Genomic DNA, 72,089 nt, shown 5'->3' with positions numbered 1-72,089 from the left:
GACTGCAGAGAAAATTTTCTTTAGATTTGTGCCTTGAAGTATAAGGGGGTTGAACTTAGCAATTTGTGAATTACATTGGTGCATAAAAATCGAACTGGGAGTTAAGTGGGATGTGTTTGAGTTCGAGGTGAGGAAATGGGTCTGACCCTTTTTTGTATGGTTTGAGAAAACAGGCATAAGACAAGGGCCATGTGTTTTCACTCGAAGTGAACGCGACTTTGGACGGATACGGTTGACTGTTGGTTTTTTTTTTCCTGTGAATTGGAGAATTTAGAGTGAAAAAGAATTAAGAGAATAGTGAAGCTATTGTGGATGGTTTTGTGGGTTTTTCACGTCTTATTCAACCGTTACATTTTTGGGTGCCTTGAAATACAAATAAGGAAGAAAATAAAAATGTCAAGTTGAATTTATTTATTTTTTTTTAGTCAAAAATTTTAAATATTGCTGAAAGGTTATTCCTTTCGACGAAAATGGATTAAAAAAATGAGAGAAAAAAAAACAAAATAATGGAATGCTTATCAAACAAAACTAAAATTAAAAATTTAAAAAAATACTTGAATATTTCCGTACGGAACATGCTCCCTCCGTTGAGGGCATCGCGATCAAAATAAAATGGTTCAAATGGAATGTAAGGTAATTTAGATGATCATGTTTTTTTTTGTACATGTTTCATTTTTTACCGACATTGTTCAACGAGACCGGGAGTGTAGCAATTTTCGTTAAATTTCTTTGCAAGATTCCATTACCGGTTTTGATGGATGCAACTCTGACAATATTATCCTTCCCTGAATGAAGTTTTACTATGCGGCTCATCCTCCATTGCATCGAGGGTAGATTGTCCTCCTTCAAGATTACGATAGATCCCAATTGAATAACTTGATTCCCAGTAGTCCATTTTCGTCTGATGTTAAGTTCATTCAAATATTCTTCATACCACCGAACCCAAAAATCTCGACGAACTTTTAGAATGTGTTCCCAGTTGGATAGACGATTTATAGTAGTATTGGTGAAATATTTCTCAGGTAAATTCGTTAGAGCATCTCCGATTAAAAAGTGACCAGATGTTAGGAGCAGGATATCGGATGGATCAGAAGACATGGGTGTGAGGGGTCTAGAGTTGAGTATAGCTTCAATATCGATGATAAAAGTGTTCATTTCTTCAAAAGTAAACACTTCAGTTCCAACGACTCGGATGAGATGATGTTTAAAACATTTCACAGCTGCTTCCCAAATTCCCCCGAAATGGGGAGATAATGGAGAAGTGAATTTCCATTCAATTCCTTGATTGATTAGATTGTAAATCTTCGTATTGTTCTCAGCAGACTGGAGATGATGAATTATTTCCTTCAGTTCATTATTAGCTCCGACAAAATTTGTGCCATTATCAGAGTGAATACTGATTGGTTTTCCCTTTCGGCCAACAAAACGTCTCAATGCACCCAGGAATCCTGCTGTGGTCATATCACTGACAAGTTCTAGATATACTGCCTTGTTTGCCATACAAATGAAAACTGCTACATACGCTTTCACCTTGGCTCGATTACGGAATTTCTTCTCTTTTATATAGAAAGAGCCGCAATAATCGACTCCAACGTTGATGAATGGTCGAGTAAATCCTGTTACTCTACTCTCTGGTAAATCTCCCATAATGTATCTAGGAATCAATGGATTTGCACGGGAACACGTCACACATCTGCGAATTATTTTTCTCACTTGATTACGACCATCTAATAACCAATATTTCTGTCGTAAAGCATATAACGTCGTTTGGAACCCTGAATGCAGATTTTTTCGATGATAATTTTCAATGATAAGATCTGTTACTCGTTCGTTCTTGGGAAGAATAATCGGATGTTTTTGATCAAACGATATAGGTGCATTGTTCAATCTGCCCTTCATTCGAATTATTCCTTCTTTGTCGATAACTGGAGTGAGATGACGCAATTTCTTCGATTGAAACCTTGGAGATTGTGATGGTTCCCTGGCTGCATTCCTGGACTCATCAGCATCTCCCAGGGGAGGAAGATTATCTGGGAAGGCTCTTCCTTGGATTTCCTTGATAATCCATTGATGGGCAAACTCGAGTTCGGGTAGAGTCAACAATAGTTTGTTAACGCGTAAAGTCTTGTTGCTGGGTTTGAATCTGAAACAGAAAGCTACCAAACGAATCAATGTGGTAAAGGATGAAAAATTGTTATAATCGATTGGATTATCTATTGTGACTTTCAAGCACATGATTTTGGCTTCAGGGTCTTCGTCAGAAAAATCAACGTGATTTTTGGGCCATTCACTTTCTTGATTGGTTAACCAGATTGGGCCATGGTGCTATAGAGTATTCTGGATAAATTCAATTGGATATTGACCTCGTGACAATGGATCTGCAGGATTGTCGTAGGTTGAAACATACCGCCATTGACAATGTTCCGTGTTATCTTGGATATAATTTACTCGATTGACTACGAATGTTTTCAATTCGTGTGTCTCTGTTTTTATCCAATGTAATGTGATCGTTGAGTCACTCCAAAGGATGGTTTCGGATATAGGTATAGTGAGGGCTTGTTTGACGGTTTTGTATAATTTGGAAAGGAGATGGGCTGTACATAATTCGAGTCTGGCAGTGGAAAAATATTTAATGGGTGAAACTCTAGATTTGGAGCAGAGTAGAGTGACTTGAACTTGGTTGGCTAGATTGGTTGATCTGAGATAAATGCAGGCTCCGTAGCCAGTGTTGCTGGCATCCGCGAACCCGTGGATTTGGATGGTTGTAGAATTGGTTAATATTGCATGACGGTTGAAATGCAAATTGTCAATGGCCGGTAGTTGTTCGCAAAAATCATTCCAATCAGTGTGAAGGTGGTTTGGTATTGACTCATCCCAATCCACCTTTGCCTCCCATAATTTCTGCATTACACATTTTGCCTTTTGAATAATTGGGCCCAAAAGTCGAAGGGGATCAAAAATTGATGCAATTTCGGAAAAAATCTTTCGTTTTGCAATTGAATCTTCTGAAATGATGGATTTTGCCTTATAGGCGATACAGTAATTCTCTGAATTCCATGATACCCCAAGAGTTTTTAATGTCTTATCATCATTTAATTGCAATTTTTTATTGATGTGTTCAGCAGGGAGATCCTTCAATAATCTAAAGTCATTAGAGGCCCATTGACTCAAATTTAAACCCCCTCGTGTGAGTAATGCAGTAATTTCTTGTCGTGCATTTATAGCTTCTTCAATATCGTCAAATCCCGTCAATAAATCATCAACATATAAATCATTTTTGAGAATTCGCGCTGCCGTGGGATAGTCCTTAGTTTCTTCAGTAGCTAATTGTTGTAACGTTCTGATAGCTAAAAATGGTGCACACGATAAACCGAATGTGACAGTGTTCAAATCATAAGTCATTATCTCACCACAATCGTTGCGCCATAATATTCTTTGATATTTACGATCTTCTTCTCGCACCAAAAATTGCCTATACATTTTTTCAATATCTCCGGTTAAAACGTAATTGTAGTGCCTGAATCGTAATATCAATGTGAATAAGCTATCTTGAATCGTGGGTCCAGGCAATAATGATTCATTGAGAGAAATTCCTGATGAAGATTTGGCTGAACCATCGAAAACCACGCTGACCTTGGTTGTTAAACTGCTTTCTTTAATAACGGCGTAATGTGGGAAATAAAAACCTGGTTCATTTACATCAGATGTTTCAGACATGTGTTTTATATCCAAATATTCCTGTATAACTGACGAGTATTGAATTTTTAATTGAGGATCTGGATGTAATTTCTTTTCCAAAGAATAAAATCATTGTAATGCTCTATCTCGGGATTCTCCTAACATTTCTCGTTTAGAATTGAAAGGTAATGCAACAATTAATCGACCAGAGGAATCTCTCGTGCAATGATTGACAAAATGAGTTTCTGCTGCGTTTTCTTCTTGAGATAAAAATTTACGCTCGAAGAGCTCTTCAATTTTCCAAAATTGAGTGACTTTACGATCCAAAATCAGTGAATGACATGATTGTTGGGATGTACATTTGTTTTCGATTACATCTCGCCAAGTACCCATCCCAGACGTGTTTTTTGAAGATACAAATCTTGGTTATTCTTGGAAGATAAATTGTGTTGTCCTATACAAAATGATGATAATGTCGGACCTGAACCCAATATCATGTCGATTGGAGCTTGTTTGAAAAATTCTGGGTCTGCTAATGTTAGATTTTTTGGAATTTCAATACTTTGTCGAGGAATAACTCAAGTTTGTGTAAATTCTGATATTTGTGGAACTGTTAAAAAATTGATTGTTTTTTTGTACTTGCCGTCGATAGATTAAATTCGGGCAGAGATGCTGTGTTTCGTGTACGTGGCTGTGTCTTTGAGAGTCCCGACGGGAATAATGCATCGTCTCTTTGGAAGTCCCAATTGTGTTGCCATTTTTTCCGCGATAAAATTGGCTGAAGAACAGGTATCCAGCAATGTTTGACATGTTATTGGTTGATGGTGTTTATCCATCACATTTAATTTCGCACTAATCACTATTTGTTGATTTGGGATTTTTGCAGCTAAACTTGATGCTGAGATGGGTTCAACGAAATCCGTTGATTGTCATTCATGCTTCGAGTTGTTACCGTTTTCCATAGTTGATGGGTTGTTGTAAGAAGCTGCTGGATGTATTGCCTTATGCACGAGTGTATTGTGGCGTTCTCTACAGTCCCAGCAATTGGTTCGTGAATGGCAGTTATCAACTTGATGATTGTCTCTCAGATAATTGATACACATTTTTCCCTCAGTGATGATCTTCAAACGTTGAGATAGTGTTAGAACTCTAAATTTTTCACATCTGAAAAATGGATGCACCTCTTCTTCACACAGTGAACATTTCCTTCCAAAATTGATCGCAAAGGCTTGTTCGTAAGATCTTTTTTGAGATTGAAATCGAAATTCGATTCAGTAATCTCATGGCTTTGCCAGATAAAAATTCTAACATTTCATCTAGACTTGGGAAAGTTCCCTTTTTGATATGATCATTCCAATCATCACTTGTAACTTCAAGAATTTTCCTTTCTAGTGTAGTCACTATGGTTTCATCTGTTACACCTTTATCCAAGAATTTAAGAGCAGCTAGATATTGACGTGTATCATCTACAAGTTTGGTTAATCCTTGCGAGGTTTCTTTCTCTTGAACTGGTGAAGCGAATAATAAATTCAAATGTCTCGATACGATGACACGAGGATCAGAATATAATTGCTCCAATAACTTCCAATGTAGTACATAACTCTCGCCAGTGACTGGGAGCATTTGTATTTTGTCATATGCTGGTCCTGTGAGAACTCCACGGAGATATGATAATTTGTCATCTATACTGATATCATCATGTCTGCCAATCCTTGCGTGAAATTCGGGTTTGAAATTAATCCAATGTTCAACTTCTCCATTAAATTTGTGTAAAGGTTGTTCAGGTACTTTGGATTTCCTCTGTTTTATGGTATGACTGATGACAGGAGTAATTCTTGCACTGGAGCTCGCACCTGCGTTGACCATGTTGTGATTTCTTTGAGGTTGGCCAGGTGCAATTGCCAGAAGTCTTTCCGCTTCAGCAACATTTTTGTAATAATTGCTCTTGATGTCACATCTCGCTTCGATGTTGTAATGTTGTGATTCAGGGTCAAGTTCTGCTAGTCAATCCACTAATTTTTCAAAATCGTCAAAATACACTTGATATTTACTCATACAGTCTACAGTCTTGTTGATAAAAATCATTAAAAACTTTTTAATAGCTGTGTTTCGACCTTTCCAAAAAGGAAATTTACCAGTGACGGAATTAATTTTAGTCTGTATTTCATCGGGAGTTAGAGAATTTCCACTAGGGTCACCCATTGTCACTGAAATTCCTTCTCACACACTCAAATTTTAAAATTCTGTAATCACACTTTATTCCTCACTCTATTTCACTGTCTTTAGTTCATTATTGTTATTATTATCGTTTTCAATTTTCACTATAATTCACTGCAAATCCGGCTCGAAGGACCAAATGTACCACCAAGTGGCTTCCCAGGCTACATATTCACCTGAGTAATTCAAAGTCAATTGTTATTTATACAAACTATGGAATAATTGATTTTAAGGTACAACTCTTTATATAAAAAAATCACTCGTGGTTTGATGATTAAAAAAAAGACTATTCGGCTACCATTACGTACAGCCGATGATAATCGAAAACTTTACGTATAGCCGATCGTGGTCGATTGACATATCGTGCTCTCGTAACGTCCAGATGGCTAGCGGAAAACAGCGCCGCCGAATCATTATGCCAGTAAAGCGAATCACTCAATGGCTGATCAGCTGACGAACTGCCTGAGCTCACTGAGCGTTGTACAAGGTTGTGTTCGTGCCGTTGTTCGTGCGAGCCGTGAACATCTGAAATAAACAAGTGGATAATCGCATTTTCTGTACAGGGTGTCCCATGGGAATGTGTGAAAACTGTTTGATTATATTTTTTTACTGGAAACAGGAAAAGAGAGAAGGAATACAGTTCCTGACAGAGGAGAGTTGTCATTTTTATTTCACCGTATATTCATCATTGAAACATGTAATTCACCCAACAAAAATAGTAGCTTACAAAAATTGTACGTGACAAGTGCGATTAATAGTAAATGTTTTCAAAATGAGAGCCATCAACACTAGCGCAATAATCCCAACATTTCCTAAAACTGTGGAATACACGTTCTAATGTTTCCTGTGGACTACCGTGAACAGTCTTTTTAATGTTGTTTATCAAATTTTCGATTATTTTTGGCTTCCTTGCGTAATAAGAATCTTTCATCCAACCCCACAGGAAATAATCACACGGATTCAAATCTGGTGAATAGGGTGGCCAATCTATTCCCCCTCCACAAAATTTTGGATATCCCAAACCAAGCACTCAACCGCGATAAACTGTATTAAGAATTTCAAAAACTTCGTGAGTACGGTGGGGAGCTGCTCCATCCTGCATAAAATAAAACCCATTGACAAGCCCTCTTTTTCTCGCATGAGGGAAGAATTTTGTTTCTAACATTCTTTTGTACTCATTCCCGGTAACGGTAGATTCGAAAAAATGTAGATAGACACCCTTCATGGAGAGAGCAGCCCAAAAAGTGACTTTCTGTAGATGAGCAGATTTCGTAACCAAAAAGTTAGGTTTTTCAGATCCCCAAAATTTCAAAATTATTTTTGTTCACGTAGTTGTCTAGCCAAAAGTGTGCCACGTCAGAAAAAACAATTGCTGTTTCATGCAGCTCGCTATTTTCGAACATTTGTGTCATTTTTTCACAAAACTCCTTTCGTCTCAGAATCGCCTCCTCTATCAAACGCTGACACATCAATATTTTATATGGATGAAGTTTCAAAAAAACGTGGAGGATACGATGCAATGTCGATTTGGTCAATTTTAAATCTTGAGCGGCTCTCCAAATAGACGAGTTGGGATTTGCCGTGAAATACTGTTCAACTTCATCGACCTTCTCCTCTGTTGCAGCAGAGAATGAGGGACCTGGAAGAGTAGCTCTACGATCATCCAAAGTGCCGTATTCCTCGAAATTTTCAATTATTCTAGAAAAAGAATATTATCATGAATAGAAACCAACGGGATTTCTGCGAAAATCTGTAATATGTTTTGTTGTGTCACGCAATCAATATGAAAAAAAAATTATTCTAGCCTCCTCAAAGTGGTTTCGCTAGCAACTCGTTTGGATCCAAATTTAGTACGAAACCCCCTAAAAGCTTCACAGTATTTTTTCCCGCTCGAATAGAAACACTCGATGAGATATCTTTTTTCTTGAATTGTCAAATCACTCATTACTGCTAACAAACTAAGGCATCTGCCACAGTTGGAATAAAACTGACTTACCCCTAGTCAACATAACACACACGTAGCGAGTTAAGGTTATTTTGGATGAGTCGGCAGATGAGTTTAGTTTTCACACATTCCTATGGGACACCCTGTATATGGGTACAGTTTATGTTGCTAACAAATTAGAAATATGCTTCCGAATGGACTCTCTATTTTTGAAATTTATTACTCTTTTATTGTTTTGAACATTGACATCCATATAATGGTCTTATGATCCCTATATTACCCATTTATGAGCCCATATAACCCCCATATGACCTCATATAGCTCCTATATGACCCTCATATGAATCTATATCACTTCATACAATGCCATATGAGCCCATATGACCCCCATATTGCCACATATGACCTCCATATGACTCCCGTATAATCCCATGCGATCCTCATATGACCCCATATGAATCCTATATGACACTGTATCATCCTATATGAGCCCATTATGACACTAAATGACCTCAGATAACTTCCAAATGACTTCCTATAACTCCCATATGACCCCGTACAACTTTTATATGACCCCCTATAACCCATATATGACCCCCATGTGACCTCCATATGACCTGAAGCTTCATATTGCTACTATGCAACTGAATAAATAGTTATGCTGTTTTTATTTTCGATTTCATCCAGAAAGCATGAAAACATATGACTGTTAATTTTCCCAGTTTATCATGAAAAAAATGAAAAAAAAAGAATCTCACAAACTATATGCTGTAGCTCAACAGTGATGGATGCGACCCGCATCATATTCTGACAGAATCAAGAGGCCATCAATACAAATTTTTTAAGCCATGATTCATTTCATTCTGACAATTCTTGGACTGAGCGTCGAAAAATCGATTTTTGAAAAAATACCAATATTTCATAAACCCTATGAATAATTCAACTTTAATTTATGTCGATGAATAGACCCTATTAACGTCTACATCCACGGAAAAATTCATGACATTTCATCAAGCTCCTATAAAGAAAATTGCGAAAAAAAATTGAAAAACAGTACACATACACATACATACATACATACATACATACATACATACATACACCACGGATCCTTTCGGCGAGGAACGCCTTTACCCTCCGAGAGTTTTGGAGAAAGGTCCTGCAACGTGGCGCGTCCCCAGGTGGTGGATGGGGGAATGCTCGATATTCTGAACTGCCGTTCAGAATATAGGGTATCGTCTAAATAAAATACGTTGACGCAACCCAACTCTAGAAGAGGTGTGCAGGGTTGGCTCCCTATAATACCCCCGGGTCAGGCTCCCGATAACAGCTAGTGCAAAAATGATGAGTGATGACAAAATTGAAAGTTCCCATGCGGGTAGCCTTAACAAGGAAAATCCCGCCGTCAGGTCTGATGCCGGCTCCATGGATTATGGGAGGAGCCAATCATCACATTCATTAAAGGTGGACTGCTTGGCCTCGGATGCTGCAAGGAGAGACGAGTCGCAGACCAAACAGGAGACGGAATGCTGCAATGCATGGGCACGACTTAAAAAACTCATCGCAGAACTTCCTGAGTATGTCGAGCCCAGGATAAATGTCCACAAGGAGATCAAATGCAAGGTGGCAACTATCGGCAGCGCGTTCAAACGTCTCAAAAGTTTGGAGGAGGCACGCACCAAAGCACGACAATCCTTTACCAAACCCGTGCAAAGTTCACCACCCACGTTGCGTTTACGAATGGACTCCGAAGCGACGGCAAAGGACTCCGATTTGGAGGATCCGAATACCATGCAGTCGGCCCAAGATGTCCGCAAGGCAGTGCGGAGAAAGCGCTCGAATAGCTCACCTGCGGCAGAAGCTCAAACTTTGAAGAAGCTGAAGCAACAGAATCTGACCAGCAAGGCAGCCTCGCAGACGGTGGCAACTTCCGATCCACCTGCTAAGCCTGAATGGATGCAGGTGAAGAACAAGAAGGAGAAAAAGAAGCAGGCCGGACAGCTCCATCCATAGCTGCCTTCCAAAAAGATGAAGGAAAAAAAGAAACAGGAGAGGGCTACTTGGAAATCAGCGATGCGACCTGATGCGCTGATTATACGCCCCAAGGACAAGGAAAAGTACTCCGATATACTTCGTCGGGTGAAGAAGGATGTTCCTTCCGAGGACGCTATCGGTTGTGTCGATAAGATCCGCCGTACAGCAACCGGGAATATGCTGATCATCCTTAGCAGAAAGACGACTGACGGAGCACCTAAGCTGCGTACGGCCATCGTCAATCTCCTTGGAGATGAGGCCGAGGTGCTGAGTAAGGGGCCACAAGAAGATCTCGAGATCAAAGATCTTGACGAAACCACATCGAAGGAGGACGTCATCGAAGCTCTAAAAGTAGCAGCTGGGGAAGAATACGAGATCCAAGCAGATGCGATCAAGTCCCTTCGTAAAGCTTATGGAGGTACCCAGACTGCCTCAGTGGTACTCGCGGTATCTACTGCGAAGAAGATCCTGGGAGAGCAAGGCAAGATCAAGATAGGCTGGGTGAATTGCCGCATAAGATGAGTGGAGAGACCGTTGAAGTGCTTTAATTGCTGGCACTACGGGCATCTCGCCACCAAGTGTACGAGCACAGTCGATCAATCAGAACTCTGCGTGAAGTATGCAGAGAACGGTCACAAAGCGAAAGACTGCAAGAAGAAGCCACACTGTGCCTTGTGCACTGAGAATGGTAATCCAGAGAATTGTGCCCACATTGCTGGTAGCAGTAGATGCCCAGCATACAGGGAGGCACTCCAGAAGCTCACCAATGAAAGGCGATAATAAAAGGAAAAACTTAAAGGTGCTACAGCTCAACCTCAACCACTGTGGGGACGCACACGACGTGCTCATGCAAACGGTGCGGGAGCTGAAAGTTGATCTCGTGATAATCTCAAAGCTATACCGTCACCTGGACACTAAACCCTGGGTTACTGACGGCACCAAGAAGGCGGTAATCTGGTCTTGTGGGAACCGACCATTTCAGAGTACCACGAAGGACATCATACAAAACCGCTTCGTGAAGGCGAAAGTTGATGGAATCTACTTCTACAGTTGTTACGCCCCACCGAGCCTTTCCATTGATGAGTTTACAGACTTCCTGGATGCACTGACTGAGGATGTGAAGCAGCACTTTCCCGTGGCAATAGCCGGGGGCAATAGCCGGGGGCCTGGGCAGTCGACTGGGGAAGTAAGGAGACGAACACCAAGAGGCAAGCTATACTGGAAGCTATGGCGTCGCTGGACGTGGTCTCGTTTAACAGCGGCAATGAACCGACCTTCATTAGAGGAGAGGCGAGCTCAATTGTGGATTTCACCTTCGTGAGCAGCACTCTTGCCAAGAGGAACTGCTCATGGAGAGTGACTGATATTTACACTGCGAGTGACCACCGTACGATTCTCTAGGAGACATGTTGTGACCAGAGAGTAGACTTGGCGCCCAAGAAAACCAACAGCGCTGGCTGGAGAGTGAGTACTTTTGATCCTGCCTCTTATCCAGTAGCATTAGATGACTGCCCGATCAGTGGCAGCAGTGCAACTGAAAAGGCACGAAACATCATGAAAAGAGTAGCAGAAGCATGCGATGGCACCATGACCAGGAAGTGGACCACAAACCGGCATCCACCGGTGTATTGGTGGAATGAAATCATCGCAATCCTGCGGAAAGAGTGTAATGCAGCCAGGAGACTATCTCAGCGTGGCCAGAAGAAGCCGAACTTTGAGGAGCTGTACATTAGATACAAGAAGGCACGTCGGAAACTCAGCAAAGCTATCAAGTGCAGTAAAAAGCAATCTTGGAGCGAGCTTCTTGATGAGGTGGAACGCGATCCGTGGGGTAGACCTTATAAAGTGATGATGACACGAGTCAAGAGTCAACCAATGCCGTCGCCAACGTGCCCGGTGCTGATGAAGAGAATTGTAATGGTTTTGTTCCCGCAATAATCAGAACTCCATCGTACTAGCAAACAAGAGGAAGTGCTGATGGTTCCACAAATCACCAGAGAAGAATTGATGGAAGCGTGCAATAGAGTGGGAAACACCAAGGCCCCTGGCTTAGATGGAATCCCCAATGTTGCGCTGAAATTAGCTATCCACGCGATGCCGGAACTGTTCCTAGACGTCTCCAACGAGTGCCTCAGGGAAGGCATCTTCCCTGCGATGTGGAAGCAGTAGAGGTTAGTATTGCTCCCAAAAGGGAAGAAACCACCGGACGAACCCTCATCATATCATCCCCTCTGCATACTCGATACCACTGGCAAGATTCTCGAGCATATAGTCCATCAAAGAATAGAAGCAGCAGTCGAACCGCTACTAGCTGGAAATCAATATGGTTTCAGGAAAGGTCGATCCACGCTAGATGCCATCACCCTTGTCGTCAATACTGCCAGGGAAGCGATCTCAGGGAAAAGATGACTAAATGGGAAGAAGAAGTACTGTTTAGTAGCAATGCTGGACATTAAGAATGCCTTTAACTCAGCCAGATAGGATTGTATTATGGACGCGCTTGTGAAATTCAACGTGCCAGCGTACTTACGGAGGATGGTCGACAGCTATTTTTCCGAGAGGATCCTTAAGTATGACGCGGAGTGTGGTCCCGAGCAGTATAGAGTTACGGGAGGGGTGCCTCAGGGCTCAGTACTAGGTCCCCTACTGTGGAACATCATGTATGACGGGCTACTGAAGCTGGAACTGCCGCGAGAGAGTAAACTCGTGGCATTTGCGGATGACGTGGCTGTAGTCATCGTTGGAAAATATCTTGAGGAGATCAATTTTGCCTTCGACAGGACCTTCGAGACGATTCGACGCTGGATGGACTCAGCAGACCTGAACCTGGCGGAGCATAAGACGGAAGCCGTGCTGATCACTAGCAGGAAGATAATCGAGACTATCACGCTGCAGGTCGAGTCTTGTGAAATTATCTCCCAGCCATTCATCCGATACCTGGGGATGATGATCGATGCCCGACTGAAGTTCAAGCAGCAAGCGGAGCACGTGGGTACCAAGGCATCTGGAGTCAGATCCACCTTAGCATGCCTCATGCTCAACATCGGAGGTCCTAAACAACGGAGCGCTGCTGTCGTCAGTGGTTACGTCAGTGCTTACATATGGTATTTCCCTTTGGGGTGACGTACTCCAGCTGCAAGAAGCTCACCGTAAAATTGCACCTGTCTATCGGCTGAGTGCTCTCCGAGTTGCGAGTGCGTACCAGAGGGCATCTAAAGACGCAGTGTGTGTCATCTCAGGAATGTTACCGATGATAGAGGTATTAGCTGAGGAGCGAAGATTTCTATACCAGCGGAAGAGATCAGAAGCGCTGAGTCCCGAAGAACTGAAAATCCAAGAGAGACGAAAGACCTTGAGCCGATGGCAGCAGAAGTGGACAGATTGTACCAAGGGGAAATGGACCCATCGTCTGATCCCGCATGTGGCTGGCTGGGTAAGTCGAGATCATGGAGAGATAAACTATTATCTTTCTCAAATGCTTTCAGGACACGGGTGTTTCTGGGCATATCTTCATAAATTCAAACATGAAGATTCTTCGAAGTGTCCCACCTGCGTAGAAGTGGACGAGAACGCGGAGCACGTATTTTTCACATGCCCCCATTTTAGTGACATCCGGGATCCTTGGGAGACTGAACTTGGAAGGAAAGTCTCGCCCGAAAATGTAGTAGAAGCAATGCTGTCATCAGAGATAGCCTGGGACGCAACGAGCAACTTCGCGGCGGAAGTCATGAAGGAGCTCAGAAACGAGGAACGCAAGGGCAAGGTTGCAGTCTAGGTGAGAAATCTATTTGGAACCTCCTAACACATATAACATCTTAGCAGGTTAGGGGGACGTACATTGGATGGAAAGAGTGGAAGAGCAAACAGCTGAGAAGCCCCCTCGCAAATAATACTTCACGGTGGTGCCGCGAGGGAAATGGGAAAGGACGATTAGAGGTAAAAAGAGGAAAACAGGGTTTTTACTGGGTAAAAATCCCAGATCTGGTTTTTAACATCACTTTACCGAAATCTTTTGAAGATTTTCCCAAACCTCTATAGCAAAAAAAAAGAAAAAAAAAACATACATACTGTAACATGATAAAAATCATGTACTGTTCCTCGCCTGAACTGACCGCGGATCATGGGGGGGAAATTAGTATTTTTACCTCAGCGAGAAGTCGGATCACCCAGGGCCACAATTGTCATTTTATTTTTTTTATTTCTATTATTTACTTTCTTTTTATCATTCTCTCGAACTCTGTCGATCATGCTCACCGTGGGTTACGTGAGCTTCGTGACGAGGGGAGTGGAGCGGAGCATCGGGAATGACAAGTCGGCACTACAGCAGATGGCGAGTAGCACACCGACTAGCACGCACCCACCGAGTCTGGGAGACTCACACCACGAAGGACGCGAGAGACGATCGACGCACGCCAGCAGGCATCTCAGGCCTCTACCTGCGAACCCCCACCGCCTCACCGATGGATCGGGGGCGCAAGGCCACCCAGTAAAAAACCCATGCTGCAACATTGAGGGAGCATCGGATTATGTTGGCTTCTGCGCTGTTCAATGCGGATCACATCCACCGACCGCGCAGCTCAGGTCTCAGTTCTCTGGTACTCAGGAACTGAGAATTATGACAATTTTAAAATTCCCAGTTCAAAATCATATAATAACGCGGATTCTCCCCGCTTCATCGCGTGATCGGGGTGGGGGTAGAGAAGATTTTGAGGTTCCTCGGGGCGATGTACGGCCCCGACGGACACTCTTCGCTGGGATTAGTTCAGCTAAAGTCGCTCTGCGCATTTTTAAGTTTCTTTCGCTCTTCGAACTTATTTGACTTACAAAAGAAGTAAAGTACTTTGTGGTGTTGTGCCCGATTGTTCCGGGTTTATTTTCCGACGTCGCCGTACTGAGGGTCCAGACGAGTCTGCCTGGTGTTCTCGCGAAATCACGGTGAGCGTCTAATTTCATCGTGAGTGCACGCGTACTTCCAGTAGTGAATCCACTCCGGCGCCCATTTTGGGGCCGTTTGAGAATGTACTAGAGTCTGCTTGTGACGCGGCACTCTGTAGCCTTCAGCTACCTCATAATTTGATTTTATTATGAGTATTTCTACTTAATCATTATTACTAATTTTTTTTTGTGGGGAAAAACTAGTCCTAACTCATTTGTTATGTCGATCTTCCCGAATAACTTTTTGTGTTGTGGCTCTCGCGTCGTCGTCGCTTACGGGTGATCCTCGCGTGTTAGCGTCTCCCACGCATCTCTAAAGTTATTACTATTTCTTTTAGTTCGTTAGCATCACTAGGTTAATTATATTTTTTTTGTTTGTATAGCGTCTTTGCTCGCGGGAGTCCTCTCCCGCACGTGTAAAAGATCAAACTTAACTCATGGATTAAAAATATATATTTTTTGTTTTGTAAAAGTTTACATATTGTTGAGTAATGCTCATTGTAGCCTGTTCCTACACGCCTCCGCGGTTATCTGAGGTAGTCGTGGAATGCGGCTCAACGGTGTGACCTTATCCTTTGGCGGTTAAAAGGACTGGCGCCCTTTTTGGCATTTTGTCTCCTCTCGTTATTCCCGTCGTTCTATTTCCGGGTTGAGAGAGTCCAAAGGAGTCGCTGGAAGTTCGTGGAGAACCACGCGTCTGAATCCCGCAGACGCGCTTGGAAAAATACCTCACAATACATACATACCATACATACATACATACATACCANAGTTCAGCTAAAGTCGCTCTGCGCATTTTTAAGTTTCTTTCGCTCTTCGAACTTATTTGACTTACAAAAGAAGTAAAGTACTTTGTGGTGTTGTGCCCGATTGTTCCGGGTTTATTTTCCGACGTCGCCGTACTGAGGGTCCAGACGAGTCTGCCTGGTGTTCTCGCGAAATCACGGTGAGCGTCTAATTTCATCGTGAGTGCACGCGTACTTCCAGTAGTGAATCCACTCCGGCGCCCATTTTGGGGCCGTTTGAGAATGTACTAGAGTCTGCTTGTGACGCGGCACTCTGTAGCCTTCAGCTACCTCATAATTTGATTTTATTATGAGTATTTCTACTTAATCATTATTACTAATTTTTTTTTGTGGGGAAAAACTAGTCCTAACTCATTTGTTATGTCGATCTTCCCGAATAACTTTTTGTGTTGTGGCTCTCGCGTCGTCGTCGCTTACGGGTGATCCTCGCGTGTTAGCGTCTCCCACGCATCTCTAAAGTTATTACTATTTCTTTTAGTTCGTTAGCATCACTAGGTTAATTATATTTTTTTTGTTTGTATAGCGTCTTTGCTCGCGGGAGTCCTCTCCCGCACGTGTAAAAGATCAAACTTAACTCATGGATTAAAAATATATATTTTTTGTTTTGTAAAAGTTTACATATTGTTGAGTAATGCTCATTGTAGCCTGTTCCTACACGCCTCCGCGGTTATCTGAGGTAGTCGTGGAATGCGGCTCAACGGTGTGACCTTATCCTTTGGCGGTTAAAAGGACTGGCGCCCTTTTTGGCATTTTGTCTCCTCTCGTTATTCCCGTCGTTCTATTTCCGGGTTGAGAGAGTCCAAAGGAGTCGCTGGAAGTTCGTGGAGAACCACGCGTCTGAATCCCGCAGACGCGCTTGGAAAAATACCTCACAATACATACATACCATACATACATACATACATACCATACATATATACATACATACACCATCTAAAAATCGCATATTTAGACTTTTTAGACCATATTTAGTTACCCTGACAGCAAAATTTGAAAAATTAATTTTGAACGATTACAAAGCTTCCATTCGGAAGCAAAAATGATTTGTTTTTTCCTAAATTCGAGGAGAACGTCTGGATATGTAATCGACAGTGCCCCAAAAGCATAAAATAATTGGGAGTGAAGTTGAGAACGTTGTCAAAGATTTGTTTTCAAGTAATGACATGATAATCCATTTTAATCCCCAATTTTTGGGGTTCTGTTGTGTGCAATGCCTCCTACAATTGTGATAGGATTATTTATTTCTTTGGGGTTTCCAGTGCCATTTTTTAACATGTTTTGCATGCCTTATAGAGCCTGATGAAGCTAAAATATATTTTGCGAAACGTCGGATCCTTGACAATTAGATCATGGTGTTTCATTTCTCCAAAATCCTTGATTCCTGGATTAATTTACATCACTTAGAGGTGAATACGTTTATTGATATTAATGACGATTTTCTGTAACCTAGCCAAAAAACGATATTTGTCATGTGGACGTACACCAAAAAAAAATTACTGATTCAAGTAGACATCGGCTTGATTCAAGCCAAGCGACTCGGATTACGCCCATTCAGATTCCAGTTCTGATATAAGTCGAACAGTGATTTATTTCAAGTAGAAACGTGTCAAGCTAACATCGGTCTGAATCAAGCTGAAAAATCAGCTTGAATCAAACTGAAAGATCAGCTTAAATCAAACCGAAAAATCGGCTTGAATCAAATCGAAAAATCAGGCCCGGTTGCACGCTTCGCGCGCTCCCTCTTTAGGGTATGACCGGAAGGGGTTGGTGGAATTGGATGTGACCCATTACGGGTCGCACCAATAACTTCCCGACCATTTGTTTTTTCTTTCATTATTTTTTTTATGTATTTATTCAATCTTTTTCTCACATTTCTCCGAGGAAATACCCATAGAAGACAAAAAAATCCGTGCGCATGCTCGCACTCACACACACTCCCATGCACACACATCGCCGTATTCCGCATCGAGAAAAGATGTAATTTATCAGAAAAGTAAAATTGTTTCTTGAATGTATATCGATTTCGAAAAAAGCTAGTGAACTGCTGATTAAATGTCTTCCAGTATTCCATGATTTGTGCGTTATATCAAGATTCATCGTTTCTAACAAAAAAAACTTGAAATCGCATCGTTATGCACGGAGAAATGGTCTCGTTTACAAAAAAACGCTAATTTTCGACTTTTTTCCAAATGTTTTTTGGAAAAAACTGGAGAAACGCTGAGACGATCGTCTCCATAATCTAATCAGGTTCAAGTCACATGAAAATACAGCGATTAAAAAAAAAAGTCAAATCGCATCGTTTGTTCAGGAGGAATCGTGGCACAAAATTTTTGTCACAGACGTACGCACACACATACACACATCCACACATATAGACAGGTACCTGAAAAGGGTCAGAAGCGGTTCCAAAGGTCATGAAACGTGGAGAATGCTTAAATTTCCACATTCGATTTTCGGGGTCATTACAATAACTTCCTCCCTTCGGTCGGGAAGTTAAAAACGGAGTGATTCATGCCGAAATTCTGTGTTTCAGGTAGTAGATGGTGACTTGATTCACGTCGATTTTTCGGTTTGATTAAAGTCGATTTTTCGGTCTGACGCAAATCGATATTTCGGTCTGATTCAAGTCAATTTTTCGGTTTGATTCAAGCCGATTTTCCGGTTTGATTCAATCCGATTTGGAACGATAAGGTTTCGTCCATGGGACCGTACATAAGGGGATCTTTGCGTGATGCAGGAGCCATGGAGGGGGGGGGGGTGTGCTGAATTCTTGATGCACAGCCCTTCTGTAGACGACTTAGCCGATTGATGAGTTTTTCGAAGATACTAAAGAAACTAAAGGTGATAGCGCATTTTTACTGAAAAATTGGTGGGATGGCGGGAAAGAGGGGGGGAGGGTTGTGCATTGAGAATTTACAACCAAAAAAATTGAGAACCCCCCATCCCTCTCCTATTCTTCAGTAAAAATTCGCTGTCTTCCTTAGTTTCGGAGATATCCTTGAAAAACTTACCGACAAAGCTTAGTCGACTAGGCTCCCGAAAGGGACCTCTTCGTTTCAATTTACATCGAGAATTTAGAGACAAATCGGCTTGACTCAAACCGCAAAATCGACTTCAATCAAACCGACAAGTCGGCTTGAACGAACCCGAAAAATTCGTCTGAATCAAACCGAGAAATTGGCTTGAATCACGTCGAGAAATCGACTCAAGTCAGACTGATATTCTAGTTTGCATCTTTCCGAGTTCAAGTTAATCATGCCATCGATTTGACATGAAGCAACTCGATTCCCGGCATGATCAAGTCCGACTTGATTCAAACCAATTATTCTGTCTGATTCAGACCACCTTTTTTGGGTGTGATGCACCAGTTTACGTTCTTGAGAAAAATTACTATTTAAATATTTTTTATCTAGGGGCGCATCTACGAACTTGCGTGGTGCAGTTGTTCTACACATTGCTGTATGTCATTTTGGATTTACTGCACTATCAAGAAAATATTTTTGACTCATATTCACTCATAAATACATTATAACTCATCCTTCTTCGATTTTTCTAATTTCCAATGGGTTCTAGTCATACTCCAGTTGATTGAGTGAGGTTTTCCTCTCAGCCCCACAAGTGAGGTTAGTGTGCCATGCCTACTCCTCCCATAAACAAAAGAATCACATTTCTCATAAAAGGTAACGCTCCATAGAAGCAAAAAACCCTGTTGGGAGACCACCCGCGTAGAAAAAAATATAAGCCAAACCTTATAAGTGAGATATAGTGATTTTGCCGAAATTATATCTTGAATATATCCTCCTTGTATACCAGATATATGCTATACCTGGTGGCATATATGTACACACATATATCCAACATATATCTTAAATATTGCATTTTATGCGGGAAAGTATACAACATATAAGCGGATATAAGTGGCATATATTTCTGTATATATATTTTTTCCATGTGGGCATCTCGGGCAACATTGGAAAACGTGCCAATTCAATTAGTTCTATCTCGGAACTCTTAAAGACAGGCCGCAAACACTCAATCGACGAATCAGCAGAGTCAATTGAGATTAATCCAAGTATCCCTATCAAACGGAAACCAAACGCAAGCCCAGTAAAATCTCCTCGTTCTCACCGCTAATATTATCTAGTACGCCGAACATCCTTGGAATAATTGCCCCCGAAATGGAACCATACCCTGTGATTATTCCCAATTTTGAGCATCAACTACCAAGAGCATCATTCCGTTGGCTAACGGAGTAGCTGATTGATATTGACAAATCTGAATCGCAACTAGATAAGAGCTTAAACAACTTTCTCTTCGATCAGCAGAACACTCTAAAAAGGGTTCAAACCCTTGAGGCTAACATACCTATAATCACCAATAGCGATTATTCTGCCTTTCTCAGAGAAACCCTGGACCGAATAAAAATCCTAGAAAAAGCGACTCATGCTGAATCACATTCTGAGACTGATTCCCGGCCCCAGAAGGAGGTCATCAGATCCTCGCGTGCCCTAGACGCCCAGATCATAATAATATTGTAATAAAGGGATTGGACGCTAGCTCGATCAATGTTGAATGGGTACAAACATTGTTAACTACAAAATTTGCGATCCCAAAAAATTATTTCACCAACAGAATATTCGGTAAAGCTCAAGACATGTTTATCCTTCAATTAAACTGCTGAGACATGAGTCTCACGTCATGTACACTTTTAGCTGAATCCAAAACCTCAATAGTGAACGACCTCTCTGTCAGAAACAAACATGTAGCCGTTTCTCCGAGAGAACAACTCAAGGAGGAATGTCGCAAGGGAACAGCCAAAATTTACTGTGATAGAGTTGTCATGGGGAATGGAGTTCTTCCGTACGATCTCATTAGCGACAGTCTCGTTTTCAAGTCCACACAGGATGCTCACGGATAGGGGTCATTCGGTCCAAAAACAATTCGTCCAATGACATTTCGTCCAAAATCACTTCGTCCAAAAATTCATGTCTTCCAAAAATCACTAGGTCTAAAAATCATTTCGTCCAATGAGTAATACGTCCAATTCGGCCCAGATTAGACGGCATAAACACACCACAAACACAGGTAAATACAAACACAAACTCGAGAAACTCAAAACCAATTACCCATTGATAACGACACCAAACCAGATTCACGTACACGCGAGCAACGTACAAACCCAGTACAATAGTGCCTTTAGAACTGCCATCGAAGACAGATCGAAATTCAAATTCGCGCAATAAATAAACGAAAAACCTAGTGTCTAGTGATCGAAGGAGAATGAAATAAAAGTATAAAAAACCCAGACAATTGAATTTTTATGGACAGTTCACGATGGATACGAATGAGGAAGAGTACGGAACAATTGTTCCATCAAACAAAGATCGAGATAAACTAACAGTGCGTGGATTTTTGCACACCCTCAGATACTCGAAAAAAAGAGAAAATGGAAAAAAAATCCCTACATAATTTGGGAACCCTTACTGGGCGCGTGACTGGGAGACCCGGGTTCGAATACCGGCTGGGCGAATCGGAATTTTTTCTCTCTAAATTTCAATTCTATTTGAATTTTTTTTTTTTTAGTCATTTTCTCCTGCCGTGCAATATACAAAAAGAATTCGATACTTTAGGAGGTGACTTCAACTGCAGGATAGAATCGCTCGACAATTGGCTTCAATCTGAACTGCTGAGTGGCTCCTTTTTAAATTCTGCTAGGGAATCCGTAGATTCTGGTACTCGGCATAAATGGGAAATCCCATTTCCCAAAATAATCCGCATTTTTTTCTACCAAAATTACATTGGACAAAGAAAATATTGGACTAAAGAATGATTGGAGGAAAAAAAAATTGCACCAAAAACTTCATTGGACGAACTGACGTTGGACGAAAAGAGTTTGGACCAAAAGATTTTGGACCAAACGTACCGGAGCCGATGCTCACAACCAGATGAACCCCAGCGATCAAAATCTTAGTGCCAAAACTACCTCGAAGTCAGCAATTCCAAAAAACGAATTGCGCAGCAGCTAGATTGTCTTACAGCGATTTTCTGGAACTGCAACGGAATAGCGAATTTAGGTAACTTAACAACCAAGACAAACTTTTTTATTGTTTTCTTATCCGAGACGTGGCTCCATTTTATCCCATTAGGAACTACCACCTTACCACCAGGGCTACCTGAAAAGCCCTTGTAGGTAAAGGCAGTGGCGGTCTTGCTATGTTCGGGAGTAAGACACTAGTCTTTACCTTACTTTACGCTTCCGAGTGATGGATCTTTGCAGGAATCAAGTTCGATAACTCATTTGTCAACATTGGATTTATCTACTTTACCCCAGATACGGACATTCTATTCACTCTTGAGCTTCTCCAGCTAGTCATTTTCTCCTGCCGTGCAATATACAAAAAGAATTCGGTACTTTAGGAGGTGACTTCAACTGCAGGATAGAATTGCTCGACAATTGGCTTCAATCTGAACTACTGAGTGGCTCCTTTTTAAATTCTGCTAGGGAATCCATAGATTCTGGTACTCTAGGCCATAAGGTTAGAAATGAGTTACTATTGAGGTTCATGACTGACAACGAATTTGTCCAACTCAACGGCTGTATACCGAGAAACTTGGAAGGTGACTACCTGTTCTGTGGGCCACACGTCTGTCATTACCAAAGTTAGGTGGCTAAATTTCGGCGATGTTTCTTTCCACTCCGATTACTTCCCTATCCCCCTAGACCGATTTCCCAACACCCAAGACTCCATGAATCATCGCGCCATTCCTCTAACCTCTAATCAATTTTCCGATACTCCAAATCAGTCTTTTGTCATCAAATGGAATATCGAATCAACAGAGTCTTTCTTTCATACGATATGAGCTTCTCCCATGCTCCAATAGGCTGAAACATCTACTAATTCCGCTGCTCTTTACGATACTCTATGTGCACCGATAAAGGAGGCAGCTTCAGATTCTGGTATACTGATAAGAAAATCTCACTAGATCTCGCCAATATAGAGCCAATATAGAGCCAAGAAAAATAAAGTAAACCGATTACAGAGAGCCCTGCGTCAAGCGAATTTCTATCGTGTTTCAGTAGCACTATATCACCAGCATATCAGTGATTTTAGAGCCTGCAGGGAGAAAAAAATTAAAGGGCGTTTCCAACGTCTCAAGAGACGCATGACCAATGTAAAGAATTCTATTGAATTTTGGAGTACCGAAAAACTAGCCGGCCCCTTCTCGTTCGTGCCGAATGGCGTCTCCAAGGTTAAGTGGGAACACTTCTACAGGGAAGTTCATCCACCAAGAACATCAGTAGAGCCTCTCATCCCAGAGAACACGGACTTATTTCTGGACAGAGACATCAGCATGGGGGAGATGCAACAATGCACGTGTGGCAAAGTTGCTGGCCCAGGCGGTATTATCAACAAATTCGTCAAATCCCTCCTGCCGCAGTGGCTCGCAATTGTCACCCAGATGTTGAACTTCATCTCGAAGGAAGAGCGGGTTCCAGCCCCCTGGCTTAAGGGAACATTTTCCATGATCTTCAGGAAAGGTGACCCGCTCAGCTATCACAAGAACCTTGGTGAAAAGTTGAATTGCTTTATGACAGTCCTCTGCCAGATAGTGAGAGTGTCGACCGAGCGCATGAATCATTTCCCAGGTAGCGCGGTACAGAGCTGTCGCTCCCCATTCATTTGACTAAATATTCACTCTACACGCCCCCTCAAAATAATTTCCAAAGTTATAATTTGTAATTTATAACAATTATGATCTTAATTAGAATATTTTGAAAATCAATTGGAAAAATATTGATTTATCTGTCGACTCTGAAAACAAATTACGTCTTTTCTATATTTAATTATATAATTAAAATGAAATAACATTCTGGAAAAGAATTGACCTTGGACCGGAAATGATCATATGCATTGACATGGGATGCAGCGGAACATGTCATATCGATAATATTCTAGGCATTCTTATTTGATTTAATTTAAAACTACGCATACTATTTCGTTAGAGAATTTTACGATACTTCTCTCGGAATGGGACGGTAATGAATCGGTATTCGAAGTCATTCAGTCGCGTGTGGAGCCGAATATTTTCCGAAAAACCTGAACAATTGATTTTAGAGCGATTTATGGTGCGAAAATCAGTTTTCCTTGCTTCTTGTTCTTCGTCACTTTTAGGGTCGAAATTTCCACGTACTTTGTCGCTCACGTGACAGGATGCCTGTTGGCAATTTACGTAAAGTTTGGATTAACTGTCAGTCAAAGGGAGACTTCCAGACAACCAACACCAGCGACAGTCGCCACGTTAACGATGTAACAGTAAAAACAGTGACAAAAAAGTGTGCCAAAACGCCGCAAACACGACAGTCAACCGACATCCCATTAATCGGTAACGCAATCGAGGAAATTGGTGGAAACCAATTGCCGTCGAACAAACAAGTTTTACAGTGCTATTTTTATCATACAACATTTTAGACCGAAACTCACGGCTCGCGAAGCTGCAAGGTGTATTTTGCGAAAGTGTGCTGTATTCTGGGACTATGCGGGGATCTCAATGGTGCAGGAATCATATGTGATTGAGAAACTGGAGACCTTAGTGAAACAGTACAAAACTATCCTCAAGCGGATCGCGGAAAGAGACAGATGTGATGGTTCAAGTTAAGATATCGGAATTTGAAGATATGCTCGAAAATTTATTTGACATTCATTATCAAAAATAAGTGGCTACTTTGAAAGATGAAAATATTACAATTTTACTGGGGTTGCATCGACAAAACGGACGCAAAGGTTATTTGAATAGAATCATCGACACCGGAACATGGATTTCTGATACATCGGACGATGAAGAAAAAAAAATCGAGTTATCCAATTAAGGTACGTTGCCTTGCTGTTTCAATCATGAAATAACTCATTTCTTGAGTATCTCAATCGATGTTACGTTAAAAAATTGCGACACGGAACCGTCTACGTTCTCACTTTTATTTTTATCATTGAAGAATAAAAAAGACCCTCATTCTCTTTTCATTAAAGCGAGCACAATAAGAAGTTAATGTCCTTAAATCGATCGACGGCAGAGATTTATCTATTACGTTTAACTTATTACCGAAACCAATTTTTGTTCAATTTTATTTACCCCGTGCTATAACACGCTGAAACGATCGCTGGAATCTATGCTAGGAAGTTCTTCCCTTATCCACACAATTGGAAGCTCGGTAAAAATTACATGAAACATCGCGTAATCCCAGGTTGAAATGTGATTTCAGGGATTTTTATTCACAGTCACGGGGAAAAAAGAGGAATGGGTGGAGAAATTCATTCTTCAGTGGGGGAAATTCCTATTTTTGCTGTGTAATTTGGTCTGGGAATGTGGAATTTATTTTCTCAAAAAAGTGGAATTTATCTTCTCTCTTTCTCTCCAATCTTTAATTAATTTCTTTCCTTTTACTAATTTCTTTCCTTTTCAGTTGAACCAAGCCCATTTGACATAAACTATGGTAACTATATTATTGATGAAGATGAAGACATTGAGCAATTAATAAAGGAGATCGATGATGATAAAACAGTCGACACAGATTATGAAGTGAAATCGCAGCTTACGAAACGCAAGAAAATAATTATAATCACTCCAGATACCACGGCTGTTTTGGATAGAGTGAAAATAAGCGATCGAATGGCCGCACGGGTGTTGGCAGCCACGTTGATGCAAGCCAACATATCGTTGGATGATGTCAATTTAAGCGGCGAAACGATCCGCAGAAATCGGCGTGTTCATCGCGAGTCGCTCAATGGTCTCATCCACGATAATGTTAAAAGAAGAGCATCCGATCATTATTGTGTCCACTGGGACGGAAAGCAACAACCAGATCCGGAGAATAAATATGAAAAAATTTATTGTCTTTCGGTTCTGGTATCAGGCCACGAGTGGCAGCAATTGTTTGGTGTGCCTAGACTCAAAAAAGGATCGGGTGAAAGACAAGCAACTGTTTTATATCAACTCTTGAAGGAATGGGAGGTGCTAGACGATGCTCCGCCATGGTTTTCGACGCAACTGCAAGTAATACCGGCAGTGTTAATGGTGCATACGTTTTGCTCGAGCAGCTCCTGGGGTGAAATCTTCTGTAATTGGCACGCCGTCAGCATCTTCTTGAACCCCTCCTGAGAGCCGCTTTTGAATCATCAATGGGATGTACCTCTGGACCCGACGTCCCAATTTTCAAGAGATTCCAAGGACAGTGGAAGAACATTGATAAAGAAGAATTTTCCTCCGGGATGAACGATTTTATCGTGAAGGAAGCACTCCATCTCGACATGGCCAAGGTGCTCGATTTTGCAGAAGGTCGATTAAAGGTGAGCCATAATAATTTTTTAATATGGAAGTGATTCACTCGTATTTTTTACTTCCAATACATCTTGGAAAGTATCAAGTTCATAATTAATTACATAAAATTGTAATTTTCTGTTCATTCCATAGGATAAAATCGTTCGTCAGGACTACAGAGGGGAATTGATCGTGATGTTTCTGAGTGGGAATTTGACGGGAGGAAATCGCTTCCGAGGTTTGGTTCCCATTCATCACGCTAAATGGATGTCCAAAGCGATCTACTCGCTCAAGATATTCTTATTCAGGGATCAATTCCATTTAACTGCCCAAGAAAAATCAAGTTCGATAAACACGTGCGTTTTCATCCTCCTGTACCAGAAAGCGTGGTTCATAGCCTCGCAAACAGTGACAGCTCCAAGTGCTGATTTGAGCCTGTTAAAAGAGCTAGCAACGAAGGTCATCAGTCCTACTTCTGTTGCTTCAAAGCTCTGGAAAGCTGTTTTCGACAAATTCTCGGGCCACCTTTGGTACTTGTCGGAAGAGTTGATCGCGCTCGCTTTTTTTGACGGAAATGTGAGTGCCGAGTGCAAGAGAAAGATGTGTTAGGAGATTAGAACTCGCTCGGCATTCAATAATGAACGGAAGAAAGGGAAAATCGGGACAACAGATCCAGCATTAATTCAAGAGCTGGACTTGGATTCATTCGTCATTGAAAGGACGTTGAGATTTTTCGAAATTATGAGAATAGATTCTAGTTTTCTGGACAGTCACCCAACCACCTGGGAGAAGAGAGATGATTTTGCTACTGCTGTGAAATTTTTCAAATCTTTCCAGGTTACAAATTACATTGCTGAACGGAGTGTAGCTCTCGTGACAGAATATAGCGATTTGCTCACTCGAAATGAAAAAAGCAAACAAAATTTGATGAAAATTGTAGAAAAATTGAGGGCACCATCGCCAGGATGCACGAAAGAGGACTTAACGGTATCGTTAGAAAATTATTCAAATAATGGATATCATTGAATTTTCTGAGCACGGTCCGAAATGTTTGTAATCCGTTATCAAACGTTAGTTACGTTGCAGTTCTGGACAAAAATTGGAGCTCGATCGGTAACGTGGCTTACGGAATATATATCATTTTTCTCTATCCGCTTTTTTGCCATCGGGATTTCATTGCTACATTATTGTTTATTTGAGCGATTTCGTGTGCTCCAGTTTTATGCTAGTTTTAATCTATTAATATGTATGATTAATATATATGTTTTAATATATTATTTAATATATTATTAGTCTATAGAACATGGTCGGATATTTTTTTTTCTCAAAGCAATTCACTTGAAATCATATTGTCAAGTAAATTAGTCAAAAGAAAAAAAAATGAACAAAATAGTTACGCATATAGCGAACGTTTAGCGAAGTCTACAGAGCAACAGTCGTCTCCTTGTTTGATGTTATGATATACTTTTATATTACTTCATTCTTCTGTACGACAACCAGTTGTTTAGTGAGAACTATGTGTGAAGAGTGGAAAAATAAACGTCTTTTCGTAATTAAGGAATTTTTGTTGAATGATTAAGCAGTAAATATTCCCGCAAATTGGTCCAGCAATTTCCAAGAAAAAAATTGTAGTATTATTTTGTATTTAAGATAGAATATCACTAGATCATTATTCCAATTTCGCAGCGTTGAAATTTTATTTTCCATTTCGAATTTAGTTTGTTCCAATTACTATAAGGGAACTGCACTCCAAATCAAGATATTTCAATAAATCAAATTCCGCTAGAATCGTGGTCGTGCGAGAAATTACACCAGGGTTTTTCCTTATTTGAGTAATTAAAAAACGGATTTTTCATCTACGAGAATCAAAAAGGGATACTGAGATTTATTGGGTTTCATAAAAGGCTTAGCCTCGTCTGAGGAAAGGGTCGCCCAGCTGACTGACCTTCTGAGTTTCAGTTTATGGCTACCATGACGAGTACTAGGTGATTCAAGCACCTGCCACTACCCAGGAACTTCCAATTTTCTATTGCATTTTTCGGTGCTTCACGATAAAGGCAATTATTTGGCTCTCCCCGAGATGATAGTCGAATACTTCTATTATTTAAATAGTGTGAACCGGAAGAAATTGAACGCTAGGAATGGCTGTGAATCGTTCACAAAAACCTCTATTTTCAGTGAATAACACCCTTTTTTACAAGATAAATAATCAGTTGAAAAATAAAAAAAACTATCAGCCCTGTTCTTTGAGAGTAGAGAGTTTTGTGGATGATACTGGTCGAATTCCAATATCTTCTTTTTATTATGATGAATGCAAATATTTCCCCCCCCCCCTCTACATGTTTAAGGCCATAAGAATATTCAAAAGTCCGGGCGGTCGCAGAAAACAAGCAAAATATTTTGAAAAAATTGACGTATTCGTTTCATTTAATGGACTTCCGAAGCTGCATACTTAAGAAGCAGTATCCGGAAAACGGATTATATGAGGCTGCCTAATATATACCAATGCCACAGGCTGAGTTCGTCTAGGCCCTGAGTGCATAGAGAACTTCGAAATCACTGAAAGAGTCTTGCAAAGAGACAAATTGAGTGCACTGCTGTTCATTGCCTACATCGCAGACTTTATACAATTTCTTGAGAGGAAAAACTGGCGAATTGGAAGTAATGGTGCGCCACCCCTCTAGAAGGGTGAGAAGTGCCGAGAAGTCGGCCTTTCTGCACAAAGGACACCCTGCCAGGTCAGACAATCAATATACCTACTTAGGTATGCTCCTAGATAGCGCCATATCAGGCAGAAAACTAGTCAATGCTGCCCTACAAAACGCAAGGATGGCAGTGGGCACAGCAAACTCAATCCTCCGTCGAACAAAAGCAGAGGACTAGTACTCTAGAATCAAGCTGTTCGACAGTCTAGTATTATCCCCGCTGTTATATAGAATACAGACCTGGGGCCCGGTTCACCTAGATGAAATTGAAAAAATTCAGGCAGACTACTTCAAATGTATCTTTCTCCTCTCCAAGAATACATCCGGCTACCAGATTAGACTCGAGCTGGGGATCCACACTCTGGCCATCCAAGCCTTACTTCACATTTGGGACCGGATCGACCGTATTCTGAAGATGAAATATGATAGATGGCCCTACATTTATCTGCTGGAGATGATACATGGCTTACGTAGCCGAGCCTGCAAACCCGAATTCAACTGGATCTTCAGAATGAAAAATATTTTCGCTGATGCTAATCTCTCTTCAATGTTTAAGCACCTAGATCTAGAGTTCTGGCGTGACAAAAGGCAGGTTTTCATTGATACTATGTAGTGGAAGCTGAGACCCATTGACTACGCTAACTATCTATGTTTAAGCTCATCACAAGTCTAAGTAAACAGAAGCCTCTCTGACATCACTACTAGTTAGTTGTTCAAGGTAGGGGTACCTTCCACAAGAATTGCCATCCAACTCAGATTAGCCAACATCGTTATTTGGGGAATATCATGCAATGGTATAACTCATCAGCCAAGTCCAGGATCCGTATGTCGTTTTTGTGACATGACCACTCTGGAAACGGTAGAGCACCTCCTTCTACACTGCACCGTCTATTATGCCTTAAGGAAAAAATACCTTGGAGAAGTATTGGCCGTCATCCCCCCGCAAATTCAAGTTCTCAGAATCCTGTCCATTCCCACCCGTAATCACTTCCTAGCCCTGTATAACTTCGTGGCAGAAGCCCTTTCTTACAGAATCTCCTTCCAGCACACCTGACGACCTAACCAATTGCATAACGCTAGTTCTGTTAGAGCTTATTGCTTTCTGTTTCAGTTCTAGCTGTTTTTGGCTGTCTCTAAGATGATATTTTTCTTATAAAGCGCTGTGAACACTTGATCTCGACGTTCTTTCCATTTCCTAGGGATTCATGATTCTCTCTGCTGCTGCTTTCGTTTTGCAATTTATTCTGTATTATTTTTCCTTCTATGTTTCCACATTTTCTTGATGGTCTGATGTGCAGCTATTATTACGACTATTATTATATTTCTCATTATTATTTGTATTACTTTCCGATTGTAACAATGCATCATGCACCCTCTTGCTGCAAGAAACTCCCTGTAAGTTCTCATACAGCAATACATATACATACATACATACAAACATTTTTTAGCTGTACTCCTTGTTCCGAAATTCAATAAATTAAAAAAACCATGAATGTGTAATAAACTGCATGAAACTTCCATGAAATCCCGCGTGAAATATAAAATTCCATCACTCCGTTGTCCAACCGAGAATCCATTTTTTCATCCCCCAACCTCAAATGTCTGTATCACTCCCAAACCTATGGACGATTTATAGGAAGTAAAGGGGCGAAAAAGGGAGGGCACAGAAACGTGACGGTGCGGGGTTGCCTTACGTATTTGGGGTTTTAGGCCTTATTAATGATTGATCGGGAGATATCGACGTCTCTCCCCCATACAGTGAGGCGACTGATATATGGGATCTGGCGGCGTGCCTTCTTTGCACGTGACACAATAAAACAGTCGCGTATAGTTTTTCTTTCTACTTGTTCCTCCACTATGATCATATCCGGTAAAAGTATTGTGTATTAGTTTATTACATTGCGGAAGCTGCTCTTGATTCAGATACGTCGATACATTTGCCTGTAGCATGAGGGAGGTTCTAAGAATAAATCTACAGAAATGCAAAAATCGCATCAAACTTTATAACTTTTGATTTTAACGAGTGTTTGGGAATTCTCATTTTATATCTCATATTATTCACATTCTAGGGGAGACCGGGGCAAAATGAGACCCTTCTGCTTTTTTGTTTTTCAATGAGCCAAAACAGTCCAGAATTATTTCGATGCAACGTCGTTCAACAGATCACATAAGTCGGAAAAAAATTAGCTTCAAAATGACTCCTCATTTGTACATTTTTGTAAATTTTTCATCAGCTTATTCGAATATGAGGCGAAAATTGAATTTTCATGTTCTACTTAAAAAATTAATTTTGGTTGCATGTTTTCGATTAAATGGACGAGGCAGGGATATTTATATATTATTTTTAAGAACATTTACTATTCTTCGAAATTGTGTACGGTAATTCTGATTCAATGAAATTTCCATCCAGTTATAGCAGATTGTTTCATCTTTTCAACTTCCCGACCCGAAGGGAGGAATTTTTTGTAATGACCCCGAAAATCGATTGTGGAAATTTCATGATTTCTCCACGGTTCATGACCTCTGGAAACTCTCCGACACTTTTTAAAGACCGGTCTGTATGCGTGTGTTTTTCACGCAATCGATGTGGTTTCATGTAATTTAGAACTGATTAGCGATTCTTTAGATTTTGTAATAAAACTTGTGAAACAAGCAGAGGTTGAAGCCTAACCGACAGAAGCCATTTCATTGTTACTTTGTGTGTTATTCCTCTTTTTCTTTTTTAATTTCTATCAATTTCATTAGTAGTATGCTTCCGAATGGAGCCGTAGCAATTCCATTAAAAAAAATATGAAGTTTGGTGACCATGTCTGTATGTGAACATTTACAGCGCCACCTTTCTGATGGTTAATTTTTATAAAATTGAGTAATTGATCGGCTAAAATATTTTTTTTTTCAATTTAAATTTGGTCAGATTATATCTCCATGAGCTCATTTGATCAGATTATAGGTCTCCATTTTTTTGCCGCTCTCGGCGCATGTAGCGTATTCTAATTGATCTTATAATATTCGTAATTAGTTCCTGAAGGCTCATGCCAAAGGAGAACGCGAGTAAAATTGTCAAACGTAAGAATTTTTTCTATTGAACGCAAACTTGATTTTCAGCGCTAAAGCGCTAATTGTTCATGAAGGCGCGCAGCCGTGCGGATCTAGTAATTATTATTTGGAAAATAACGTTCGTCATATATTTTGTGTGAATAAATAACAAACTTCAGGATAAAATCGAGTAGTATCGATCACTACTCAAAATTTGAGATCGTTAAATAAAGTTCTAATCACATTATAGCCACACGAGTAAGCTGATCACTTAAAAATAGAAAAATAGCAATATCTCGAAAACTTTCAGTGTAACGGTACTCATATTTTAATTCGGTCAGATAGCCACCATTATAACGAATATTTTGAAAAAAAAATTGAATTCGGCTGAGTGGTTTTTGAGATATTAAACAAGAAGTTTCACATACAAAGTTGAATATCTTCCTAACTACTTGTTCGATTTCGCCTATTCAAAATACCAAACTTTGTTACCATGAGCCCTACAATCAAACAAAGTTTGAAGGTTCTATCTCAATTATTTTTCAAGTTATCGTGGTAACAAGCGACTTCGTAAAAAAATGAAAAAATGAAAATAAAACTCAATTCTCCATAGCGGGGTGATTGAACTTCTATACAGTAAGATAGGTCTCATCTTGCCAAATATTTTGAAAGAAGAAAATGGAATTGGTCAAGCCATTCCTGAGATATTTGCGAAAAACGATTTTTGAGAAATCGCTATATCTCAGGAACTACTCAACCGATCTGGCTGAGATTTAGCACAGATTAGTATCTCGTTGGTACCAACTACGAGCCAAAACTTAAAGTTTTTTGTAATTACGGTTTTGGAGTTATTGATACATTTCTGGACAAACATACACACACACATACGCACAAACATACATGCACACATCGTCTAAAAACATTATATCTCGACGCTTCCGACCACGGAAACGTCGACGTTTCAGACCTATTCGGAAGAAAAAACATCGAAATATGACATTTTTTTTACAAATTTGATGATTCCTCTGAGAAAAACGATGAGATTCATTTTTTGTCATTATAATTGATGCAACTTTGCATGATTAAGACTGGATTTGAGCCGAGGATTTTCAATGAAAAATATGTCAATAGAATAGGTTGTATAGAAAAATCTAATTCTAATAAATGAAGGAAAGGCAATTGGTCAGGAAGTTATTAGTTTGACCCATAATGAGTCACACCCAGTCCAATCCACCCGCAATGGGAGTAAGCGAAGCGAGCGACCAACAACCCAGTCAAATTGTCACCTTATATCACGCGCCAAAAATTACAGTTTTTGCCATTTATGGAGGCTTTAGCTATGACCTGCGGGGATAAATCGTATGTCAATGTGAAGGTCCCATCGAGATCTTCAAATTGATGCTCTATATAATGTATTCCATCCATCTGATCAATTGTTCTAGGCGATAATGCAGCGATTTTAGAATGTCGCGTTTTGAAAATTTTCATATTTTTCCCGTTAATGACGAAATTTGCTCGATTTCTGTTTAAATCTGTGAAGATCATTTATGCTCAGGTGGAAATACAGTAAATTACTTTAAAATTTCCCCCTGAATTATTAGATTGAGGCTATATTTCATTAACATATATGGGTTTTGTTTGTTTCTGTTTATCATAAATTCAGTCTGCACTGAGAAAAATCCGACGCTCGTTGAAGGGCGCGGCGCTCATTTCAAGGCATTACGCCCATAAATGCGTTCAAAGTCGCGCGCCTTTGATTTCAAGGAATTTCCGATAAAACGGGTTCGTGAATCAAAGGCGAGAAAATCTTCATTTGAAAGGTCTACAAGACTTTGAATTAAGAGCAGAAATTGAGAATGGAAGGGGATAGAACTCTAACCTAATATTATAAACTAATTGGAGCATAGGGTAAAAATATAGAGTGAAGAAGTGGTGAAACGGACTCTTTTCAATTGGCCATATCTCCCGACTGAGTACCGTTATTTGAATAAATCAGACTTTATTTTGGAGTTTGAAAAAACCTTTGAAAATTATGTGAAAAATTTGACTATGCTATTTTCGTTTGATAGATACGTAGATTTGGTCCATTTTACCTCACTATCTTTAAATTTTCATCATTCAGGAAGAAACAAGATGCTAATTGGAAATTAATAAAAAAATATATGAATAAATAAACAAATCAGCCTCCGAATCAATCAAACAGAATATATTTTCAGCAAACAGATAATCAAATAAGTCAATAAATTAGAAATATGGAATTTGAATATTTTCTTTAATCAGGAACAGTACATTATATTAACAATACAGTAACAAAGAACTTAGTTTTATGGTTTTTTAATGGGAATTTAATAGTCAGTGGGAACAAAACGAGTTCTGTCATATCCTGTATGCGTTATATAGGGCTTGTAATTCTTCAAATTTTCCTGGAGAATTATGCACCTCGTTGGAGTTGATTGGACTTCAAAAGATTGAAAATTTTCAGAAAATTGCTTAGTTAATAATTAAGTTATGAAGAAGTGAACAATTGTATCTCTTGTCACGCGGATATATTCAAATTCTCCATATAGGGGCCTCATTAAATGGTCATTTAATAATATCATCACACCTGGTTTATGTGAGCCTGAAACTGGCGAACGATTCGGACGAACGATATCCACAACTTTTAGAGCGGACTGTACTGCCGACGCTCCAAAGGGACCGCGGACGGGGGTCAACCTTTTTACCCCTAATTTTTATAAATAATTAAGGAACATGAAAAAATGTGCTTAACACACCCTGACCCCTCCATATGCATACATTATTTGAATGAAAAATAAATTTGTTGAATTTAAATAAAAAATTTTAACATTGGGACTTCGAGACGGGGTGGAGGGGGGATGCATAATAGGAGAGGGTTGAAAATTTTACTCAACAGGAGGAGGGGGTTCCAAAATCTATCTGAGCTACCCCCATCCGTCCGTTCGCATGCGTCAATTGAATAAAAAATAAAAGTGTTAAATAAAAACAAGAAATTTCGAAAATTGTGATTTCACAAGGGGGTGGCAGGGGGATGCATAATAGGGGAGGGTTGAAAATTTTAGCCGACAAGGGGAGGGGGTTCCAGAATCTATTTGAGCCATCCCCACCCCGCCGTTCGCATGCGTTAATTAAATAAAAAAATTTAATTGTTAAGGTAAAAAACAAGAAATCATCGAAAATTGGGACTTAGAGAGGGGGTAGAGGAGGGATGCATAATAGGGGAGGGTTGGAAATTTTACCCAACAGGGAGAGGGAGTTCCAAAATCTATCTAAGCTACACCCATCCCTCCGTTCGCATGCGTTAATTAAATGAAAAAATAAAATTATTGAATTTAAATAAAAATTTTGAGTATTTGGACTTTGCGAGGGGTTGGAAGGGGGACGCACAATAGGGGAGGGTTGAAAATTTTACTCAATAAGGGAAGGGGGTTTCAGAGTCTATCTGAGCCACCTCCATCCCTCCGGTCCCATGCATCGATTAAATAAGAAAATAAAATTGTTAAATTTGAATAAAAATTTTGAGAATTTTGACTTTGCGAGTGGGTGGAGGTGGGACGCACAATAAGGGAGGGTTGAAAATTTTACCCAACAGGGGGAGGGGGTTCCAGAATATATCTGAGCTACACCCATCGCTCCATTCACATGCATTAATTAAATTAAAAAATAGAATTTTTAAATTCAAATAAAAATTTTGAGTATTTGAAATTTGTGAGGAGGTGGAGGGGGGACGCACAATAGGGGAAGAATGAAAATTTTACCCAACAAGGGGAGGAGGTTTCAGAATCTATCTGAGATCCCCCCATCCCTCCGATCGCATGCGTTAATTGAATAAAAGAATAAAATTGTAAAATAAAAAAGAAAATCTTGAAAATTCGGACTTCGAGAGGGGGTGGAGGGGGGATGCATAATAGGAGATGGTTGAAAATTTTACTCAATAAGGGGAGGGGGTTCTATTATGCATTCCCATGCCTCCCCCCTGTGAAATGATAATTTTCGAGATTTCTTGTTTTTATTTAACAATTTAATTTTTTTATTTAATTGACGCATGCGAACGGAGGAATGGGGGTGGCTCAGATAGGCTCTGCAACCCCCTCCCCTTGGCGGGTAAATTTTTCAACCCTCCTCTATTATGCATCTCCCCTATACCCCCTCTTGAAGTCCCAATGTTAAAAATTTTTATTTAAATTTAGCAATATTATTTTTCATTCAAATAATGTATGCATATGGAGGGTTAACGGTGTGTTAAACATATTTTGTCATGTTCCTTAATTATTTATGAAAATTATGAGTAAAAAGTTGACCCCCGTCCGCGGTCCCTTTGGAGCGTCGGCAGTACATTCCGCTCCAAAAGTTATGGATATCGTTTGCCATAATCGTTCGCCAGTTTCAGGCTCATCGTCCTCATCACGTCACGTCTTCCCGACGAATGAAAAAAAAATGCGTCTCAACTGCGTCTGTTATCTTTGGTTTTCGTCGTGTTGATTTTCAATTTTTTTCAGCGTGTCCGTGCATGAGTCCGGCGACACACGGCTGTGGGCTTTGGGGTGAACGGGGCGGGCCTCCCTGAATTCACAGAATCGTTCAATGTATTTTTTTCATCGCTGGCGCGATTTTTTTTTGTCGGAGAAAGACCTGTTTTTTAGACCTCTGGGCGTTAAAACAAATGTACATATTTGTGAAATGCATACATTCTTCTCACATCGACTCGTACGTCATGCTCACAATTCATCGACGTGAGACATTGAATCAATTGCCTTAGACTTCAATTGTCATTCGTATAAATCAAGAACGTGAGGAACTTTTCATCAAAGGTTCCTACCCTTGAATAATTCGCGTCAACATTGAACTGAATCCCGGCGACATTGAATTAAGAGCGCGGCTTTTTGATGGTGGGAAATAGGACCCCAAGCGCCGAAAATCATGAATCAACGGTGCCGCCCTCGATTCAAGAGCGCGACTTTGAAACAAAGTCGGCGTTTTTGAATTTTTTTCTACGTATGTAACAAAGTTTAGCGCGTAAGTCGAGCGCGGCTTTTTGACGGCGGAAACTAGAACCCCAAGCGCCGAAAATTATGAATCAACGCTGCCGCCGTCGATTCAAGAGCGCGACTTTGAAACAAAGTCGCCCCTTTTGAATTTTTTTCTACGTATGTAATAAAGTTTTTCATCAATTGTTCGCTAATGAATAGATGGAATTGAATCTTTTTCATTTTAAATGTAGGGAGTGTTGAGCCCTATCGACCGCCATTAATTAAAATTTAATTAATAGATTATTTATTTTAATTTTTCATTTTTTTCGAAAATCGGTTGACCCACCATAACTAAACAAAATGATCTGAATTGATTGAATAATGGCTTAAAGCATTTGTTTAGATGTCCTTCTGACCGAATTCGCCGATGAAGGCGATAGCAATAATCGTTATTTTGATGTATTTAAAAATTTGCAAAAATTCTGTATTTTTTGAAAATCAGAATTCCCGCTATATCTTTGGATATCATACTTCAAATGAATTCAATCATAGCTTAAAATATTTGTTTTGCTGCCATTAAGTCGAAGTTTAAAGGTTATTACGATATCTATATTGGTTGATTTGATTTTTATGATGATTGTTGGAAATTTTGAATTTTTCATGAATTTCCATGAAAGTGAATTTTCTGGTGGTTTCTTCAAATGTGATGTTTCAAATGCATTGCATTATTTATAAATAATGTTCTTCTATCAACATTTCATCGAAGGCCTTAGGGGAGACATGCAACTGTAAAAAAGGCAATTGGTTGTATAGAAGAAAGGGATAATAAGAATAATAATGATGAGAACAGCCAACTAAGTTGAAAATCTGATTAGTTAAAAAGAAATCTTATGTAATTCGATAAAATGAAATGAATAATGAATTATACATTAAAGAAGAAAATGATGTGGAAAATAACCATTCAGAAGCATATTCCGAATTTATTAACAAAAATAACTATACTATATTCAATATAAGAGTCATTTCTCACTTGTTTTTTCTTCTACGAGATCGGCCGCGCCTGTTACGCACCCGCCTTCTCATCTCCTCACGTAGTGGCGCATCGGTTTCAGTTTTACGCTTACGCTTATTCAAGATTTTCGAGATATGTCGAAATCGACTTCTTTTCGCCTTTTTACGATAGGATCGATATGTCTTCATGTAACTTAGAACTGATTAGTCTGTGAAGATGATCGCCTAAGTTGTTGTATAGCTATTTGTAAAACATGTTTAAAAAAATGCCAAAAGGCGACAATTTCATTGACATTCAACCATGTTACCTCCGATAACGATGGGGTATGAATTAATTTTGTATAATCGATGATCTTCACATAATTTGATTCTAATTGAATGTTGAGAGGAATCGTCTCAACGGTTGTTCAGTTATTTGAATAAAACTTCCAGAAATTTCGATTTTTTTCTCTTTAATATTACCCGGTCTTTTCTGCGTTTTTTCCAGATGGAGCTAGTTATTCGACTGTCTATAGTAAAAGATACTGTCTGACCCATGGCTCGACTATGACTCAAGGAGAGACCATTATGCGTTTTGGAAATCCCGGACTATTGGAGTGAGATTTTTCATACGTTAAAGATCAATGATAGGTTTTTCATCAACTGCGCGACCCAAAGGGAGGACTTTATTGCATTGACCCCGAAAATGAAATGTTGAATTTCAATGATTTGGCCACATTTCATGTCTCTTACAGTTATTCTGAAACGTATTTAAAGACTGTTCTGGAATGTTCGTGTGCCTGCATGTGTGAGCGTATGGCGGCGCATGCGTTTGTCCACATACGTATGTGAATGGACTTTAGTCCAACTCCTGATATTTTAAACCAGTTCCTATACTATGAAATGGTATAGGAATAGTTTTCCCTCGCGCAAGCGCTCGGGATTTTTAAATCTGCAAAACTTGAAACTTTTGTTTGTTTACAACGAAGTTATCGGGAAATACCCGATAATTTTGAAGCATTCGGGGTATTACTACTGAATAAAAATTGAAAGCCTACGATAGCTCGGTCAGTAGGGCGAGCTATGGGGTTGGTAGGGTAATCGTCGGATTAGAAATCGTTCTAATCTGACGATTCGGGTTCGAAACCCAATGGGTGCCGATCGGGTTTGGAATTCCGAGAAATCAAACGTTGTCCGTATTTCTTTGGGAAATGACCTTGGGATTTCTGTACACAAACATTCGACAATGGATACAAAAAATGGGAGTGCAATGAAATCAAAGGTTCTGAGTGGGGGTGGGAATAAACAACCGATTTCTCGGAATTCAGTTTCCATACGAGCTATAGAGTTGCCTCAATAATAACCGTTTGATTAGTCCTCATCACACACTTGAGTGTTGAACATCTCACACGCTTCATTACAGTATCGTTAACAGAAATTCTCCGACGGTTATTCTCCAGTATTTATTCTCCCTTAACTTTAATCAAGGTAAGTGATGGCATAAAATATTTCAGTAATGAAGTTGTAAACTCAATCGATCTTTATTATTATTTTTTTCCCTTTTTTTGAATGATCCGAACTGTTCTTCATTCCTATTCCACAAGATGACGCATGCCGATAGATGTGCAAATCCAATGCAAGTTCCTAGGGAGAAAGGTCACAATGGAAAAGACCTGGGTTCAATCTCAAAAAGACTACGATAGACATTTCCATTCATGACAGAAAAGGCAAACTATGTAGCTCCTGCAGGAAAAGAGCTTTGACTTACATTCCTGGATCACTATCCTCTGAATCTTCATCGAATCGGGAAGTCTCTTCATCGTCATCAAATGTTCCAGCCGATCGTTCGTCCAGTGCCACACCATTTCTAGTAGACATTTCTACGAGCAATATCGCAGGGAGTTCTTGGAGATTAGGTAATTCCTTCCATTCAATTGATCCCGATAGGGATGTGATTTTTTGAACGAAGGTTCAGAGGAGTACGATGCTCCAACAGCAGATGGTGATTCAGAGACAGACCACCACAGGAACATTCCAGCAAATTTTCGTTCTCCACGAAAATTGGAATTGGAAGAAATGTTGGATGGACTCAAGCAAAAATTCAATACGATGACAGAATATTCTGAACGTATTCAACTCTTGACTATTGCTCCACCTTCATGGAGTGAGCGAAAGGTGAGCCGTGAATTTGGTACGACAAGGTACACGGCTATGATAGCAAAACAACTGCGAGAACAGAGAGGAATATTTGCTTCAACAATTGCGAAGGCTGGGAAATTATTGCCCAAAGAGACAGTTGAAAAGGTCCGGAGTTTTTATGAGAGCGATAGTTGGATGCTGCCAGGGATGAACGATAAAGTGTCAGTCAGAATCAATGACGTGAAGAAAATAATGCAGGAGCGAATGGTCCTCGAGAACTTGAATGATCTTCATGAGAAATATAAAATTGCTCATCCAGAGTCTCCGGTGGGATTCAGCAAATTTGCGGAATTGAGGCCGAAACACTGTGTATTGGTAGGAGCGAGTGGTAGTCACGTGGTATGTATCTGTACCTATCATCAAAATTGTAAGCTGATGTTGGATGCAATCAACATTTCTACTCTCACTAAAAACTCATCATATCTCCTTACCGACTATAAAGACTGTCTTGCAAGACTCATGTGCCGTAATCCAACGCTTGAATGCCACTTAGATGAGTGTAAAAACTGTCCTGGAGTCGAAGGATTATCGCGCGAGCTGAAAGAATTCCTCCACGATGCTGTGATTGAAACTGTAGAATTCAGGACTTGGCAATCTGTGGATAGAACAACATTACAGACCCAGAGACTTCCAGTGTATGAATTTGTTGATGTACTTTGTGAGAGATTGAAAGTATTGAAATCTCATCATTTTATTGCCATACAACAAAACGCTTTCGTGAAAGAACGAAAGGGGAATTTAATTGAGGGTGAAATTCTAGTGCAGGCCGATTTTTCGGAGAATTATTCTTTCATAGCTGAAGACGCTGCTCAATCGTTCCATTACAACAATGATCAATGCACTGTCCATCATGTGGTCTATTATTATCGCTACGGCAATGATATTCGAAATAGAAGTCTAGTCCTCTTATCTGACAGTCTCGTTCACGATACTACTGCAGTTCATTTAATGCAACAGATTCTGATACAACACATAAAACAAGTCTGTGCTGTCGTAAACAAATTGATCTATATTACAGATGGTGCTGGACAGCAGTATAAGAATCGATATAACATGGCTAATCTTTTGTTGCATAAAAATGATTTTGGAGTTGAAACAGAGGCACACTACTATGCGACCGCGCATGGAAAGACAGCATGCGATGGCGTAGGCGCAGTCTTGAAGAGGGAAGCAAGACGTAGAAGTCTGCAAATTACTAATGGTGAACCTATTCTCACTCCAGATGGTCTGTTCCTGTGGGCAAAGAATAATTTCAAGGATTTCGATGTGTTTTTCTACACTAAACAGGAACAGGAGGATATGAAAGAACGTTTGAAAACAAGATTCGACAGTGTAAAGGCGATTCCAGCGATACAAAAAAATCACGGCTTCATTCCTGTGGGAGAAAAGGAATTATTGATTAAGAAATATTCTTCTGCGACTACGAGAGAAGTTTTTCCAAAAGCGAAGAAACGAAATGGACGACGTACATTAAGATAGCCATTGTGATTCAGAAAATTTCAATTTGAAATTGTTTTTTCTCTATAATTTAATGTTTATTTTTCAAATTACAAACGCAAAACAGACATATACTCCATGTTGATTTAAAAACTCATCAAATGTTTGGTACTTTGCGAATTCTCATATTCGTTTACGTAAGTAGAGCTGTTAATAATCAATAAATTCAACTTTTTTCTATAAAAAACGTTTTTTATCCATCACTACTTATGCATCTCATTTTCAAATTATGCCGAAAAATTGCACGCTCATCTGTTCATGAGGCATTCATCATTATTCAGGAACCAAATTCGGAAAATCTAATTTTTCATGGGAAGAAAAATTTTCTCTCATCTCCATATGGCTATCCCATTGTGAAATACCCCGAAAAAGTTGAGTAATATCATTATTCATCGAAGAAAAAAAAAATTATTCGATTTTCGAATGGCCCCTGCATAACAGAAGAATTTAAATAACAAAAAACTTAAAAAGTGACTCAGCATTCTTCCTCGTGTTACTGTCGTATTTTTATTCCAAAAGTATATGAAAAAACGAAAAAAATATTTTTTTATTCATCAAAATCGGCCAATTCGTTCGCAAGATATGATTTTTCAAAAATTTGAGTTTTGTTATTTGTCCTGGCCAAACAATGAATGTTAAAGGAGCAAAAATTGAGAGGAAGTATGTACTCATATAGTACTTGACTGGTAGCATGCTAAGTCAAGATTCTGAGAACCAACAAATTCCAGGGTGGCTGAGTTGACATGGAATGTCCCACGTACGGACGAGGTTTAAAAATTGCATTTTCAAACCTTTTGAATCATACTGGGTTGGTATAATACAAAACAAGTGGGAAATTGCCCTTGTATTGCATGTTGGCGATTGATAGGGCTCAACAATACTCACATTCGAAAAAAAGCTTCCATTCCATTCATTCAATAGTGCACAATAGAAGAAAAACTGTGTTACATGCGTACCCACTAGGGTGGCCCATTTTACGGATATTCCTGAATATTTCCGATTTCGCCTCAAAAAATGATTCTTCAGTTGATAAAATACCCCTGTGAATTTTTTCATATTTTTAAAATGCATTTTGATGGTTGCGCCGTGCGTTCAAAGTTTGACCACAATTTTTGACCTGCTGGCAGTAAAGGTCATAAAACTTGGGTAGAAGTTAAATATCCTCAATGGTACGCCCGTGTCAGGTAGTACGTATGGCTCCGAGTGAGGGTTCGGGTGTGTCACCCAGGTAATATGTCTCTTACAGTTGCAAACAATCCCCGGAAAAGGCTTTCAACAATGGGAAACGCATTGTTAATGTACTAGCAACTAATTTTTTTTTAATCGATAGATATTGACACGTAAATCCAATTTTTCCAATGGTTTTTGCCATTTCAAGTGGGGCGCATATAAGAAAAACACTTTGAAAAAACCTTTGAAAAGGCCTTTTACTCATTTCTGAGAAAATGGTCAACTTCTTTTCAAATTTTTATGAAATTTATTTTTCAAGTTCTCAAAGAGTTCTACATTTTTTGTCTTATGTGTTTTCTCATTTAATCATGTCCTAAGCTAGTAATTTCAACTAGTTTATAAATATTATTAAAAAATGTAAGTACTAGTGGCTTTTTTTCTTACCGACCTATAGTTTGTAACATTCAGATGAAATTTTGTAAATAGTTTTCATGTTTTTGGATGATGGATTCATAAAAGAGTGATAATAAAGGACGGAACCCTGTGATAACTGGTTCGTCAGTAACGCTACAGTCGGCAGAATGGGGGTAAGGCAAACCCGCACTAATGTTAAGGAGTGGTGGAAGAGAAGATTCCATTCATCAGAGCAGCGAAATAATTCTTCAACATTTCATGTAGCAATTTTTTAAATACTTCGTCTTTTTTGTTTTTTTTTTTACTTTTTTAGTCTTTGATTATTCTCGATATATTGAGAATTGGATAGTCCTCATGGACAAAATATATCTTTTCAATCTGAAGGAAAACATGAAATTAATTAAAATGGTTCGAAAAATAATGATATCAAATAGAGTTGAAGGAAATAAGTACAATTGACTTTCTGGGTTGAATAAACGCTCCCAGGATTCCTTCGGATTAAGTTAGATTTGTCCAATGCCTTTTTCGTTACAAATGTACTTGACATTTATTTCAAATATATGAGAAATATAAAATTCTCAATATATAAAAAATAATCGAAGAGTAAAAAATACAAAAAAACAAAGAAAAAAAAATTATTAAAAACTTGATACATGAAATGTTGAAGAATAATTTTTCTGGCCTAATGAATGTGTACAAAAATTGATAAATTTTCCAGATGGATGGGTGGATAGGGAGTGGGAAGTGATGAAGATGAGTGTCCAAGGTTGTGAAAAAACAAGAGAGATTTAGAACCATAAGGCGAAATTGTATAATGTCACTTAATTAATCGATATTTACAATATTTACACTGCAAATTTCACTTGATGATTGTCCAACTATGTTCTGAAAATTGTCCACAATTAAATCAGATGAGTGTAACCGAAATTGATGAGAAATTGCCGATATAATCTGATCGAAACCACAACGAAATAACCGATCTAGAACCGAGAGATTGCAATGTGTCGTTGATGCTAAATTGATACGAACTGTCCGGAGAGGCCCGGTTGACCAACCATTGCCGCCCGAACCCCATGACCGAGATGACCCGATGATCCACGACTGGCCCATGGCGCTGACAAGCCTCAATTTCGGACATTCCACTCGCCTTTATCACCGGAGGATGAAGAATGATCCGCTGCTGCTTCCTCCTCGGTGCTGACGAGTAGTGGAACCACTCGATTGATGTGTCTTGTGTAAATGTTGGTTCCGCCTGCTCCTGTGCTGATGTCTACCACTCTAGTCAAGTTGTCATCACTTGGATGAATACGTGAGACTCTTCCTAGTAGCCACTTGGTTGGTGGGTATCTCTCGTCGACGATGAGCACGAGTGTCCCAACCTTGATGGTGTCTGTCGGATTTTTCCATTTGTAGATGTTTTGATAGTAATGCACGCACTCCCGAGACCACCTGTCCCAGAAGTGTTGAGAGATTTTTGTGATCATTTTCCACCTCTTGAGGCCTTCCACTCTTTCATTGAGACCTGATGATTCTGGTACTGCGTTGATCGGTTCTCCAATGATGAAATATCTTGGTGTGAGAGCTCTGCAGTCCTCAGGGTCGTCTGATATTGCACAGAGAGGCCTCGAGTTTAGCTGACCTTCGATTTGTACGATGAGTGTGTTCAACTTCTCGTAGGTAAGCACCAGATTCCCTGTGATTCGTTTGAGATGAAACTTGACAGATTTCACCGCAGCCTCCCACTTTCCTCCCATGTGAGGTGATCGCGGTGAGATGAAGATCTGTTTAGTGCAATTTGATACCAACTCATTGATGATGTGATGAATGTCCTACCTTGATTCGTCCAAGAGCTGCCCAAGCTCCTTGTCTGCTCCCACAAATGTCTTAGCATTCTCGCTGCTGAGAGTGGCACAGATTCCTCTCCTTCCAGTAAACTTCTTCCAGGTTTCGATGAAGGCCTATAATGTGAGATCCGTGATGAGTTCCAGATGAATTGTCGACGTGGCAAGACACCCGAAAACTGCGATGTAGCCCTGATATTGCTTAGCTCCTGGTCCTCTCCATCTGTTGATTTTCAAGGGACCAGCGTAGTCCACTCCTGTGTGGAGAAATGCTCGAACTGGTGTGATCCTGCTTGGAGGAAGCTGATCCATCAACTGTTGTGCCCTGATTGCACGATGTCGAGCACAGGTGACGCACTTTAGGATGTGGGATTTTACTGGAACGTCCACCGATGATCCAGTAACTTTGCCTGATCTATGCCAGCATTGCCTGTACACCTCCATGAAAAGTTTTACGATGAGCTTCCTCGATGACCAGTGATGTGAACCTTGATTGTTTGGGTAGCATTGCTGGATTCTTAGCTTCTGGCTGAAGATCTGATCTGTTCAGCCGCCCGCCAAGACGTAGTGTTTGATCCTCGTCCACATAAGGAATCAGCCTTGCCATTGGATGATTGCTGTTGGTGTCTTGTCCATTGTTGAGCCGATTGATGATTGACCCAAAGTGCTTATTCTGTGTGAAGTTGATCCAGAAGATTCTGGTTTCTTCCAGCTCCTCTGGTTGTAGATCTAGTTCTCTAGGGATTGATTCCCTTCTCATGTTGTTGATGGCTCGTAGGACTCTAGCTGAAATCCTTAGCAACCTGTCCATTGTGAAGTACCTCTCCAAGAAGTCTTGAGGTCTTTCCAGATTCAGCGCCACTCGATGAGCAACCACTGGTCTTTCCTCCCGAGCTGCTTTTGCCGATGATTCGATCGATGAAGATGATGATGGCCATTCTTCCTTTGGTGATTTTAGCCATGATGGACCATTCCACCACAGATGATGTTCCACTAATTAATCTCGAGGTAATCCTCTTGATGCACATTCAGCTGGATTCTCGACCCCTCTGATATGCCTCCATTCAGCTGCTAGTAAGGAATTTTGGATCTTGAGAACTCGATTCTGAACAAAATCCTTCCATCTTGATGGGAGACCATTGATCCATGTGAGCGCCACCGTGGAGTCAGACCAGAGAAAGAGTTGTAGAGTCTCTTTCTCCAGCATCTTCCTGATGTAGATGACCAGATCTGTGAGGATTACAGCAACTGTCAGTTCCAAACGACGAATTATCATTTTCTTCAATGGTGCAACCTTGGTTTTTGCACTAACCAAGATGACTGATGGTTCTGCCTGTCGATTTTCCACTCTGATGTAGACTGCTACCCCCATTGTTTGATTTGATGCATTAGCAAATCCATGAAGTTGGATGTTGCTTGACGTAGATGATGTTTGAAGCCATTGAGGAATGGAGATCTGATCCAGTTGTGAGAATTCTTTCCTGAGCTGTTTCCAACGTCTGATGTGACTCAAGGGCAGTTGATCATCTCAACCAATCTTGAGAAGCCACAGCTCCTGAATGAAGATCTTTGCCGTGATGATAACTGGTCCGATGAGTCCCAGAGGATCGTTAATCTGTGCGATCTCTGAGAGGTTTGTCCTGTTGGTGATCTTGTCCGATGATGACTTCTTTGATTTGTAGATGAAACTGTCTCAATGAGGATTCCAACACAACCCCAATACCTTGACAATCGTGTCCTCGAATTGAACAGCTGACATTGATTTTGTTGATAATTGAAGTTCCTGTAGAACTCCTTGATGATTTGATATCCATTTTTGCAGGGGTAGACCGCCCGCCATGCAAAGGTTGATGAGTTGACTGATGAGATCCTTGAGCTGTTTCTCAGATTCTGCTGCCCCGTAGATATCGTCGACGTATCTCCCTTTTGTCAGGGAAACAGCCGCCAGTGGAAACCGATGACCCTCATCTTCAACCAACCATGAAGCCAACCATGGAACACAAGTCTGCCCATACGTAACTGTTGTCAGCTGATAGGTGATGATGTTGCCTTCCTCATCCTTGCAAAGAATCCTTTGGAGATCCCAGTCCTCTGGACGAACCTTGATTTGACGAAACATCTTCACGATGTCTGTCCCGATGATTAGGCGATGAGTTCTCAACCAGATGAGAACGTCTGAACCTTCTGTTTGTAGCTTTCTTTCTGCATGAAGTATCTCATTGAGTGATACTCCTGATGTTGTCTTACTGTATCCGTTGAAGACTACCCTGCGTTTAGTAGTGATGCTGTCTTCCCTTAAGAGACCGTGATGAGGAAGATAGTGGACCGGTGATGGCTCTGATGACTCTGAGACCCTTCTCATGTGTCCCAGATCTTCAGATTCCTTGATGAAATCCTTGCAGAGCTTTCCATACTCCAGATTTGTCTCTAGTTTCTTCGCCGTTCGATGAAGTAGTTGAAGAGCGGTTCTCCTAGAATCGCCCAGAGCTGATGGTGATGTCTTGAGTGGGGGACGCACCACAAAACGCTCCTCACTGTTCCTTGTATGTGTTCCTTGGAAGTGTAGCTCACACTCCTGATCCTCAGGATTGAGATGCACCGCCTCAGTTGATCGAAGTTCCTCCTGAACCCAGAATTTCTTAAGATCTAACAGCTGCTCAGTCGGAGACTCTCGCACTGCAGTTAGAAAAGACTTCGGCTTGCAGTCTGTACAGCAGACGGTCCCAGAAACTATCCAACCAAAAATAGTTTGTTGCGCAACAAGTTGATTGTCTGGTGATTTGTTGATCTCATTTCCAATGATCTGACCATAATGCCCCGATGATGATGTCCATGGATTCAGGTTTGAGATAATTGTTATCTGCTAATTGAAGATCTTGAAGATGATTTTTCGCTGCCTTTGTGCAGTGAATTGATGGTAAGATTGATGTCAGCTTAGCCAGGACGTGAGCTGTGATCTCGACCTGATGTTGAAGGTCAAATCGAGAGTGAAGAGTGACCTTGAGTGCACCACGAGTTGATCTTGACTCTAAACCTCCAATTCCGAAGACTCTGATGTGCGATGATGATCGACGAAGACGAAGAACCTGAACCAGTTGTTCAGTGATGAAGGTGACCTCTGATCCTTGATCAATCAGAAGGCATAGCATGTGATGAGAACCGGATGCTGATGCATCAGTTTTTTGGCAGTTGCCAATAGCACAACCCGTCTGATGATGTCGATGAAGACTGATGGATGACCTTGCTGTCAGAGGACACCCCCGCTGTCTCTGACCTTGATGATGATGTTCCTGATGACTGGAGGTGGCCAGTTGAACCCTCAACTGACCGCGATGCTGATGATGATGACGATGCAATCCACTGTGAGACCTCTGGAGAGTTGAGAGAGTCGTGAATTCTCTCTATTGCCATTGATCGCGATGATGATGATTTGCCTAGGGATAGAAACAACCAGATGAGGGCTGTATCATTGCCGGAATAAATAATAAGGAAAATGATACTTAACCTCTCGATCCGGTTGCTCCTGGATCTCCCTGGTTGTCCTGTGCAGCTGGTGCTGGAGGACGATCCTGTGGTCTCTCTATCTTTCTGGGATGTTCTGACGATCCCTCATGGATCGACGTATGATGTTTGCCCTTCCATTTCTGGCAAGTGATGCTGCTCTTGCAGTTGTCCACCCTGTGCGGACCGAAGCAGTTGGAACAGAGGCTCCTTTTTGAGATGAAGTCTCGTCGTTCAGCTGCAGATTTGGCCATGAAGCGTTCACACTTGGACCCCAGCCAATGTGAACCATCACAAAGTCGACAGAAAGGTCCAGATGTTGATGATTCTGATGATTCCTCGTTGTTTGATGGTGCAGTCACAGCTGATGTCTGATAAACTCGAGCTGATGACTGCTTGACCTTGCTCTTCTGGAGAGTGCTGATCTTGGAGGGTTTTGCAGGATCTTCCCTCTCAACATTTTCCAAGGCTCTAGCTCTTGCCTCTAAGAAGTGGAGGAACTCCCTGAGAGGACGAGGATTTCTCTCTGATCCCATATGAACCTCCCAAGCCTTCTTGGTATCGAGATAGATGATTCTCCTGATGACCCTTGATACGATGATATCCCAATGCTCGATAGGAGCACCGAGAGGCTTCAGTGCATCCAGCGATTGTGTGACTGTGTTCACCAGCGTAGACAGACCCTTGGATGACTTCTCGTTGATGCGCTTTAGATCTAGAATGCGATCGATGTGCGTATAGATTATAAGCCTTGGGTTGTCATAGTGAGCCTTCAGCTTATTCCAAGCGATTTCGAAGTTCACAGCAGACACTTGAAGATTGGAGATCATCTCGTATGGCCCTCCCTTTAGTGCATTCTGAAGCTTGATCATTTTTTGAACTGCTCCAAGCTTTGCCTTGGATTTGACGAGAGAAGTGAAGACGTCTTCGAAAGTCTTCCACTCCTCAAACTTTTCATCGAAAACCCTGATGTTGAGTTTCGATAAATGATACTTATCATTCTCCTCAGTCTCTTATTTGATCTTCGTGATCTGATGTCTCAGTTCTCCGATGACGCTAAATGCCTGATCATAGATGTTCATGACTTCCCCATAAGTGTTGAGGAGAGTGTAGTTAGAATCAGCTAGAAGTGTAGACTTAGTTTTGATGATGCTGACATGATTGAATCGAAACTCCCCATAATGCGTCTCGATGATCTTCTCCCTTCCTTTGAGTCTCTCAATAGTCGTCTCTTCAGGTTTGTAGCCCTCAAGGTCAGCGAGAGTATCCTTTAGATGATCCCTCAGTTGATATTGCAGAGCCATGAGCAAATCGAACTGAGCCTGATCTGCTTCTCATGCATGCTCAGATGGATGTTCAGAGGGGATTCATGGTGACGGTGACCGATGGCCATTGCCATTATTAACTAGATTTTCTTGACTCATGATGGAGAAGTTCTAAAGTGATGGATGAGAACCCTTGACATAGTACCGATGATGAGAGACACTGATCGAAACTGATGAGACACCGGTGACGATGAGAACCACTGATAATTCTCAGCACCGCGCACCACTGTCGGTTTGTAGCTGAGATAATCCCCGAGAGTTTGAATGTTCACGGTGCGAGTGGCCGCGAGTCAAAACGTAAACACTGCTATTGTTCTCGAACACTGTCGCACAAACACCAAATTCTTGAGTCCTGTTGAGTGCTCGTGTGAACCCTGATTTTGGGCTTTCCACCAGGCGTCCAAATTATCACTCGTATTTCCCTAAGTCGTTAGTTCAAACCCTTCACTTTTTTACACTCCCTGATCCGGCTCGAAGGACCATGTACAAAAGTTGATGAATTTTCCAGATGGGTGGGTGGATAGGGAGTGGCAGGTGATGAGGATGAGTGTCCAAGGTTGTGAAAAAAGAAGAGAGATTTAGAACCGCAAGGCGAAACTGTATAATGTTACTTAATTAATCGATATTTACAATATTTGCACTACAAATTTCACTTGATGATTGTCCAACAATGTTCTGATAATTGTCCGCAATTAAATCAGATGTGTGTAAGCGAAATTAATGAGAAATTGCCGATATAATCTGATCGAAACCACAACGAAATAACCGATTTAGAACCGAAAGATTGCGATGTGTCGTTGATGTTAAATTGATACGAACTATCCGAAGAGGCGCGGTTGATCCCCCATTGCCGCCCGAACCCCATCACCGAGATGATCCGATGATCCACGACTGGCCCATTGTGCTGACCAGCCTCAATTTCGGACAGAATGGAGTCCCCTCTTCCACCAGTCCCTAACATTATCGTGGATTTTCCTTGCCTCCTTCCGCCGCCTGAAGCGTACTATTGACGCACTACAGTCATCATAGAACCCAACTTTATCCTCCTTGCGCGAGGATGAAGTTGTTCATGGTTATACGGGGCAAAATCGGTACGGTCCGCCATTTTTCCTAGTTATTTCCATATTCCGTCATATATCACAAACTGTTCAATGGGTCCCAAGGCCCAGTGAAGACTTTCAAATTTCACCAACGTATCCCCTTAAAAATCATAATGATAACGACAATAGGAACACTTCTACATGGATAACTGGGGAATCATCGGAAACAATTCGGATCTCATTAGTTGTGACCCAGAAGAATGAAAAAAATGTAGATTGACCTGAAAAAATTATGTGAATATTGAATGTAAAGAATGAATAAAATAAATCATGCTACACACTGGAAACGTATGATCTTCACATGCATATGGTGCATAACTACTACACATTTCATGTGAGTTTCATATATACACACTTAAAAACCCGTAAAAAGTGCCTACACGATTTTACACACTTAAAACGTGTTAAATTTACACACTTGGGTTTCTAATAGAGCCACAGGGAGATAAATGTTCAGTAAAAATTACGGAACTCACAATTTGCTCACCGAGTACGGAATCGACTCAGAAAATTTAAGTGACGGTATCGTAATTTTTCACAGGAGATTCAGCTAAAAATTACGGAACTCACAATTTGCTCACCGAGTACGGAATCGACTCAGAAAATTTAAGTGACGGTATCGTAATTTTTCACAGGAGATTCAGCTAAAAATTACGGAACGCTCTGGAAAAATTCCGTGACAGTTAGGTAAAATTTAAAAATCAAACGAACTTACCTGTAAGTGACGTTCGATTGTAATTATATGGAAAGTTTCGTTCCAGAGATGAAGTAGTACCGCTTGTTCCTGTACGATGTCGCCACAATCTTCAGCCCAAATAAAAAGAAGACACTGTAGTGTCCCTTCCCCCTAATGTCTCGTACTCAATGCTCATAACTTTTGCAGTCATACATACTTACTTTGGGCGGGTCGCATGAATAATAATTTTAATTAAAAATTGGATGGGTTTATCATCTCTCGAACGAAACTCTCCTTATAATTACAATCGAACGTCACTTACAGGTAAGTTCGTTTGATTTTTAAATTATACTACGAATTTCGTTCACGACATGAAGTATGTAGATGTTTAAAGAAACATGCTTTAATTCTTTCAACTTCATCAACATAAAATTGATTTGATCATACATTCCAAGTTTTTCAGTATAAAACTATAGAGTCGAATAAGTGTTCGAGAATTATCCCCTAAAGTTTTTGCATAGTTTTTGCGAACTCTCGTCAATTCTCTGAGATTGGTCGATTATAAAACTTTGCAAATACTAACGAATCTTTAGACCAACTTCCAGTGGTTTTGATTCTATTAATATCGACGCCTTTCTTTAAAGCTGCAGACGTGACTGCATGTCTTGTACTGTGAGCTTTATATTTTTTATTGATACCACTTTCGGCTAGGAAAGCTTTGATCCACCTCGCAATGCTTTCAGTTGAAGCAGAATGATAAAACTTTCTGGTGGATAACAATAAGCAATCATTATCGCCCCTTAGAGCTTCCGTTTCTTTTAGATAATGTTCGAGCGTGCTCTGCAGGTGTTCAGCGCACTATAAGATACTCCGGAGTCATACTGCAATGTAAGCTAGGCCAGTGCCAGATTCATTGACGCCTCAAACGGGTCTAAATCCCAGGTTATACAAAATTGTAACCACTGTTTGATTGGCCCAGTATATTGTGTGGTGGTAGAGTCAGCCAAGGACGCCACCTTTGTTTCTATCGTATTCTCAGGGATGTTCTTCCTTCGGAAAGCTTCCCTGGTACTCTCCCTGCCATCAAAATTAATTTGTCTGCTATCGGGTGTTGACACGAACTGCACGGAGAGAGAAGTAGATGAGATGATGGTTTAAATATCAACGGTGGTTCCATAAATAGAGCCGTGAGCAGTGGATACTCCAATCTGGGATTACAATAATTCCTTGTGCTTGGTCAGCGATAATCTTTTTTGTTACATTAAGAATAGTTGCAAATGGGGGAAGGCTTAAAAATTCAGGTTTTGCCAATGCAGAGTGAAAGCATCTACCACCCACGCCTCCGGGTCTGGATGCTAACAGTAATATTCGGTACATTTCGTATTGCATTTTGCCGCAAAAAGATCAATCGATGGGTCGCCAAAATTCTCGACTATTTTGGAAAAAGCTTCTCCAGACCATTCCCATTCGGTGTCCAAATTTTTCATACGAGAACCTCGATCTGCCTCTACATTATCTTTAGACGCAATATAAGAAGAAAATATCCAAATTCTTCTTTCTTCACACCATCTCCAGGTCTTTTGCGTTATTTCATTGAGATGGGGGAATTGGACAGCACCTATCCTCTTAATATATGCAATTGTCTTAGTATTATGAACCCTCAACAATAGTTCACACTCTGATAAATCTTTGGCAAAGCACTTCAATCCATTAAAAAGTGCAAGAAGCTCAAAGTAGTTAATAGGAGACCTTTCTACTTGATCCCAAGCACCATACGTCAATTCATCGCCACAGTACGCTCCCCAGCCTGTGGTCGACGCATCCGTAAAGGTCTCTTGCGAAATACGATCAGATCTAATCGGTCAACAACCGTGGGGAATTGTAAGTCCCCACCAATCGAACTTACCTTGCAATGATTTATTTAATTGCTTTTTTCCATCATAATTGTCATTATTTCTAAGAAGGGCCAAATATCTTTGACGTCCAAAAGCTTTTGAATGCAAGTAACCATAGCTGATGGCTGCGCACACTGATGTTAAGGTTCCTACAAACTTATCAAATTCTCTGATGGTCCATACTTTTTTCTTACGTAAATTTTCGATTAGATTGATGATATTCACTTTCGTTTGTTTCGGCAATTCGATTATCATTCGAGACGAGTCTAAAATGAAGCCTAAAAACTTACATCCTGTACTTGGAGTGAACATACTCTTCGCATCATTCATAATAAACCCTGATTTTTCTAATAAATTGCATGTTTTGTGTAAATTCTCTGTACAATCATCTTCATTCCTGCCCAAACATAACCAATCATCCAGGTAAACCACTGACAAAAGACCCGAAGCTCTCAAGGAATTGAGAATAGGCTTCATTATTTTTGTAAATATCCATGGAGCTGTGCAGAGTCTAAACGGCAAACAAGTAAACTCAAATAACTTGTTCTTCCAATAAAAACGAAGATATTTTCTGCTGTCGGGATGCATTTTTACTACGAAATATGCGTCTCGTAAGTCCAAACTCGCCATAAATAAATTTCTTGAGAGCAGTTTTGTTGCCGTTCGCAAGCCCTCCATTTTGAAGTGATCAGCGTTGATGAAACCTTTATTTAATTTTTAAAAATTTAGTACGAACCTCAATGAACCATTAGGTTTGGGGATCAAAAAATAAGTTGAGATAATCTGGTTTCTACACGGTGTACATCTCTGGCTTGCTCCCAACTTTAAGAGCTTACTCATAGCTTCAGAATATTCTATTTCTTCTGATTTATTGACAGGATTTTGAATCGATATTTTATACTGTCTAGGTTATTCCTTAAAAACTATTTTATACCCTTTTATACAGCTAAGAATAAATGGGTCTCGCGTAATCTCTGACCAAACTTCAAGAAATTGACTCAGCCGTCCAGCTACTTTTTTTACCTCTATTGTTTTGTCGCTGGGGCTGTTGACGGATTTTCCTTGATTCGAGGCTGCTGAGGAGGACGTTGACTGGCATTGGTACTCCTCGACGACTGGTATCGCGTTGATTGGTAACCTGGGCGATAGCTCTGCTGATATGACCTTGGCCTGTACCCCACCTGAGAGTATCTCTGATTCTTCCCAGATGGGGTTCTCGAGTTTCCCCCGCTCGATTGTTTGAGGGTTGAATTTTTAACGGGTTGTTGAGATTTCAACGTCAAACCGACCTTTTCCATCGATTTTGCCTCTTTCAGTCTCATTGATAGTTCATCCCCAAAGAGTAGCTTCGAAGTTTGCTTCTTATCCAATACCTCTTTGGCTTTTTCATCTAGACTAGGATAGATAAATGCCTTGCTGGTCCTAGTCATTTGATAATAAGACTCGCACAGCAGTTTGTCAGCATCGAAGAGATTCTTAAGCACCGCGGATTTTGCATCTTCTTCCAACTTCAACTGGAGTAGGGATGAGAACCCTGAGCCCAGGGCTGAAATTGCTGAACCCAAGGTATTTTGGTCTACAACAAAGAATTTGTCTCGCTTTTTTACCGTGTCGTTAATGCAGCATTCTACCTCTGAATTCAATTCTGCTGCACCAAAAAGTTCTGACCTTTACGAGGGTATGCCTTCAATCTATTTTTCTTCCTTTATTAGACCATTTTTTGCTAAGGCCTCCCAACGCTCACCAATTTGTGGATGTATATCCATCAGCTGATTATCTGATGACGAATTATCATCTCCCAGCTACTCCAGTACGTCGTCATCTAGTGACTTAGCCTCTCGATTCTGTTCGGATTTCTCAGACTTTTCCTCTGTCTGCTTGTCGTCCCCAAACTCTTCTGGGTTAAAATGATCTCCTCCTCCTTCAAAGGCAGATTTAGAGGAGGAACGAGAGCGAGGTTTTGACGGGGATCGAGAGGGCTGGGGAGAATGAAAGCGATGGCGAGGGGGCGAGCGAGAGCGAGTACGAGAGCGGTGATGTGATCGAGAACGTGAGAGATGACGAGAGTGAGACCGAGAATCTGAAACAATCAAGGCGGAGACACAATCCACGATGAGTCTGTCTGCGTCTGCAAACTGCTGATCGTGATAGACAAAAAAATGCCCAGCCTAAACCCCACGTTGTGGGTTTGCTGCCAATAATCCACGGCTTGTCCTACAACTCGTGTGGGCCCACCGCCAAAATTGAGGCGCAGTTTATCTCGTACCTCGTACGAGCCTACTGCCCAAACAACGTTTTGTGACGTTATCGTTTTATTTTTATTTGTTTATTACTTTTTTTTTACTTACGAGATCTATTCCACACTCTGTCATAATGATAACCATCCTTGTAATAGCTCTCATATGTAGGCTCTCGTTCTCTACATACATGGCGTCCATGCCTGTCACCCTCGACTTTCTTTTTTAGTTTAATCAACTCCTTATATATCTCATCGATGTCCTGCGACCTTGATCGCGATCTAGAGTGATGATTTCTCTTGCGTGATAACTTTCCCATTATTAATTCAACTTTTGATCTTGATATTTTTGCAAATTTAACGGAGAATAAAAAAGCTGATGATGTGGCGTATCATTCACGACAAACGTTATGAGCATTGAGTACGAGGCATTAGGTGGAGGAGACACTACAGTGTCTTCTTTTTATTTAGGCTGAAGATCGTGGCGACATCGTACAGGAACTAGCGGTACTACATAGTTTATCTCGAGAACGAAACTCGTAGTATAATTTCCTACAACCACATTTCACTCCGGAATTACGGAAAAGATACGAGATTTTTATTGGACATTTCTCTCCGTGCATATATTAATTACAGTATCTAAAATTCCTATCTCGTCGTGCATATACTTATGATAGGAAAAAATATTGCGAGTCGATCGGTTTCCATCCGATGCCTATAAGCTTATGCAGACTTGTTAATATGTGCTATTGCTATTACTTAGGATGGAGCACGGAATTTGACAAAAAGCACATCGTACATCGACTTCAGCAATTATCACCACCATTCAGCAGTACCTTGAATATCCTCTTGGAATGGATCATTAAATTTTATCAGAAATCTGCCAACATAAGATCTAACATAAGGAACATTGATTTGCAATGCTAAACAGGATACCTATCAATAACAAATCTGTTCAATAGTTCAATGTAGCTATAAAATCTATACAGCCAGTCCAACCAGTGAGTACATAGAGTGAGGAAAGTAAAGGAGAGGATTACCGTAGCTATTTCAGTGACCTCTTACGAGTGCAGCTACTTGGTTTCTATCGACATACTGTGCCACCCAGAATTTACCGATATTGAAGCTCCGAGGATTCTCATGCGTTGTTCTGTCGCCTCAGATTTATAAAATTGTATATATAACAAAGTAACACGTACTTTCTACATATATGTAAACTTGAAGGGGGTTGTTTTGGGCGGCGAGGCAGGAAGGGGAAGAGTGAGGGGTATCATCGAAGAGAGAATAGAGAGGGAAAGGGAAACGAAGAGCAAACGTGCAGAACGCGAACTGGGTAACGCGCTCGGCTGCAATTTTTCTCGCCATATACGTGACGAGAATGAGAATGTAAAAAAAAGCGGCGAGTCCAATGGTTGTTGGAGGGTTGAAGGCAGAATAAAAGGGATGGTGCACGGCGAGGAAGGTAGGGTGGCAAATGAAGAGAAGGGAATGGAAGAGAGGAGAAGGGATGATGGAAACTAGTGAAAAAGAAGGCAAAAAGAAACGTCTCGCCACGAATTTCCGTTGAAGTGATGGTGAGGAAGATAAAGAGGAGCGGTGTGAAAGCACAGGTGAGGGTAGATGGAAAGTAGTTCAAAAAGATCGCCCACTGTGCAGTTTCGAGCTCCAACCATCCTCGAACTAATCGCTTATCATCTCACCAATTTTGTGGAAGTGACACTGTAGCGAAGCTACTTTTATATTTATTTTACACCATGTCAATGTATTGTTTTCGAGCTCGGCTTAGCAACCGAATTTCGTACCGTGACACGTGTCGCCGATATATCGCTATCCTTGTCGCAAGACATCCTCGCGACGATTCGTAATAATTCGGACATCCTCGATCGGATGATCTAATACCATTGTCGCGGGAGCTCACTTCCGTTCCAGCTCTCATGGTGTAAACCAAAGTTACTTTCGCTGTGAATAAATTTAATTCGATATATACGCTAATTCCGAGTGCTATAACTTACAAAACCCTTCTATCCTTCATCGAATCCCGCAAGTGACCCCGACGTGATTTCTGCAACGTGACAAAGAAAATCATCGCATTAATGCGTTTTGCAAGTGCCGTCAAAAAATTGTGCCGTTTTCCGTTAAATTGAAGTGATTTTCGGTCGCGTGGTTTTTCGTGGAATCTTCGAGAAGCGTTGGGTTTTGACATCATGCTCATCAGCGTTCCTATCGTTTTGCGCGCTTTTGTTTCCGCGTGTGATTTTTTTTCGTGCATCTTGGTGCATCGCTGAGCACCCAAAGACGTTGTACTGCACCGTGAAAATTATCACGAACAATTTTTGTCATGATTAGTGCACTTCTAAACATTTTTAGTGAAATCTAGTGAAAATGGGTGAGGAAGCTGACACAACTCAGGCGTTGAGACGTCTTATAGTTCGCCCTGCACCATTTTTCGCTGAGGGTCCCGAACTCTCGTGCTCAGCTCGAAGGGCAAATTCACCTTGCCGGCATCGCTGAAGAAATGAGCAAATTCCACATGGCTGCCCTTCATCTCGACACCGTTTCCTCAGCCGAGGTCCAGCATATCATCCTGCATCCACATCGGAGACCTCATTCAAGGAATTACAGGATACCCTCGTCGAGAGACTCACCGCTTCCCAGGAGGCCAGACTACACCAGTTCCTGGAGATTCTCGGTGATCGTAAGCCCTCTCAATTTTTACGATGTATAAAATCTCTTGTACACAATATTCCAGAGAAATTCTAAAAACAAAATGGCTGTCACGCTTGCCGCCTAACACACAACCCATCCTGGCGACGCAAGCAGATTCTACCCTGGAGAGGATGGCGGCACAAGCATCACTGCCGTTCTCCAGCTACTGATCCAGCCGCTGACGCTCTGGAACAGAGATTTTCGCGTCTCGAGGCTTACATTTTTATCAATCACATTTGTAAATACTTTTAGCATTCAATCGCTAATAATTATTCTATTTTCATCGTTATTAAAATCGTCTAGTGCTATCGGGTTCCAAACATATTCAAGACACATCACAATAACATTCACCTTTACCACCAAGATTCATCAAGTATTCCGCTGGTACGAGGCAATACATAGTGACAGTAGACACCGCACGCGCGGCACGGGGCAACAGGATCCATCATCCTCACCCGCAGTCTCATCGTATCCATATCGCATCACGGCCACTCGGGCTTACAGGATCAGACATCCTTACCCGCTAGATTCGTAGCGCCATGGAGGACTGCCACTGCTCACGCTCTTCAACGCGAAGACGCAGCAACGCACCTTATATCACGGCGAGGCAGAGAGGAAAGTAACCTCTGCCATTCATCTCATCAAACCGAGGACTGCCGCTGCTCACACTCTTCAACGCGAAGACGCAGCAACGCACCTCATCTCACGGCGAGGGAGAGAGGAAAGTAACCTCTGCCATTCATCTGCTCCGATGCCAGTGTGAGACAATACGTCGACTCACTGACGCCTCTCCGCTAACACATTGTCGATCTCACGAGAGCCAGCTTACCGGCTTCTCATCATCACCATTACCAGAACCAGGAACGCCTAGACACACATCAGCATCTTGGGCTCCATCGACTGACGCAAAATCATCGTTGCACTCAACTCCATTATCACCGAGAAAACGCAACAAATTCATTCGATACTAAAATTCATTCTTCTTTACAGCCACACATACCGTTCTTCAGTTCCGTTTAACGCGTATACTCTTGTCAATATTGTATATAGTCATCTTTTTCTTTTTTCGCCGCAGAAAGGGAGTATTGTGGCGAAGCTACTTTTATATTTATTTCACACCATTTCAATATATTGTTTTCGAGCTCGGCTTAGCAACCGAATTTCGTACCGTGACACGTGTCGCCGATATATCGCTGTCCTTGTCGCAAGACATCCTCGCGACGATTCGTAATAATTCGGACATCCTCGATCGGATGATCTAACACCGTTGTCGCGGGAGCTCACTCTCGTTCCAGCTCTCATGGTGTAAACCAGTTACTTTCGCTGTGAATAAATTCAATTCGATAAGGACGCTTATTCCGAGCGTTATAACTGAAAAAAACCCTTCTATCCTTCACCGAATCCCACACAATTATTTGGAATTCTTTGGAATTCTTTGGAAACGACACTGATTTTTTTCGGTTAATAATTATCTAGAATTACTTTAAGATATTTATCGCGTGGTCAGAGAGAATTAAAAAGGTCAAGATATTGATGATTTTTTGTAAATACGTTCTTCCAAGTATCAAAAAAAGACGTAGAAAATCTCAGATAGCCGGGAGAATTGTAACAACGAAAATAATTTCTGAAGTTGCTACTTATGCCTAAGCTTAAATGAGACAGTGATAATTTCAGCATTCTTCCCATATTGTCGCTGCGTCAATAATATAGGCAGAATGCTAGAATTATCAATGCTCCATTCAACCTCATGCATAAGTAGCAATTTTAGAAATTATTTTCGTTGTTACGATTCTCCTAGGCTATTTGAAATTTAGTACGTGATTTCCTGAAACATCAAAAAACGCATTTACAAAACGTCATTAATATCTTCACTTTTTTTAACCCCCTTGACCCCGCCATAAATACCTTAATTGAGGAAAATAATTCATGGAAATAGGTATTCAAAGATGAGATTATCTGTTTTCTCCTTGGCTTTTTGGTCACTTTATTAATGCATTTCTACTTTATCCAATGCTTCATTCGTTATTTTATTCGTTCCTATTTTTAGTTGAACATCAGTTTCGGAATCGCCGTGGAACCGAGTTTTTCAAGTGGAGGCTCCGACAAGGGGGAGGTCGCTAATATAGTGACCGCCTGTACCGGCGTGGGTTTTCTGTGGTTTCCCATGCTACTCCTATGTTCTATAGGAGTGCGAATGCGGTGCAGTGTAGAATCCACAGCCGCATGCATAGGGTTGGATAGGGCCGATTAGCCAATCAGAGGGCAGAAAGGGCCGGAATATAAAAAAAAAAAGTTTCGGAATCGGGTGATTTAATTATGATAAGCAGTAATTATTCCATTCTGCTTGGAATGAGAGTAAAATCTGTAGGATAGGGAGGGGGGGTGGATGCGATTGATATCATAATATGGGAAGATGAAGGAGGCTAAATCGAAGGATAGTTTGGAATCAACATTAGATCAGCAGAGTCTGTTTCGCATTGACGCGAATCATGCCTTTGGGTGGTGAGGTAGAAGGGAAAATATTATTTCCTCTCGCAGCATCCGAGGCTCGAGATTGCCTACGTGAAGGCCCACGTATATTACCGGGTTACAATCGGTGGGGTGGGATCAATTCCACCCTCGGGAATCCACGTGGAGGCAGCTGCCTTTTCTATTTCACAAACATAGACACACATTTTTTCGATATTTGCAAATTATTATTATTCATTACCACTCTTCGTAACCTTATTTTTTCCCGAATATTTAGTGAAGATTAGTTTTTAGCATTGACAAATTCATTCTTCAACTTTCTACATGGTTATTGTCCATTTTTTGAAGGTCACATCGGCTTCAAGGGACTCATGATATGAATGTAACGATGCGTATTTTTTCAATTTCTTCAAAACATTTTGGAGGTTACGCAATGGCATTGACTAATGAGATATGACTAAAGTATTGAATTTTTAGCTTTCAAGATCGGTGAAAAGATGAATAGTTTCCCCTCTCTGTCTTCATGAGATCTTCTGTAGGATAGAAAAAAACTTATTGAAGACAAGTGGACGGCTAATCCTCCTACACTTCAGAAAACTTTGCTTCAATTAAAGTTAAAACAAAAATGCGTGGAATATTCACAAAGACTAATTTATTGAATTCCGCACCCTTTTACTTGAAGAAAAAACAGAAAAAAATTGAATGACATTAAAAATCGGATTAAGTATATTCTTATGAATTCCATTGCAGTATGTCTTCAAACGGTTTTCCATCCAATGTCCTGTCGAATAAATTTAAAATATCCGTTTGAAATACAAAATTGAATTAATGCCAGTCAACTTAAGGTACTTCCTCAGTATAACTTTGGAGTATAGAGTGGGGGTAAACATCAAAAGTGCCGACACTCTGCTGCATCGTTCGAAAAAAAAATATGATCATTTTAAAACTCAAGAGTGAATGGAAATTTTGCTGATCGGATTCCTTTTTATTTATGACTTATAATTATTCAACGGACGATTCTTTTATTCGCAATTTTTAAAAAATGATTTTATTAATAAATTGATACTATCGCCAGAAATCCAGCAACCAGGCATTTTGGTTAGACGAAGTTGGTGTTACTGTCCTTTGATATGAACCTGTACTACACTATAGTACATTTGTTTCCATTTACTATAGGACCTACAGTCGAGCTAACCCTGTACATTCTAACCATCTCTTACCGTTGTCATGTTACACCGCCATTTTTCCCTCGTTGAACAAAAATTCATGATCCTGTGATACATTTTCAATGATTTCTCAAAATCGGTGCAGTAATAAATTGTGAAATTGCAGAGATATATTCTTGGAATAGGTTCGACGGTGGAAATTGGGTACTTGCATTGCTTGTACATTGTCGATGCTCATACTGAACAGTTCAAACGTGACTCCCATAAGATGCACAAATGCTACTTTTAATCATTTTTTTCCAAAAAACTGAGCAGTCAATTGTGTTCGAACTCCTTGCGACATATTTCTAGCTATTTCAAGAATTTCTCCTCAAAATTCCACATTTTGCTTCCGAATAAAAGCATTGCATTCGTCAAATCTGAAATTTCCATTTTTTCGTGTGACGACTAATTTTGGTCTCATCAGTTCAAATGTGTTATTTTTAGACCATGTCCGTCTGTATGTATGTATGTGATTTTTTTTTCAATTTAGTTTTTCGACGATCATTCAAAAAATAATCGTAGAAATCTTTTCAATTATGGCTCAAAACATTCGTTTGGATATTATCTTGTCGAGTTCTTTTTTTTTAATCGTTATTTGACATCGCTCCGACCTGGTTAGGGTATACTGCGATGATGATCAAGACTTTAAATGGTTAGATCGCACCATTCTACCCGGAGCAGATGGAGCTCATGTTAGACATTTGGGAGATTTAGGGATCATATTAAGGTTTCATGGCTGGTATATCTTCTTCCCCAATTTACCATTCCGAAGGAAATTGCTAATTCATTAACAAAAAAAGTTATACTGGTCTCAAGTCCAGTTTAAGGACAACTACTCAGGAGAAAAATAAAATTTGAATAATTTACTTACGACCGAGGAGACATCAACATTGATCTATCAGCCACATGAACTCTTGTGATATCAAATTTTACATTCATTTTGTTTTCACTCAATCTGCCTAATTTAAAATAAATTCAGTTCACTAAAAATTTCTATCTCAAATTGTCTTTAAAAAAAACTATTGAATTTCCCTGAGGTTAAACTTTAGGAAGGATCTCTACTAGTCTGAAATCAATGATAGAAAACCGAATATACACTTTTTTGCTTTAATTCTATTAATCCATTCAGAAGCAAATTGCTAATTTTTAGCAAAAAAACTATACTTGATTTAGACCTGTGCAATGGGCTACTTGTTTTGTACATAGTCGACTGTTCCCATATAATTGACTGAGGAAGTACCTTAAAGAAGTTATTAAAATATGAAAATATTGTCGCTGGCATTATATTCTTCTGACGTTAGCAGTATGTTTTTCTACAATTCCCCTACCACAGAATAATCTAAATTTAACTAAGAAACATGATAGGCATATTTCTATAGTTGAATAGTTTCCTATTGTAGAGACACAGATTTAAAATTCCATTGCATCGTAGGCGTGAAAAATACTCTAGCAAATAGTGACAATTTACGTAAACCCCAGACTATTCATAAGACATGTACACGTGCCATTGGGTGAGAAGAAGGAATCATAAAAGTTTGCTATATGTCATGGCTAACTTTATTTTCACTATTGATGTCATAATTTTTAGTATGGTTAAACTTAATGGATGGTAATTGTTGATTTTTACAATATATAATGCCTAATTCCCTGAAAGAAATGATGCCTTACTTCATTAGATCATTTTTTTTTATTATTTATTATTGTAGTCGCTCGACACTTTGACAAATAGATTGAATATTTTTTATCCATCTTTTTGAAAAATTTGCCCATGATTTTTTTTTTTGGTTCCGAATGAACTCAATGAATCAGCTATTATCAATTTAGATGATAAGGATGGGCCTGGCACACACTGGGTTGCATATAAAAAACGGAATAATGGGATCACTTATTTTGATAGTTTTGGGAGTTTACAACCACCAAAAGAACTAATGGATTATTTCGGTGTTGGTAGCATTGTTCAGTATAATCATAAAAAACATCAGGAGTATGATACAATTATCTGTGGACATTTATGTCTTAAATTCCTCAATAATGAGCTATAAATACTGCAGTGATTGATGGATCGGTTTAGTTCGAAGCTAACAGTCATGAATGAATCTTTCACATTAACACTATCGGGAACGTCTTCGATTTTAGAAGCCAATTATTTCCCACCTATTGAGTTATCTCCCAATCATCGGTATAGTTTAGGTCTCGTTGAATTGTTAACATTCAACTCTATTCCGAATATTGATGTGGGGAATAATAAATTTCACTATTCTGATTGTGAAAGAGAATACACAATCACGATCCCAACAGGAAGTTATGAAATCGATGATATACAAAAATATTTGCAAAAAATTGTACAGAAAAAATGTGTTACCATTGGCTTGAAACCAAATAACAATACTCTATGCAGTGAAATTTAGAGTAATCATATCATAAATTTCACTCTATCTGACTCAATTGGTAAAATATTAGGATTCGATAATAAAATTCTAGCACCGGAAAAGACGCATATATCAGATTTACCTGTTAAGATGCTTAAGGTCAATTCATTGTATGTAGAGTGTAATATTACAACTGGAGCTTATGTAAATGGAAAAAGAGTTCATATCATCCATGAATTTTTTCCCAGTGTGCCTCCAGCATATAAAATCGTTGAGGTCCCAAAAAACCTCAACGATTTTATTTACCTTCCGATCACTGTGCAAGTAATAGATCATCTGCAGCTCAAATTAGTTAATCAAGACGGTGAATTAGTTAAATTCTAAGGAGAAATAACAATAACAATAAGACTTCACGTGAAAAGAACATAATGGGTATTGTGTTCGAGACCAAAATCGGGAAAAGCTATAAAAGCACGTTACCATATCGAAGATCAACCAGTCAGCAAAGATCCAGTGGACGGTTAACACGTCAGAATATCGAGTTTCTAAAGAGTATAAAATTGAAACTGAAAGTGTACAACTTTCGTAAATACAAATAAACAAATTGAGACATCATGGAAGACATATTGAGAATCCAAAAGTCTCTTGTGTTTGATGAGTCCGTTTCTCATTATGAGATGCATGCGCATCAACCTTTTGCCTCATCAACGTTCGGTAACAATGATTAAATTTCAATAACAGTGCAACATCAGAATTTATGTCTGTTGCCCAGCAAAAGTCATCTACACATTTATGGTAGATTAACGAAAGAAGATGGTACGGCACCCGTCCAGAGAAGAAGACTTGTAAATAATGCGATTTGTCATCTATTTGAGAAAACTCGATATGAGCTCAATGGCATTGAAATTGATCGTGAAAAAAATGCGGGTTTAACAACTCTCATGAAAAACTATGTATCACAAAGCCCAAACGAATGCCCCGATTGGAGAATGTTGGTTGGTTGAAAAATGATGATAGATAGTACTGAGTCAATTACAAACGCAGACGGGTATTATGATATTTCAATACCGCTAAGCCTCATTCTAGGCTTTGCTGGGGATTCTCAAAAAATCATTGTTAATGCAAAACATGAGCTTCACAAGATTTTCACAAGAGCTAAGACTAATCTCAATGCAATCCTTCAAAGACCAATTACAGATCAAAATCCTGAAGAGAAATATAAAATCAACCTACAGAAAATTGAATGGATGATTCCTTACATCAAAGTCTCTGATGAGCGTAAGATAAAACTCCTGAATTATATTGCGAAGGATACCCCCATTGCAATAGGGTTTCGCACCTGGGAATTATATGAATATCCTCTACTTCTTACTGCTCCAAAGCAAGTTTGGGTGGTGAAAACATCAAACCAATTGGAGAAACCACGATATGTCATTCTAGAATTCCAGACCGGACGAAAGACACCAACAACTAATGCAATCAACTTCGATCATTGCAAAATCCGTGATGTGAAGCTATTCTTGAATTCGCAAAGTAATCCGAATGGGAATTTGAACCTCGATATTGATCATCATCAATATGCTACACTGTACCATATGTTTGTGAACTTCCAAGACTCTTATTATGCAAAAGAAACTGAGCCATTGTTGAATCGATCTCAATTCATAGAAAAGGCTCCACTGATTGTTATCGATTGCTCAAAACAAAATGAGTACTTGAAAAGTGGTCTAGTTGACATCCGGTTGGAATTTGAATCAGCTTCACCTTTTCCACATAATACATCAGCTTACTGTCTCATCCTACATGATCGGATTGTTGAATACAATCCGATTAGTGGTGGGGTGAAGAAATTTATGTGAACAATTAGTTTGAAAACTCCGCTAATAGGATGTAAGATTTTATGAAGCAATTGGTTGTGAAATAAATATATAAATAATATTAATAACAATAATGATAATAATATATACATTGGAACAAATGAATAAAGTTTTTTAACATTTAAATAAGCGTTTTTATTGTTTTTATGTATATTTTTTCTTCTTACAATTATCATACAATTATTTCAAAACGAGTATCAAATATATTTCTTCTATGTTCTTCTGATAATATAGGATTCAATATTCTTTCACAAAAATTTATTCGACGTTTAAAGCGATCATGGTCTCGAACGATTTCTTCCCATGGACCTCGGCGAGCAGATCGATAAGCATAGTCTCAATGCACCATTAAGTGAACTTTAGGTTCTAATTGGAATTGAACTCGTTTACTCCTTTCTGCTTGTCTTCTCTCCATAGGAATGTTATTCAGATTTTTTTTTCGCTTGAATAGAAATGAATATCTTCAAAGTTAGAAACATTAAAGAATGATTCAAATTTAAAATGAAGAAGATTTATTTCATCATTCAATTCTCGTAATTTTTGCATTATAACTCCAAAGTGATCGCTCAGTAGCCAACAAACAGTAGTAACAGAATCTTTTTCTCATTCTCGCTTCTGGTGCACGTATTCCTAAGATCACGTATTTCTTCAACAAATCTATCTAGCAGTGGACATTCCCTGGGTGCAGAACTCAAGGACTTGGTGATAACGTCATCTTCTGTGAGACAATACGGTGGAACTGAGGGTAACCACTGAATTTCAGTAGAAGTTAATTCCTCCGATTCAATCTCCCGTAGTTTACAAAACTTCTTCAATTTTTGTAAATTATCAATAAAAAGAGAGATGCTCATTAATTCATCACATCCAAAAAAGCAATGTGGATAATAATTTTTCTCAATAGTGCGTTTAGATTTCACTGCTTCATAATTATTCCACAAACTATGCAAATCATTGACAAGCTTTTCTGCGAATATAAAGTCAATTTCCTCGAAATAGTCATCAATGATTAGTGATGCCGCAAGAGAGCATGAACGGCGAGACAAGACGGGAGAAACTGCGCGAAAGACGAGACAAGAGAACGAGTCTCTTGTCTCGCCCGGCCGCGAGACAAGACGAGAGAGGCAAGGCGAGAGACGAGAGAACTGGCAAAAGAGACGAGAAATCCGGATCATAATTTATTCAATTTATGACAAATTAATATCTAATATCTGTCAATAACTACTAAATGTTGTTTGAGGCAAAAATTAATGCAAAAAAAACGAAAAATAAGAATTTTTGAAAGCGAAAGTGACGATTTCCGCTCACTAGAATGGAAACTGAATTAATTCATTGGAGGATTATGAGCTGGATGAGGAGCTAATCATTGAACTGTCAATGATTAGCTCGTTCGTTGGAAATATCTGAAATAGTTGCCAAACGGTTCTTCCTTCTTTTGTTGTTATTATATTTAATGTAAGTAGACACGTATGAAAAAATTCAATAGAAAAACCTAGCGAATTCGCTAGAAAATTCCTTAGGATTTCTATAGAATTTTATATAAGTTTTTGGCCGTTTCTATTGATACGTTCAATAACAAATATTCTATAAAAGAAGTCAATGGAATTTGATTTTTCTATACAACTTATTCTATTGAAATATTTTCTATGTAGATTTTTCTAAGCTCAAATATTTTGAGTTTTTTCTTCATTCTAATTTCCTTTTCTTCAGAACTTAGAAAAATAGAGTTGAAGAAATTCTATAGAAAATCTTCAATAGAATAAGTTGTATAGAAAAATCGAATTCTATTGTCTTCTCCTACAGAATATTTTCTATCGAATGTGTCAATAGAAACGGTCAAAAACTTACAGAAAGTTCTATAGAAATCCTATACAATTTTCTAGCGAATTCGCAATGTTTTTCTATTAAATTTTTTCGTGCGGGGATCGTGAGAAAATTATTTTTTTCTCCTCACCAACTGAAGATTTCCAAGTTTCACCATAGACCTCCTCAATTTCCGAATAATTAATTATTAATAGATCACACGAGTTCCAACATAAATCAAGAACACAAAATTATAGAAAATGATTATTAGACGATCGATTCATGTGTTTTATATTTAGTTTCCAAATAATTCCCTATACATCATACAAACATCATAAATGTTCTATTTCTCTACTTTCTAACATCACAATAGTTGGAGTTTCACGTTTGGAACTTGTTCAGACGTGAACCAAGAGTTCATGCATAAAAATAATTCAATACGAGTATGTTTAGTACATTATCGATTCCCGTGCTTTATATTCAATACTAATCTATTCTATCTGACGTATTCCATGCAAAATGAGTGATTGATGGTGATTTTTCTGTGATTGGGGAGCTTGGGAAACTAACTCGTAATTTTTTCAGATTTTTCGACAGCTCATTTCGGAGGTATAATATTTTTTTTTTACTTTTTTTCCCAATTAATTCTAATTCTACTTATCCGATTTGAATTCATCGTCCTCGCAAATGTTCCATTTCCCACCATCTATGAGAATATTTTGGGCCAGATTTCATTCTTCGATCCCTCGGTGCTCATAATAACCAATTAAAAAAAAAAATGTTGGAATACTTGATCTTTCAAAATTACGTCATGTTTTATTTTTCTCATATTTTTCTCAGTAACTTTTATAATAGAAACAAGTATTTTGAATCGTCATACAAGTTAGCTGCCGTCCTGGATATCTTTTATTTTAATTTTGAATTTTCAAAATTACACGAATTTGGCCAGGACAACCCAAAAAAACTTCGATCATGTTTCGAAATAATGAGTAACATTGGGTATACATTCGAATTCACCCCATGCTGTTCATAATCAAAGTCAATCCACGTCATTTTAAGGTATTTTCACCAAATTTGCGGAATTTCGAAAAAAAAAGAAACCGAGCTAGGAAAAAACTTAACTTTTATGACGGCTCAAAGACTGGTTCTTATTATAAGAATTACTGAAAAAGAGATGAGAAAAATTAAATATGACGTAACTTCTAAAATTCAAGTTTTTCAACTTAAAAAAAAAATTTGTTGAGTATTTAGAGAGTGAACAAAAAAATACCCAAAACATTCTTGTAAGCGGTAGAAAATGGGACATTTCGATGCGTGATAAATGAAAATCGGAGAAATAGAAACCAAGTTATGGAAAAAAAGCCCAAAAAATAAAGGAAACATCATATCTTCAAAATAAGTTGTTGAAAAAAATCAGAAAAAATTAAGAGATCGATTTTTCAGCCCTCCACTCGTAGAAAAAATCTCCATCAATGTCCAGGAGGGTGAGGGTCAGCCGTTGGCTCATTTAGCGGACAATATCTCAGAGAGATCATGAAAACATCAATTAACTGCTCTATCTTTCTACTTTCTCACTTCACAATAGTTGGTTTCATCTTTGGAGTTAGCTCAGGCGTGAACCAAGTGTTCATGCACGGAAATGATTAAATATGTTTGTTTATTACAAACAAACAAACCTTTATCAATCATACAAACATCACCAATGTTCTAGTTTTTTTCATTCTCCTATGACAATAGTTGGAGTTATATCTTTGGAGCTAGTTCAGACGTGAACCAAGAGTTCATGCACAAAAGTAATTCAATATGTTTGTTGGACAATCGATTCCTGTGTTTTCGAATAATGAGTCCGGCTTTGCTGAATAATCGTTCAGAAGGTACGCTCGATCCACAAATTGATAGATAATCTCGAGCCATTCTTGCTAAATTTGGAAAATTCTGCTTTTTTTGAGACCACCATTCCAGAATATCTACATCCTTATTCTCTCGATCCAGTTTCAGATAATTCTCGACTTCCGTCTTCCAATCTCGTTTCTTCTCTGTACTGTATATTGAATTCAATGCATTTATATATTCATCCATTTCCGAGTCATTACTAATGGGAATAATTCCCTCCGATGGTGGGTTGTCCAACGAAGCAGCGTATTCTGTTCGGAAAATCTCTTCAAATTTGTCATACGATTCCTTCTTGAGATCCTTCCCCCATTGGGTTCTATCAAACGTCTCCAGCTTGTGCCGTGGATCCAAGACCAGTACAGTACCATAAATCCAATTTGACTTATTATAATGTTTGATCAATTTATCACGTTCTGCTTGAAAGCCGAGAATCAGATTTTCATCCATTTTATCGTGACCGGGTTCGTCATCAAGAGATTTACACAGCGCTTCTGTACTGCCAAGCAAAATGTTGACTCCTACAACAACTGAAGCAATAGTTGGATATCGATCTCCTCCCAATATCCTGAGGAAAATCCATTCTTCTTTCTCAATGAGCAAATGGGATAACGTTGCGTTATTCTGTGCTAAAGCAGAGATCGATTTCTNATTCACTGGTTTTTTTCATCATAGCAATTAATGATCACTGTTTACTTGAATCCACACGAATAACACACTCAGTTACACATACCCATACGATCGTTAAAAAAAACTTTGGTTGTTNTTCATCGCTGTTCGTTTAGGATAATGATAATGTGGACTTTTACCACGCATGAATGTTTGAGTTGATTCATCGTTGATGAAGTTCAAAGGCAGATATTTGATGCAAACCCATTCCACCAAGTCCAAATNATTTATATATTCATCCATTTCCGAGTCATTACTAATGGGAATAATTCCCTCCGATGGTGGGTTGTCCAACGAAGCAGCGTATTCTGTTCGGAAAATCTCTTCAAATTTGTCATACGATTCCTTCTTGAGATCCTTCCCCCATTGGGTTCTATCAAACGTCTCCAGCTTGTGCCGTGGATCCAAGACCAGTACAGTACCATAAATCCAATTTGACTTATTATAATGTTTGATCAATTTATCACGTTCTGCTTGAAAGCCGAGAATCAGATTTTCATCCATTTTATCGTGACCGGGTTCGTCATCAAGAGATTTACACAGCGCTTCTGTACTGCCAAGCAAAATGTTGACTCCTACAACAACTGAAGCAATAGTTGGATATCGATCTCCTCCCAATATCCTGAGGAAAATCCATTCTTCTTTCTCAATGAGCAAATGGGATAACGTTGCGTTATTCTGTGCTAAAGCAGAGATCGATTTCTGCATCCTTAACCCTGCGGCAATCAAATCGTGCGTACTATTCCATCTCGTTGAGACATCCAAGGGTAAATGAATGAAATCTTCTTGGAAGGCTGAGCAACAATTTCTGAGTTTGTTCTTCAACTGTTCAGACTTCTTCAGTTTTTTACAGATGCAGCGAAGTCTAGCAATCGGCGAATTGGTGTTGCTCTCTTCAGGAGTTTCTTCCATTTCTTTATCAGTCGATTCGTCGTCAGAGTCTATTCCGTCTATGGAATCATCCGCACAATGCTCCAATTTCAATATTTTGAGAGTATCTTGGACAGCCAAATTTACGACATGTGCATGACAATGAAAATGTTGACATCAAACTCCCTTCCGTCGTTCCCTAATAATTTACCGAGTTCTTTCATAAATACGGTGTTGACAGAGGCTTTGTCGAGGGTGATCCCTTGTATTTTATTTAACAATCCAGATTTCTTCAACGAATCATAGAACATGTTGGCCATGTCGAATCCCGAGTGTCGTCNTTTGTCGAGGGTAATCCCTTGTATTTTATTTAACAATCCAGATTTCTTCAAGGAATCATAGAACATGTTGGCCATGTCGAATCCCGAGTGTCGTCCTACACAGGGAATGAAATCTACAGCAAGTGAGTGCATTTTCCACGATGCATCAATGAAGTGAGCGGTGATGCCATAATAAGACTTCCCTCTGATTGATGTCCATCCATCCATAGTGAACGATATTTTAGACGCATTTTTCTGTAGAATCTCCATCACTCTGTCTCGCATATCTCGATACGTGGATGAGGCCAGATCTTTCATCGCTGTTCGTTTAGGATAATGATAATGTGGACTTTTACCACGCATGAATGTTTGAGTTGATTCATCGTTGATGAAGTTCAAAGGCAGATATT

General features: G+C 39.8%; 2 protein-coding genes across 2 annotated transcripts; both read right to left on the bottom strand.

The window, feature by feature from the left end:
- Nucleotides 1-44,885: 44,885 nt before the first annotated feature.
- On the bottom strand, nt 44,886-45,579 carry LOC107047935. Its single transcript, XM_015270864.1, has 2 exons — nt 45,225-45,579; nt 44,886-45,145 (listed from the first exon to the last, which is right to left on the bottom strand). Exons 1-2 carry the CDS (start codon nt 45,577-45,579, stop codon nt 44,886-44,888), a joined length of 615 nt encoding a protein of 204 aa, XP_015126350.1.
- A 717-nt stretch (nt 45,580-46,296) lies between these two features.
- On the bottom strand, nt 46,297-49,141 carry LOC107047934. The gene is made up of 4 exons (XM_015270863.1): nt 48,290-49,141; nt 47,714-48,139; nt 46,492-47,571; nt 46,297-46,434 (listed from the first exon to the last, which is right to left on the bottom strand). Exons 1-4 carry the CDS (start codon nt 49,139-49,141, stop codon nt 46,297-46,299), a joined length of 2,496 nt encoding a protein of 831 aa, XP_015126349.1.
- Nucleotides 49,142-72,089: the final 22,948 nt, after the last annotated feature.

Source organism: Diachasma alloeum, unplaced genomic scaffold (genome assembly GCF_001412515.2).
Source record: "Diachasma alloeum isolate Michigan unplaced genomic scaffold, Dall2.0 Dall_scaffold_78909, whole genome shotgun sequence".
NCBI classification, from domain to species: Eukaryota; Metazoa; Arthropoda; class Insecta; order Hymenoptera; family Braconidae; genus Diachasma; species Diachasma alloeum.
The sequence above is the reverse complement of the archived record's forward strand: the minus strand, read 5'-3'. Positions and strand labels throughout refer to the sequence as shown.

Coding starts and splice junctions, on each gene's coding strand:
- LOC107047934 (XM_015270863.1), bottom strand. CDS start 49,141: ATGATCAAGCTTCAGAATGCACTAAAGGGAGGGCCATACGAGATGATC. Junction 48,140..48,289: donor ACAACCAGGGAGATCCAGGA/GCAACCGGATCG, acceptor TCAACTCTCCAG/AGGTCTCACAGTGGATTGCA. Junction 47,572..47,713: donor AGGTCGAGATCACAGCTCAC/GTCCTGGCTAAG, acceptor CATTATGGTCAG/ATCATTGGAAATGAGATCAA.
- LOC107047935 (XM_015270864.1), bottom strand. CDS start 45,579: ATGGACAGGTTGCTAAGGATTTCAGCTAGAGTCCTACGAGCCATCAAC. Junction 45,146..45,224: donor GGTCATCGAGGAAGCTCATC/GTAAAACTTTTC, acceptor TGGACGTTCCAG/TAAAATCCCACATCCTAAAG.